The sequence below is a fragment of the Danio aesculapii genome, chromosome 23, assembly GCF_903798145.1.
Source record: "Danio aesculapii chromosome 23, fDanAes4.1, whole genome shotgun sequence".
NCBI classification, from domain to species: domain Eukaryota; kingdom Metazoa; phylum Chordata; class Actinopteri; order Cypriniformes; family Danionidae; genus Danio; species Danio aesculapii.
In genome coordinates this window covers 2,185,637-2,257,725 of record NC_079457.1, presented here as the reverse complement: position 1 = coordinate 2,257,725, position 72,089 = coordinate 2,185,637, and the positions used below count along the sequence as shown (strand labels likewise).

At 36.6% G+C, this 72,089-nt stretch overlaps 3 protein-coding genes across 4 annotated transcripts in view; 2 read left to right on the top strand and 1 right to left on the bottom strand.

Annotated features, from left to right (window-relative positions):
* The window catches only part of eif4e2rs1 (eukaryotic translation initiation factor 4E family member 2 related sequence 1), a 17,850-nt gene extending 4,867 nt beyond the window's left edge, over positions 1-12,983 (top strand). The window contains exons 3-7 of one of the 2 annotated variants that reach the window (XM_056449355.1): positions 1,478-1,612; positions 1,700-1,804; positions 4,903-5,055; positions 8,434-8,570; positions 12,821-12,983. In XM_056449355.1, coding sequence (XP_056305330.1) covers positions 1,478-1,612; positions 1,700-1,804; positions 4,903-5,055; positions 8,434-8,570; positions 12,821-12,860 — 570 coding nt within the window. In that variant the 3' untranslated portion in view covers positions 12,861-12,983. Of the gene's footprint in view, positions 1-1,477; positions 1,613-1,699; positions 1,805-4,902; positions 5,056-8,433; positions 8,611-12,820 lie in introns of both variants that reach the window. The other variant, XM_056449354.1, reaches the window with a different exon arrangement.
* Positions 12,984-17,866: 4,883 nt separating this feature from the next.
* On the top strand, positions 17,867-54,314 carry cntrob (centrobin, centrosomal BRCA2 interacting protein). Its single transcript, XM_056449844.1, is given in 18 exon segments — positions 17,867-17,943; positions 21,941-22,105; positions 28,784-28,994; positions 29,711-29,801; positions 30,703-30,775; positions 31,226-31,355; positions 35,181-35,297; positions 37,978-38,094; positions 38,170-38,268; positions 44,157-44,360; positions 44,490-44,615; positions 47,066-47,199; positions 49,396-49,521; positions 52,384-52,531; positions 52,638-52,722; positions 53,062-53,214; positions 53,620-54,176; positions 54,179-54,314. Coding segments are annotated over 17 exon segments (2,583 nt in total). The 5' UTR covers positions 17,867-17,943; positions 21,941-21,944; the 3' UTR covers positions 54,230-54,314.
* An 11,059-nt stretch (positions 54,315-65,373) lies between these two features.
* On the bottom strand, positions 65,374-68,481 carry si:ch1073-228j22.2 (SPRY domain-containing SOCS box protein 2). Its single transcript, XM_056449846.1, is given in 3 exon segments — positions 65,374-65,518; positions 65,520-65,637; positions 67,806-68,481. Coding segments are annotated over 3 exon segments (909 nt in total). The 3' UTR covers positions 65,374-65,403.
* Between the last annotated feature and the right edge of the window lie 3,608 nt (positions 68,482-72,089).

Genomic DNA, 72,089 nt, shown 5'->3' with positions numbered 1-72,089 from the left:
TTTGTAAGCGTGTCTGTTCATGATGGTTTGTATGTGTTTTTATTTGTGTTGCATTATGTTTTGTCTGTGATTCTCTGTGTGTTTGATTATTTGTGTTGTGTGTGTGTGTGTTAGTGCGTCTGTAATGGTTTATGTATGCGTTTATTTGTTTTTGTGAATGTGTATTTTGTTTGTGTTTGCTTGTTTTGTGTGTGTGTGTGTGTTGCATTATGTTTTGTCTGTGATTCTGTGTGTTTGATTTTTTTTGTGTGTGTGTGTGTGTGTGTGTGTGAGTGTTAGTGCGTCTGTAATGGTTGTTAATGTATGCGTTTATTTGTTTTTGTGAATGTGTATTTTGTCTGTGTTTGCTTGTTTTGTGTGTGTGTGTTGCATTATGTTTTGTCTGTGATTCTGTGTGTTTGATTTTTTTTTTTGTGTGTGTGTGTGTGTTTGTTAGTGCGTCTGTAATGGTTTATGTATGCGTTTATTTGATTTGTAAATGTGTGTTTTGTTTGTGTTTGATTATTTTTGTGTGTGTGTGTGTGTGTGTGTGTGTGTGTTAGTGAGTCTGTAATGGTTTATGTATGCGTTTATTTGTTTTTGTGAATGTGTATTTTGTTTGTGTGTGTGTGTGTGTGTGTGTGTGTGTTTTGCATTATGTTTTGTCTGTGATTCTCTGTGTGTTTGATTATTTGTGTGTGTGTGTGTGTGTGTGTTAGTGCGTCTGTAATGGTTTATGTATGCGTTTATTTGTTTTTGTGAATGTGTGTTTTGTTTGTGTTTGCTTGTTTTGTGTGTGTGTGTGTGTGTGTGTTTTGCATTATGTTTTGTCTGTGATTCTCTGCGTGTTTGATTATTTTTGTGTGTGTGTTAGTGCGTCTGTAATGATTTGTTTATGTATGTGTTTATTTGTTTTTGTGAATGTGTGTTTTGTCTTTGTTTGTATGTTTTGTATATGTGTGTTTGCTTTTGTGTGTGTGTTTTGTCTGTCTTTGAATGTTTGTTTGGTGCAGTTGTTTTTGCGTGGGTGATTTTGTGTTGTTTTCTGTTTGTTTGTTTATTTGTGTGTGTGTGTGTGTGATAAATCAGGGACCAAACCAAAGGAAAGTGGGTGCGTGTTTTTGTTTGTGTGTGTTTTTTTGTTTTGTGTGTGTGCGCGTGTGCGTTTTCGCGTGTGTGTGTGCGCGCGCACGCGTGTGTGTTTGTTTGTTTCTTGTATGTGCATTTGTGTGTGTGTGTGTGTGTGTGTTCATTCTGCTGTTGGGACCTCTGATAAATCAGGGACTAAGCCAAAGGAAAGTGAGTGCGTGTGTGTTTGTTTGTGTGTTTGTTTGGTTGTGCATGTGTGTTTTTGTGTTAGCTTTTATGTGTATCCTATATGATAGAGTCTTTATAATCACAAATACGGTTATTTTCAAAGAAGAAGACAGTGTGTATAATGCATACAGTGATCTAAAATATGTTCATGGTTCTACCGTGTCATATTGTGTGTGTTCAGATGGTGACTCCGGCTGCAGGTGAACACCCGCTGCAGTATAACTACACGTTCTGGTACTCGCGCCGGACGCCCAGCAGACCTGCTAACACACAGAGCTACGAGCAGAACATCCGGCAGATGGGAACCGTGGCCTCGGTCTGACATCTCCAGCACCAGTACATGTTATAATGCTGTGTGTCTGTGTGTGTGCGCGCGCGCTGATGATGTGTGCTCTCGGTTCAGGTGGAGCAGTTCTGGAAGTTCTACAGTCATCTTGTCCGACCTGGAGATCTGACAGGACACAGCGACTTCCACCTGTTCAAAGAGGGAATCAAACCCATGTGGGAGGTGTGTGTGTGTGTGTGTGTGTGTGTGTGTGTGTGTTAGGGGTGTAACATCCCTAATACATCCTACTCTGGGCTGATTTTGAGTCTTAATTATGCCATAACTTTCTCTGTGTTTCAGCAAATGGGATGATTTTTGCTGACAAATCTTATTATGACGCATATTTAGGGAAAATGCTTTGAAAAAACTCAACAACACCCTCTGGGCAGATTGACTTCCCTTTGGTTATGTTTTTGCTCCATTGACTTCCATTATAATTGTAAAGCCATGACATCAGATAATCATGCGTTCTTGATTGAGTTTTCCTTGTTGGGAAGAGGGACAACCTTTGGTTTTTGCTGTTAATCATCAGTTGCAGTGCAAAAAATTAAGTTATTGGCATTTAAATGAAGTTATATGGAGTATATACAGTGCTTCCCACACATAGACTTTAATTGGATGGGCCGCCCAGGTATATTAACGATTAACGGCCGCCCAATTATATTTAGTGACACATTTTTTTACACTTTTTCTGTACCAACTGTGTGCCCAGTTTCAAGTGCCGAGCTTGTACACCGAGACTAATAACCACGCACACTGAATTAACTTTGACTGAGGCACCGGATGCGCCGCTCGAAGCCGCGACACGGAACACCAGACACTCTCTGTGGCGCGACAGAAACATGAAGTGTCCCGAATTGTCGCGCCACGCATTTTTGAATTCTAAACAGGTTTCTGCAGCGGTCCGCGGCGCCCAGCCGTCGACTTGAGTGTACCCTGATAGAAACCGATGATTAGTACTCTAAAACGCATGCTAGTTAAGATCACAGGGAGCTTCTGGGATCGCGAGAAATGCAAACGGCTGAAGTATAAGGTAGACTCAATGAGAAGGACACATGTTTGCAAACCTACCTAAAGATACAACCAATAATTCCGATTAGAGCAATAATGATAGAGCTAGGGTGTTCATTTAGTGATATCGCTTCGACTCACGCTGAAAATGGCGGACGTGAATCAACAAACTGAGGATATGATGACGAATACCAACCCATCCATTAAGTAGTGGAAAATCTCTTGTTTACCTGTTTCGTTCTGTGTGTGTGAAAGACCGGTCAACACTCTTACTTGTCTTACTTGCTCTGCAGACCCCAGTTTCCCGGGTTTCTAAATCACCTAAAATGTCTGGGATTTGGCTTTTGCTTTTGCTTTCTAAAGTGAAAGTCGTTAATCAGATGCGTTTTTGCATTACCTTTTATCTTAAGTCACTTTTCACATGGCTTTGCAGCTGACTGTGCACACAGTCTCGAGCGAAATGTTCAATAATTCACTCTTGATTCTAAACGACTCAGAAAAACTTTACTATGTACTCAGAGAGGATGAAATGACTGGTCTAAACATCTCTGCAAAAGGTGTGTACACCAATAGTAATGGTTAATCAATGCATTTGCCTTATAATCTACTTTAAAAATATAATAATTTACCTATTTTAATTTTGCAATTATGATAATTTTTAGAGATATTGTCTGTTTTTATTCTTTTCCTGTCATTTATTTCTCATTTGCTGTATATTTTATTAATTTGATGATGTCAGTATATTACATAGGCTATTTTAATATGCATATCTAAAATGCTTTGGCGTTCAAGTTAGCTTTGAACTCGAGAGAGAAGCAGACTTGACCTGTGAGTGTGTGCACATGGCTCCTCAATAGCAAGGGAAATAGAGGATTTCTTTTTATTTCAACAGTCTTTTTTAACCCATTAAAAAGAAACCGTGTATAACAGTGTCATAATAAATACAATTATTGTTAGAAATGTATTTATTTTGAAAATAATATATTTAAAAAAAATATGTTTGTTGCATAGTTATCTGTTTATGTGGTGTGGGTAAATGGTGTATTTCAATCCGGCTACCACCGCAAGTATATTTCTTTTATAATTTTTATGTTTATTGTGAACATTTAATTGAGTACAATCATACAGCATTTCAAGGTACATTGGTATCACAGTATTTGAGCTTAAGTGGTGTAAAAAATTACGTGCATTATTGTCAGGTGTATTTACTACACAGTAGTACTCAAATTTTGTACATTATAAAATGAAAAACAGCATAAAGAGAGGAGAAAAATAAAAAAATATAAGAAAAAGATAAAATATGTAATAATCAAAAATAAATAGAAATTAAAGCACTATTTACATCCAGGGTAAGAACACATGTAATATAATTCCTTCCAGAATAATCTCAACTGACCATCTTCATTATACACATGGGGATGTCACACATTATAATATGAGTAAGTATAACCGTATACATGTACATACATAAGCATATATTTATCTATCAGAACATCATCTTCTATTCATTTATAGCAACAAAGTGGGGTCTTCTAACTGGATTATATTCAACCCATTTCCTCCATTTCCTCAGGAATATATCCTTCTTTAAATTGACGACAAAAGTGATTTTTTTCCATTGTGTAGATCTCAATAGTTGCGTCTATCCAATTACTAAGGGTTGGTCACTCTTGCTGTTGCCATTTGCGTGTGATAGCTTTTTTGCTGGCAGCCATAAGAGCACGCATAAGGTCGCAAGTATATTTCAAATCTGTGGGAAGCACTGTATAGTGTGTGAGAGAGACCATTGTGCACTTACCTTGATATGTCTGAGAACATTAAGCCTCTCAGTATACAGTAAACACAGTGAGTGTATGTCTGCACACACACTGTAATCTGCTGTTTTACTCGATTGAACTCCATATAAAAGACAGAAACTCTTCAGCACAGGCCTATCTATAGGGTTAATGCTGGCCACTGATGATCAACAGTAAAAATGACACCTTGTACCTCTTCCCAACAAAGAAAACCAGCAACAATCAAGAATGCATGATTAAATGCTGTCATGGCTTTACAATCAATACATGTGATTATATTATAGCACCAACATTACCAAAGGGACAACATCTCCAGTGTGAGAGAGAGCGAGCTTCACATCACTTCATTTTGACTGTTTGTGTGTGTGTGTGTGTGTGTGTGTGTGTGTGTGTGTGTGTGTGTGTGTGTGTGTGTGTGTGTGTGTGTGTGCGTGCGTGCGTGTGCGTGTGCGTGTGTGTGTGTGTGTGTGTCAGGACGAGGCCAATAAGAACGGTGGGAAGTGGATCATCCGTCTGAGGAAGGGTCTGGCGTCTCGTTTCTGGGAGAACATCATCCTGGCCATGCTGGGCGAGCAGTTCATGGTGGGTGAGGAGATCTGCGGGGTGGTCGTGTCCATCCGCTTCCAGGTACTGCTGCATTCTGGGGCTGACTTTACTACAGTAACAAATGTTTGTGTCATGTTGCGTCACGTCTGAACCCTTTTATAAGCCATCAGTTGTTAATGAAGCTATTAGCTATTCAATTGGACTTTATATATTAGAGATGCCACAATTCTCAATATAATATTGAACTGTTCAATACGACATCCACGGTTCAATATGCGCTTGTGAATAGCGTTTTTTTTTCTTTCGGTTTTGCGTTTAAATAATTTATGTGCATTTTATATCTCCCCGAATTGACTGTTTGTGTGTGCCTGTAATCTAAGAGCTGAGATGAGGAAACTCCTCCCCGCGAGTAAATATTCAATCACTATGCTCTAAAGTTAGGGGGCGCTTAACCATCATTCCACACTTTAACATGGCGAGTGGGGGTGAAGTGTGGCAACAGAGGAAGCGCCGGCTTCTTTCAAATCTGCCATGTGTGGACATTTCGGTTTAACCGTTGAATATAATGCCAATGACAGTAAAAACGGTGAACAAAAAATGACTGTGGACAAGCATTGTTTTACACGTATAACCATAACTGCACATCTGCGGCGCCATCACCCAGCAATATCACTGCCTGAAAGCAGGATAGCAGAGAAGGTAATAAAGTCCTCCAATAAAAACAACAATCCCTCGCTGAATCCTTCCAGCAGACATACCCAACTGGTTCCGAGACACACATAAAAATAACAAAGGCAGTGGCGGTGTTCATTGCTGAAGATTTCCAGCCGTTTTTGGTGATTTGAAGATGCGGGCGTTTGTCATCTTATAAAAGCACTCGATCAGAGTTACAGACTACCGTCTTTTTTCAGCACCGAGATAATTAAGATAGTTTTTTTATGTTTACTGAAATACAAATATGTTTATTTGAAATGGTCAATTTATGTTTATTAACTTCACATGTAGGAATTTATCTGTTCCCTTACTGTAATTTCTCGTTTCCACTGACTGGTACGGTTCGGTTTGGTACGGGTCACCTTTATCAGGCTTGTGTTTCCACTATCAAGGGTACCCTTTTGGTGGGCGTGGTGTATGACAGAAAGTTTCAGTCGCCGTCATTCTCGCTCAAGGAAATGTCTACAATAAAGCTGTACAGGTCACTTACATATCATATGAGAAGCTCTGTAAACAGATGCTTTACACACATAAATACTCGTGTAGAAATGTTTATTACTAACTTTTCTATGAACATGAGTTGATTATAACTGCAGATCAATGAAATAGCCTACTGTAACGTCTGTAATTATATTAAATAACTAAATAAATGAACATATATAAACACATACAGCCCCTTACAGTCTCTGATATGTTACCTACAGAAGAACTACATATAGCAGACATTTCGTCTTATTTAGGTTCAAGAACAACACAGAATATAGCCTACAGTCAGTGTAAACCTCTCATCTGTGTCTGTAATCTTCAGCAGCACATGTAGCCTCTGTTAGACAGTAATTCCATCATTCCCGGTTCATATTAGTCCAAAATGTGAAGATAATAAGTTAGTTAATCATGGCATTTTGTTCATGTTTGCTGAATAATAATGTGCTCCTTTTTCCGGCTTCTCCTTTGTTTCTTCACGCTTCACTCTCGCGTTTGTCAGTGTCTGACAGGATCAGGTTTCAAAAGCACGTCACTAATCAAGCGCAGGTTATTATCATCAGCTCAAGAAGTTTGTTATTTTAGATATAGACGCGCGGCGAGCGCAAGCAAGAAAGTGAAACCGCTCGCACTTCAGACTGCCTCATAAAAAACTACAAGGCACAGGGTAAATCTGCTCTACTCCGTGGCTTTGTGGCTGTTCCTCAAGACGACGACAAGGTTTGTTTGAGCCCAGATCGACCATGGCTCGTTATTATATGTATTTATAATTCCGCTGTAATCTCTCGCTGTGTTTTTCAAACATGGCGGGTTTTTTGTTTTCATTCTGGCTTGTTGCGTAAGCGAATGACGTATCTCTGTAAACCAATAGCGTTCAGCTGCGCGTGTGGCTCCACCTTTTGGGACCCTTTCTCGTGTTTGGTACCCTTTCGAAAGTGTGCCGAAAAAGTGGTATGATCCGCTTTTTGACAGTGGAAACGACCATAAAAGCGTACCGAACCGTACCGTACTGTACCACTCAGTGGAAACAGGCCATTAAACACATTTTACTGGACTGTCCTGCTTTTAATGATTCCAGAAGACTTTTTTATGAAATGAACATTTTTATCAAAGTGACACCAGACAACAATTTTAGAATTCTTATCATGTATTAACATAAAAAAATCTTATTTAACTTGTGCATTCATTTGTTTGTTGTTCTTAATTGTTTATTTATTATTGAAATGTTATTGCCATGAAAATAGCCTTGGTTGCTGACATGGCAATAAATAAAAAAAACATATTACATTACATCCAGCCAGTCCGCTTCTTCTGTGCGCCCTCTGCCAGAGGCGCCTTTCCCTTCTCTTGCGCTTCACTGCATCAGTAAGAGTTGTATTCTTAAGCATTGGGACATCCGAACACATAAGTGACGTTTTGTGTCTCATAATTAATGTCATTAGACCAATCAAACACTACAACGTACATGGACCATATACCATCTGTGCCACATGGGAGAAAAAATCGGGTCACTTGAATCATGCAGTGTAAATGCAGCCTTAGACTCACTGGATGCTATATTCCAGTAAAGGCACTATATAAAAATAAATGATTTTTAAGTATTATATGGTCGTTATTACGCTCAATGACAGCATCAAATGGTTTCTATTTAGTATAAGTAGTTTAATAGGACAAGTAGTAATTACAGTAGCTAGTTATTTTCTAACTCTTGACTAGGCCTATATGGAATCTGTGCACCCCATCATTCAGTATTTATTTACTTAAATGTGTGTACATTTATATTTATTCAGTTTTTAAACTAATTTCAGTAATATTAATGCCTGAAATATAACGTGGAAATGATCTTATGATTTATTTATATTACAGTTGTAAACTGATTTGTTATTGTGCTCACGTGCTCAACAGAAATGAATGTGATTGGCCGTGAAGGTCATCAGTTCACCGAACTCACCAGTGTTTACTGAGTATAAACACATATACAGGGACGGTTTAAAGCCGTGATTCATCAGCGGATCCCTCGTATGTCATCTTATAGACAAACCAGCTGATCTTTGTGGCTTTAAAACGCAACTGATGACCTTCACAGCCAATCACAGTCATTTCTCTTGAGCACGTGAACACAGTGACAAATCAGCGCTGATTAAGAGCGCACTCAACCGTGCTCAAATGTTATCAGGAAATGGAGGTTTAGCAAATTTCAGTATCGTGACAACATCGACCATGGACTGACGTGTACTGTGGTCTTCACGTGTCTCTCTGCAGGAGGATATTTTGTCCATCTGGAATAAAACAGCCAATGATCAGGTGACCACATCACGGATACGGGACACCTTGCGGCGCGTGCTGAACCTGCCGCCAAACACCATCATGGAGTACAAGACGCACAACGACAGTCTGAAGTATGTCTCACTAAGCATGGGCCGGTTTAAGATTCTGACGGTATGATAACCTTAAATAAAAATATCACGGTATTGTGCTCACTGCTCTAAAATATATTCTTTTTTTAAATATCTGGGTGTAAAACCAAAGCTTTTCTCTCTTTTGAACACAATATATTTCATTTTGAGAAACATTTAAAATATTGTGGAGCAGTAAACATGTCAGGCTAAATGAAGTATTGACTTCAGCTGTCTTCATTTGTTTCAAAGTTTTTATTTTACAATTTAAAACAGCATCTTTGGATATCTTTTCTGCTGGAGATACTGTTGTCCTAAAAAACAAACATAAAAAACATGAATAATAAATCTTACACATACATTAGGAACGGTTTTGCAGAAAATTTTGACTGTTTTAAAACCTTGACTCAGGGGTCACCAATCTCGGTCCTGTAGGGCCGGTGTCCCTGCAGGGTTTAGCTCCAACTTGCCTCAACACACCTGCCTGGGTGTTTCAAGTATACCTAGTAAGACCTTGATTAGCTTGTTCAGGTGTGTTTGATTAGGGTTGGAGCTAAAATATGCAGGACACCGGCCCTCCAGGAACAAGTTTGGTGACCCCTGCCTTGACTTTTCTAAACCGCGGTATACCTTGAAAACGGTTATCGTCCCATACCTATCTCTCACACACACCTGTCCACATCTGACTCTCAGTAAAAGATAATGAGCAATATCATGCTGACGTTATCCTTGCCATGATTTTTTTTTCACCAAAATAACAAGTTCCAAAGGTCTGCACTCAATAATTGATTAAATAAATGCCGAAACGTTTGTTTTTTTTCTTTTCTCCTCTGATTTATTTAATCAATTATTGTTTATTTAGTCACAGCACCAAACATATCTGGTAGAGCTTAGTAATTTACATTTGATATCCCCAAAATAGCAAAAGTTTTTGGTAACATTTTACTTAAACTAAAGATTCGCACCATTTTCCTCTTGCCTATTAGGCCTCGTTTACACTAATATGTTTTAGTTTTAAAGCGGATAAGTTTTGCTACGGTTACGCCATCCGTCCACACTACGCTGGAGTTTTCGATCGCTGAAAACGGAGCGATTTGGAAACACTGAAGAGGCCGTTTTCATTCTAAAACGCTTCTGCTCCGTCTCAGTGTGGATGGGGGAAAACGGAGACATCCGAAAACAGAGGCGTCGCTGCAGACGTTCATCATCTGATTGGGGCTTTTCCCTCAATATTAAGTAGCCTACACACAGTTCAGTCCTGCATCCTCTCCTTGTAAGTTCAAACTTCGCAAGTTTGATATGGAAAGCAAACTCCTGAGGACACGTCGGGTAAATCTTCAAAGGGAACAGTGTACTGTATAACCTCATTCTCATCACGCTGGATACGCTGTGTCACTTTCTTAACAATAAAATGAAAACCTGATATGAGGAACTGCCTATTTTCATTTTGAGATGACCTTAACAGACACTAAACATGTTGAGGCGTCGTGTAGCTGCATATTTATATGAGCGTCGTCTTCACTGTGTGCATATTTATAACAAAACGGAGCCGATAACATCACTGCCTCCTTTCATTCTCATTAAATATACGAACCATACCCTCTCTTTTGCTGAATATCAGTTTTAATAATCAATAATGGCCATTATAAAAGTATAACGAACAATATGTTAATACAATATAGGAATTAAAGGTGAACGATCAGTCAAATGTGCAGAATCAGTGTACGTGGTTACATTAATAAACATATTAACTTATCTTTGTTCTCAGCCAAAACACGTTACCTGAGAACAAGTAACAGATTCAGAAGACCAAAGTCAGGGAATATGTCATCAGATAAAGACAACAAGATGAATTAAATATCACGTTTAATAAATATAGTGAGATCAGATCCAGCCGTAGATCCTTGATGAACAGTCTGACCTGCACAGCTCTCCTTGCTGTAGCGCATGCCAGAGTGTGTGTGTGTGGTCAGGTGATGTGCGTTTTCAGCGGTGTAGTGTATAGACGCGGATTGTTTTCATTCTAATACGCTGTTTTAAAACTAACATGTATTAGTGTAAACAGGGCCATTCCTGTCTGTTGTTAGTATATGAACTGTTTATTAGCACTTAAGTATGATCTTATTCCACATTGATACCTAAACCCAACTACTACTTTAATGACTATAGGTGTGATCCTACACTGGTCTCACGGTTCGGTTTGGTTAAGATTATCATGTCATCGATTTAATTCGATATCACGATGCTTTCAGTCAGGTAAATGTACTGTACCTTTAATTTGACCTGCTCAAAGAAAACACTCTTATTAAATGCATCAAACAAAGCTTAAGTACACACACACAGCGCAACATAAGCATTTATAAGCAAATAAACAAACATAAATATTATCCCGCTTGCTTTTTGAACATTTTCGAGAGAGTAGTTAAATGCCTATGACTGCTCAACAGAAAGCAGTAGTAGTTTATTGAGCTAGAAGTCTTGCTTAATTGTTTGTTATTATCCTGCATTGTAATAAAGTGTGACCAAAAGTTGTTTGTGTTGGCTTGTATTAGACACTTCTGTAAAAATGTCTCTGTCAACGTTTGGAAACCATTTGACAACAATAAAATCACTCAAGTGCCAATTTTACATCCGTCACATCCAAAGTGGAGCTTTTTCCTGAATACATGTCAATGCAATTTAAATGCAAACAATAAAAAAAAAATCATATTTTTACTTTCTGAAAAATAAAACCTATTCGGTGATTTTATCGGTAACACTTTATAATAACGACACACTATAAATCATTTATTAAGCATTAGCAAATAGTTAATTCATTATCAGTTAAGCATTAACTCTACATTAATAAGCGTTAGTAAGCAGTTTATAACTGCAGCTACAAATGCTGTATTCTTGACTTATAACCACATTTATAATGTGCTTAATAATTGTACTTTCATACTTTGTTAATGATTTATTTTTCATTACTAAATTAAGTATTGCATTATTTACAAACCAGTTGTATTTAAGAGTAGTTGGAGGTTTTTAAGATCATTCAGAATGAGTTAATAAATGATTAATAAACTATTGAAATCAACGTTTATATGTCTTATTATTCAGGCATATGTTAAGGGCTACTATGTATGTTAATAAATGCTTTATTAACTCAACTTCATCTAGTTTTGTGTCCTAATCTAAAGTGAGGAATATTTATGCTTTATTAAATCCCTTATAAATGACAAATAAAGGCTCAATTAAATTATAAACAGGAAAAATGACAATATTCATATAAAGATACACAAATAAAACTGAACTTCAAATGAAAAATAAATCTTTGCAAACTTATCTAAAATAAAATAACTGTAGAGTTTAAACATAGCATCTTATTATATTGTTAAATTATTATATTATTGTTGTTGTTTTATCCAGTTTTATGTTGTATTTTGACACTCTTGTTATTTGGCAATGTTTAAACTGCACAGTCATTTTATTTTTAGAAACGATTGTAAAGATTATTGTTTATAAGGGATTTATAAAGCATAAATAGTCCTCACTTTAGATTAGGTCACAAAATTGCGTGAAGTTGAGTTAATAAAGCATTTATTAACATATTAGTTAACTATTAGTATATGCCTGAATAATAAGATGTATAAATGTTGATTTCAATAGTTTATTAATCATTTACTAACTCATTCTGAATGATCCTAAAAACCCTCAACTACTCTTAAATACAACTGGTTTGTAAATAATGCAATACTTAATTTAGTAATGAAAAATAAATCATTAACTAAGTATGAAAATACAATTATTAAGCACATTATAAATGTGCTTATAAGTCAAGAATACATCATTTGTAGCTGCAGTTATAAACTGCTTACTAACGCTTATTAATGTAGAGTTAATGCTTAACAGATAATGAATTCACTAGATGCTAATGCTTAGTAAATGATTTATAGTGTGTAGTTATTATAAAGTGTATAATTTTATTTTATTTATTTACTTTTTTAAAGCCTTTTGAGAAATGGGGACATGGACAGTGTGCTCATAAATCAGATTGTCTCCTTGTAATACATGTGTCGTTCCCATGACATTATACACATTTATGTTCTAATATATCACTCATACACACACACACTCACACATATACACACACATCACACATACATATAACATAAACACACATACACATAAGATACACATAATATGTACACATAACATACACATAACATGCATGCTAGAGAGCCTCTAAATCTCTTCTCCCTCTTGTGTTTCAGGGATAACTCCAGCTTCCGGAACACCAAGATCACTTTGTGAAATCCTGGAGTAGTTTTCATATGGACACTTTCCTTTATACACCCTCAGAAACATCAGCCTGTGCGTCACACCGACGGAATGAACCAGAGCAAATGCGTGTGTTTGTGTGTGTGTGTGTGTGTGTGTGTGTGTGTGTGTGTGTGTGTGTGTGTGTGTGTGTGTGTGTTTCTGCATCATTCCATCTTGTCTATTTTATTCCTTACATCAGATTTTGTGCGTGCGTGCGTGTGCGTGCGTGTGCGTGCGTGCGTGTGCGTGCATGTGTGTGCTTGCGCATGTGCGTGTGTGTGTGTGTGTCTGAAATGAAAGCACGTTTAAAGGCATTCTCTGTGGAAATGCACATTTCAGTAATTCTGTCATTTGGAGCCAGTCGATGGTCTAGTTGAAGTCTAGTTTTAAATAAATAAATAAAGTCTCACTGGAGATGTTGAAGAACCCGCTTTATCCTGACCTCATTTCCAGAACAAACAGCCAATCTTTCTTAAAGGGACAGTTCACCCAAAAATTTAAACTCAGTCATAGTTTGAATGAACCGCCAACTATTCCAGCATATGCTTTACACAGCGGATGCCCTTCCAGCTGCAACCCAGTACTGGAAAACACCCATACACACTACGGACAATTTAGTTTATCAATTCCCCTATAGCGGAGCGCCCGGAGGAAACTCACGCCAATACTGGGAGAACATGCAAATTCTAAACACCAACTGACCCAGCCAAGGCTAGAACCAGTGACCTTCTTGCTGTGAGGCCACAGTGCTAACCTCCAAGCCCCCCGTGTTGCTCAGTGTTTTTCATTGGTTTTAATTATATTAGAAAACCCAGCAAACAATACAGAATATTAACTTGTATAGTATTTCAGTATGTACTTTCCTACCCCAACGTTTGTTAAACAGAAATAACATTTAGAATAAATTATAAAATGCAATGCTATACACAAAAATTAAATATAAATATATACATTTAAATTGCCCAATGTGCATGTGCGCATATAATAATAATAGAAATAATAATAATAATAATAAAATAATAATAATAATAATATTAATAAAATAATAATAATAATAATAATAATAATAATAATAATAAAAATAATAATAATAAAATAATAATAATAATAATAATTAAAAAAAATAAAAATAATAATAATAATAATAATAATAATAATAATAATAATAAAAAAATAATAATAATAATAAAAATAATAATAATAAAATAATAATAATAATAATAATAATAAAAATAATAAAATAAGAATAATAATAAAATAATAATAATAAAAATAATAAAATAATAAAATAATAATAATAATAATAAAAATAATAAAATAATAATAGTAATAATAATATAATAAAAATAATAAAATAATAACAATGATGATGATAATAATAATAATAATAATAATAATAATAAATAATAATAATAATAAAAACAGCACATTATTACATTGAATTTTAAATTACAGTCCTTTTTCCAAGAACTTCCGATTTTTAACTATCCACTTATAAAGTGACCGCAAGGGGACCACCCTTATTTTTAAAGTCTGCTTTAGCTTTGATTACATATGCTAATTTTTAGATTCATTGTTTCCAGAACTGGGTTGCGGCTGCAAGGGCATCTGCTGTGTAAAACATATGCAGGAATAATTGGCAGTTCATTCCGCTGTGGCGCCCTCTGATAAATAAGAGACCATGCTGAAGGAAAATGAATGAATGAATGTTTTTACTATGGATTTCAGTGGCTGCTTTTGTCAACATCCTTCAGTAAATATTCATTTGTGTTCAACAAAAGACAGACATCTATTAAAGTTCAGAACAACTGGATGAGGCGTGGGCAAACTCTGTCCTGGAGGGCCGGTGTCCTGCACAGTTTACCCCCAACACTAATCAAACACACCTGAATATGCTAACCAGTGTCTTCAAGATCACTAGAAATCTATAGCCAGGTGTGTTTGATTAGAGTCGGAGCTCAACTCTGCAGGACACCGGCCCTCCAGGACAGAGTTTGCCCACCCATGCACTAGAGCAGGGGTCACCAATCTCGGTCCTGGAGGGCCGGTGTCCCTGCAGGAGTTAGCTCCAACTTGCCTCAACACACCTGCCTGGATGTTTCTAGTACAGTGTTTCCCAACCCTGTTCTTGGAGGCACACCAACAGTACGTATTTTGGATGTCTCCCTTTTCTGACCCATTAACTTCAGGTGTTGGAGTCTCTTCTGATGTTCTGATGAGGTGATTCAGGTGTGTTTGATTAGGGAGAGGTTGAAAATGTGGACTGTTGGTGTGCCTTCAGGAACAGGGTTGGGAAACACTGTTCAAGTATACCTAGTAAGACCTTGATTAGCTTGTTCAGGTGTGTTTGATTAGGGTTGGAGCCAAAATCTGCAGGACAAGTTTGGTGATCACTGCACTAGAGTGAGAAAGAAATGTTCATTTTTGACTGAACTGTCCCTTTAAAATAAGATAAACGCATTGGAGAAACAAATTTAATGTCTTGTTTTGTTGACAATTCGTATAAAAATGAAGTGAGTTTATGCTTAACTCTTTCTGCTTATTTTTCTGACACCATTGACAGATATTTGCTCTTGCTTTAAGCTTTTAAAACAATTCATAATGATCAACGATTCAGAAAACAAGACGTTATATTAGTCGGTTATTTTGTTTTCCCTTTCTGTGTTTTGTTTTAAGGAATATACTGTAAAACAAGACTAAAAAACCTCCAAAGTTTGTTTCTTTTAGTCGTATTTGTACTCTAAATATCTAAAGATTCATAAATCTAAGGCGTTTTCTACAAATAAAAATGGAGAATGTCTTGTTTTCAGCAATAATGTTTGAAAATTAAGTGAGTTTCCCTTTAAACAAGACAGTAATTTTAACTAGTGTACAAAATGCTTCCTGATTTAAAAAAAAAGTAGATATCTTGAGTAGAAACAAGACAAAAACTCAGCCTAAAACATGTGTGCAGTATTAATGTGTGTTCATTGTGTGTGCTAGCAAATGGAAGCTAATTTAATCAACAAAAGAGTGACTTGCAGTCTTCCTCCCTCCTCTTTTTGAGCATTGAAAGGTAAATATTACACACATTTAAACCTAAATTCGGTCAGTAAATCGTGTGTTTGGGCTACGTTTATCATTATAGGTTCATGTGACTTAACGGATTATATATATTTATTTTCTATAGAAACATTTATATATATTTACAAGCTATTTCATATACAATGGTAAGCACACAAAGACAAAAACAGACCAATATTTGACAAACAAGGTACATTTCACAAGTTTGACGTTCAAATATTTAGCAGACAAGCTAAACAAGCTAAAACGATAACAATCTTGATTAAAGCAAACCTTTAATAACTTGGTTTTCCCTCACACTTTTAATATTGTGTAGCTTTCTGTGTATTAATATGTACAGTTAATGAGGTAATTCAGGACTGTAGCTGGAGGGGTTCGAAAGACCCACTCCTGCACTGACCAATGTCCAGAATTTGTCCTATACTTGAGCTCATTTGTCCTATTTTGTCATCATAAATTGTAAAAATAATCCATCGAAAGCTTTAAGGCCAAGCAGAATCTGATGTAAGTGAAGTCATCTTTCACTATTGACCTTGTGTATTGTTAAATAGAGAAAACATTTCACAAGGAACCTTTATTCTAAATATTGGACCTTATTCTCTGAAGAAAAAAATGACTGGATTTTAATAGTAAGGTGAGGCTATTGTTGTTACCCATGAGTTTTCAGATGTACTTTTTACAATAGAGGCTATGGAAATCATTAAGCTCTACATTATTATTATTATTATTATTATTATTATTATTATTATTATTATTATTATTATTATTATTATGTTTTAATTGTTCCATATTCAAATGGCCAAATTCTGAGGAAGGTTGAATGTGCTGCTGCTTTACCTATTAGGCTAAATGACAGTAGGCTAGAGTTATTAATTTAAATCTTTAACAGATTTCATTTTTTCCCTAATCATATATATTAAAAACAAGTGTGGTTATAATGATCATCCGACAAGCTAATCCAGCTAAAAATAGTGCCTAAAATGTCACATGGCAGTATTTAAACCTCATAATTAAATAGAAAATTTAACGAATAACTGCAAAAAGGTCCGCTTTTTGAGAAAAAAAGAATCATCCCTTTTACCAGGCTTATAGAGGACGAAACCTGCAAAAACTATAAATAAATACGCAAATAAATAAATATGCGAATAAATACATAATTCAATAAATGAATACGCAAATAAATAAATACACAAAAAATATGCAAGTAAATAAACACACAAATAAATAAATACATAAATAAATAAATAAATGAATACGCAAATAAATAATTAATTAAATAATTAAATAAATGAATACACAAACAAATAAATAATTAAATAAGTGAATACACAAATAAATAAATACACAAATAAATAAATACACAAATAAATAAATAAATAATGAAATAAATAAACACACAAATAAACAATTAAATAAATAAATAAATACACAAATAAATAAATAAATAAATAAATAAATAAATACACAAATAAATAAATAATTAAATAAATGAATACGCAAATAAATAAATACACAAATAAATAAATAATTAAATAAATGAATACGTAAATAAATAAATAATTAAATAAATTCATACGCACATAAATAAATAAACACACAAACTCCTGCATAAATAAATGTGTAAATAATTAATAATGTGGGCAGATAAATCAGGTGTCGTCCTCTATACAGGCTGGCTAAGGCCATGTATTTATTTGATATGTATCAGTGTTATGAGCGAATGTTTTAAGAGATATTACAGTCATTTTTACATACATTGTATGTTCAGTTGTATTTTATTTTGTTTTTGTGTGCGTTGTATAGTATTTATCCTTCTTAAATGTTGCATGTTGTCGCTGTATTTCATTTGATTTTTGTTTAAATCAATGACTGTATTTATATGTGTTAGCTGTGTTGTCGTGGCGGCTTGATGACGTGTTTCCGCTTTCGTCATGGCGCGATTTGAAGCGGGGAAGCAGCGTGAGACGCTCAGACGGTAAACAAACTCTCATCAAACTCCTCAAACTATCGGGTGAGTTACAAAATCAGTCAGAAATTAACCTGTATGATATTTAGACCGTCTCTGTTTTTGAGATCTGCGCGTTTGTTCATAGCAGAGCGAGAGAACTGGCCTGAATTGACAGTGAAGTACGCTATTTGTTTCTGATTACGTTCAGCTTTGTTTACACGAGTTAATTAGTTTTAGACGAGTATACTGTAAATAATATTGTTTATGTATGACGTTTAATCGCTGTCAGCAATATTTTAGAATTAAAATATGTATTATGAGTCTTTCACTGTTCCCATGGAAACCATATCTCGTGTTAAATGTTCAAATCTTCATCCATGACGGTCAGATATAAGATATTGAGGTTTTAATTAGACTAACTGTCTCTTTTGTGTATGTGTACAGCATGTAAGACAATAAAAATGCACACATGTATTGTATTATAACGTATTATGTGTATTAAACCTATTTCCATCTCACATTCTCACCAAATGTAAGATGACAGTGAGGTTTCTGCTCTCCAGCCTGCATTTGTATTATCCAAATTACTCATAAATAAATAAATAAATATGTGAATAAATAAATACGCAAACAAATAAATAAATACACAAATAAATAAATATGTGAATAAATAAATAATTAAATAAATAAATAGACAAATAAATAAATATGTGAATAAATAAATAATTAAATAAATAAATACACAAATAAATAAATACGTGAATAAATAAATACACAAATAAATAATTACGTGAATAAATAAGTAATTAAAAAAATAAATACACAAATAAATAAATATGTGAATAAATAAATAAATAGACAAATAAATACTTGAATAAATAAATAATTAAATAAATAAATATGTGAATAAATAAATAATTAAATAAATAAATAGACAAATAAATAAATACGTGAATAAATAAATACACAAATAAATAAATACGTGAATAAATAAATAATTAAATAAATAAAAACACAAATAAATATGTGAATAAATAATTAATTAAATAAATAAATAGACAAGTAAATAAATAATTAAATAAATAAATACACAAATAAATAAATATGTGAATAAATAAATAATTAAATAAATAAATACACAAATAAATAAATACGAGAATAATTAAATTACGCAAATAAATAAATATGTGAATAAATAAATACACAAATAAATAAATATGTGAATAAATAAATAATTAAGTAAATAAATACACAAATAAATAAATACGTGAATAAATAAATAAATAAATACGCAAATAAATAAATAAATTAATAAATACACAAATAAATAAATACGTAAATAAATAAATACACAAATAAATAAATACGTGAATGAATAAATAATTAAATAAATACACAAATAAATAAATACGCAAATATGCAAATAAATAAGTACGCAAATAAGTAAATAAATGAACAAATGAATAAATAAATAAATAAATAAATAAATACTTAAATAAATAAATGAGTGAAATGTAAGATGACAGTGAGGTTTGTAATGCTTTAATGGAGTGTTTTCTGCTCTCCAGCCTGCATTTGTATTATCCAAATTACTCATAAATAAATAAATACGCGAATAAATAAATACGCGAATAAATAAATACACAAATAAATAAATACGTGAATAAATAAATAATTAAATCAATAAATACACAAATAAATAAATACGCAAATAAATAAATAAATGAGTCAAATGTAAGATGACAGTGAGGTTTGTAATGCTTTAATGAAGTGTTTTCTGCTCTCCAGCCTGCATTTGTTTTATCCAAATTACAGCAAAAACGTTCAAAAGTAAACATGTGAAGTATTGATTTAAAATAAGTGCTTTCTATTTTAATATGTTTTAGGCTGAAATGTTCGCAGGGCTGCACGATATTGAAAAAACCTGGCATTGGGATATTTAGTTTTTCTGCCAGATGAATACGATTTCACCAGATGGCTTGAATTGTTCTATTAGTGGAAGGAAATCATTAATTTAGATTGGTGGGTCGATGTGAGTAGGCATGGGATGATAACCGTTTTTAAGGTATACCGCGGTTTGGAAAAGTCAAGGTTTCAAAACCACCAAAATTTTCTGCTATACTGTTTCTAGGGTATGTGTACGATTTTTGTTTAGTTTTTTGTTGTTGTTTATAGGAAAAAAGTATCTCCAGGAGAAAAGATATCTAAAGATGCTGTTTTAAATTGCACAGAAATCTATGATTTTGAAACAAATGAAGACGATTGACGCGGAAGGATGGATTCAATGAGTTATTTGAATTATTTAGCCTGACATCCCAGCAGGTACAACATCATAAGACGTTAATATTAGGTTAGATGTATGTCAAGACGTCAGATGACCTAAATGTAAAAATTCAATATCTAGCCTTAATTTGACGTCCAATAACGATGTTGATTTTAAGTTGTGTTGGAAGCTGAGCAAAATCCAACGTCGTACCAACATCTTAACTAGAACTTCTGTGTTCAGCTGCTTTGACACAATCTACACGATAAAAGCGCTAGAGAAATAAAGATGAATTCAATTGAAATAGAGCAAAGAAAAAGTTAAATAAACAGTGCTGTATAGTTTTCCGGAGAGCCAAACTGTATTCAGACACAGAAATGTAATAATGTAAAGTAAAATAACACTATAGTTTTCATTGTATTATTAAATCAGTAGAATCGTTCTTCCTTAAAGTTACAGCTGTTTTACATTATTGTGCCCGAATGCTCAACACTTTCTTGAAATGCCTTTAAAACTCACGCAAATGATAAAGTTTCACTCTGTTCTGGTTATACATTGCAATGACTCCACAAATCTCTTGTGTTCTCAATTGTTGATTGACTATATTTAACATTAACATTGCGTATTCTGCGATGTAGCTATTGCGTACACTAGGCATGGGCCAGTATAAGATTCTGACGGTATGATAACCTTGGATAACAATATCACGGTATTGTGATCGCTGCTCTAAAATAGATTCTTTTTAAATGTCTGAGTAAAAAAACTAAAAAAAATTCCACTTTGAAAACAATATAATGTATTTTCATAAAGATTTATGATATTTTGGAGCATTAAATAGATCAGGCTAAATAATTACAATGAAGCATTGACTTCTGCTGTCTTCATTAGTTCAATTTAAAATGGCATCTTTGGATATTTTTTCAGCTCGAGATACTATTCTAAAAACAAAAAACAAAAAAAATATAGTGCACATACCTTAGGGAGAAAATTTGGGCGGTATTAAGACCTTGACTTTTCCAAACCGCAGTATGAAAACGGTTATCGTCCCATGCCTAGCGGACACACACATTGTGATATCGATGCTGAAACCATATATTGTGCAGCCCTAATTTTTAGCATCATTACTCCAGTCACAAGATCATTTGAGGTTTTTTTTTGTTGTTGTTGTTTTTGTATTTCCCAAATGATTCAGGAATTTTTCACAGTATTTCCTCTAATATTTTTTCTCCTGGAGAAAGTCTTATTTGGTTTATTTCGGCTAGAATAAAAGCAGTTTTTAATCATAAATCCAGAAAAACAAACAAAAAGCGCTCAAGGGTAACTCAAATATTTGGTTGGTGCTCTTTGGGTAAGGGCTTCATCAAAACATCAACAGAAATTAGTCCAAGGCACTCGGAAAATGTGGAAACTTTAAAAAGCCTTTATTCACATGGCTTAATCTTAAAAGAAACCTACGCATTTCGGCAAAGATCTGCCTTCATCAGGGTAACCTAATCTGGTTAAAGCCATTTTAAGGTCAATATTATTAGCCCCCTTAACCAATATTAGTTTTGGATTGTCTCCAGAACAAACCACTGTTATACAATGACTTGCCTAATTACCCTAACTTTACCCTAATTAACCTAGTTAAGCCTTTAAATGTCACTTTAGGCTGTATAGAAGTGTCTTGAAGAATATCTAGTCTAATATTATTTACTGTCATCATGACAAAGAGAAAATAAATCAGTTATTAGAGATGAGTTATTAAAACTATTATGATTAGAAATGTGTTGAAGAAATCTATGTGTGTGTTTTCAGTGAGATGTCTGTGAACCGAGCTGCTGCTGATGGTGTTAGTGATGGTGGTCTGGTGCGCTCTTGGCCATCGTCTCCTCTGTCTGCGTCTCGTCAGGTCACCGCTCGGCTCTACAGCTCATTACAGCACAGCCGACAGCAGGAGGTCAAAGGTCACGCTGCAGACAGGTACAGCTGAGCCTCAGTACACCTGCAGCACATTTACTCACTCCATAAATCAGTCCCTTAAGGGTCCATGAAATTAAAATAAAGTGTTTTAGATGTTAGTTTCAGTCTGTTAGTCGTAATGATATCTATAATCCAGTGTGAAACTCCTAAACTGCGACAAAATTCACATTTAGAAGATCTAAACCTGATAGAAACATCCAAAGCAGCTTGTCACCTCCGCCTAAATGCATATTTTTTACCCGTCACCTCATACTTCAGTTTCTCATCAAATCATCTGACCAGTCAAATGCTCTTGAGCGTCTGACATGTTATTTGATCCACTTGAGCTCAACCACTCTCACTGGCAGAGTTATTATTACTTATGTATTTTACTGTTACAACCGGCTCAACTGTAACATCAGAGAGACAATATGGACCAGGTAAATTGAAAAGAGGAATGATTTATTAACAAAAAGCATCATTAACAAAAGTATTTAAAGCAATCAAAGTCAGTATAAATGGAAGTCAGTAGTGAAAAAGCATGTGCATGGTAGTGAACTGAGCTCATGATCCAAAACAAACTAAAATAAATCAAAAACGCCAGGCAGAGAGGTCCGGCTAATCGAGCTCTCTTCTCGTGTCAAATGTTGGATTCTTTATAGGCACTACATAATGGGTCTCAGGTGAGATGACCCACTCACCGATCTGCAATCATGCAGGCTCTGCAAATCACACAACACAACCACAAACACGGGACCTAACATTTACCTTGTGTATTATTTATTGTATTACTTATTGTGTATTATTTATTGCTGTTGATGAATTTGAATTGTTAGAATATTTGTATAATTATAGAAAAGTGGTATTTATAAAAATGAAGTAAACTTGATCTGTTTTTTTGTCCTGACATAGCCATAGAAGCTGAAATGGCAATAAAATCTAAATTCTCTCTCTCACCGGCAGAGCTGTAAGAAAAACTAAACGCTATTGGCTGTTTTTTAAAAGAGGAGGGGCTACACTATGCCACTATCAAATATAAAATGCTCATTTCTGAGCACTTCACGGCACCTTTAAAGGGGCACCTAGGTTAGCCCCTTTTTCAGATTTAATATAAGTCTTTTGTGACTCCAGAAAGTGTGTGTAAAGTTTCAGCTCAAAACACCCATCAGATTATTTATTATACCTTTTATTAAATTCCTATTTATACATTTTTTCACTGGGTGGCGGTTTTGGTGTACTGCTTCTTTAAGGCTAGTCCTCCCCACCCACCGTTTCTACGTGCCTTTCTGCATGCCTTAATCTCCTCTCTCGGCAGCGCCAGACAACAGACAGAATTAAAGGAAGCAGATCTCACGTAGCGTTTGTGAGAAATACTACAGTAAGAACTTTACCAATGAGTATTTATTGTGCAGTTGCATGGCAGGGTCACACAAAGTTCACGCACGCACACACACACACCGCAGCAGACACACATAGACACACACACAGACAGACAGACAGAGCGCCCGTTTAGCTTTGCACTCTTTTTGCACAGTAAATGTGACATGATACAGGTTAATCTCCACTGCTGTATGGATATCTGTGATGTTCATGTACAAAATAACCCTGATTTAACGTCCACAAACCGGGATTGAAGCGTCTTCTTTTATAACTGTTCTGACCCGCGGCTGTGCTGATGAAGTGAATCGCTGTACTTCATTACACACATGCTCCGTTTTAAAACATGTTAAACTTGTGAAACTCACTCTTGATCACATTTGATGATGATTGATGAACCTAGTGAACTGAACAAACCTTTTATTCCCGGCTGCTTTGCGCACGTCTGGTCTTGTTTATATGATTATACACGTGACTACCGGACATGTTAATACGCAGCTGTCAATCAATTCGGTGGGCGGGGGGACCGCACTCCTACGTAAAGTTGTGGTCGGTTTGAAAACTGCTCCAATTGGTCCACCGTTTCTATGTTGTTAAATTGAAAAAAAAGGCCTGGGTGTGTTTATATCACCACAATATGACGGTCTTTACACCATACATGCACATATGTCTGTCCAAACAGCTTGAAAAGTAGATTTTTTACCATAGGTGCCCTTTAAGGGTTATTTTTGTGATTTGTTTTTGTTGGCTAAATTACCTGCTTTTCTTAATGTTTGCATCAGTATGTGCTGCATCTTTCTTGTCTTTTGTTGTTGTTTAAATATGCACAGACAACATGCTTGTACAATGTTTTTTTTTGTTTGAACACTGGGCTCTTTGATTTATACAAACACAGAGAAACCCTTTAACCCTATGAAGTAGGACTAAGCAATATGACGAAAATCTCATCCAAGTAATTCCATGTTTATGATATACTGTATATCACGATATAGTACAGACACAAAATAGATATATCACTAAATAAAATGTAAACATTATACTTTCAAGATTGCAACTTTCTCACTATATTGTTCTTCATGTTTCTGTCTGCATCCCAGTAATGAGTATAATATTGCGCTCATATATTAATAATTATAATTATAAAATACATTTATAATTATGAAAAAGTATTATCGTAAACGATGCAATTTGTGATGCCATGAATAAAATGTGAGAGCACAAAATCAGACAATAGACTTTTTATTTTGTCCATACTATATATATATATATATATATATATATATATATATATATATATATATATATATATATATATATATATATATATATATATATATATATATATATATATAAAATCATCATCATATTGCACAGCCCTACTCTTATCATCTTTATTACATCTTTATAAAAGTCCTCGTTGTTGTTGCAGATAATGAAATATAACCCGGAGAACATAATGTAAACATTTTCCAGTAGGTTGGATATTGATTAACAATCATTCAAATAGTTTTACTCCACTTAACTATCTGTCTCGTGCGCCTACCATGTTTGTAGTTTTTCAACACTTTTTGACCACGTTTGTAGTTCTAATCAAATTCACATCCAGTTTGCAGTGTATTGTGGGTAATCTTAGCTATTCGAGTGAGCGCAGATGTCTACTACAAATTTCTACTATTTAGTAGGGGTGTAACGGTTGATTTGGTATTCGTACGGATCACAACCCACAGTTTGGGACACACGTGACCCGCAGATTAATAAAACATTTGTACTCGTAGATTTACATTTACATTTAGTCATTTAGCAGATGCTATTATCCAAAGCGACTTACAAATGAGGACAAGGAAGCAATTTACACAACTATAAGAGCAGCAGTGAGCAAGTGCTATAGACAAGTTTCAGGTGTGTAAAGTCTAAGAAGCAAAGCATTAGTAATGTGTTTTTGAGAGAGAGAGAGAGAGAGAGAGTACAGTTACTGGTGTAGCCAGAGAGGCAGTTGCAGATTAGGAAGGAAAGTGGAGACTAAACAGTTGAGTTTTCAGTCGTTTCTTGAAGACAGCAAGTGACTCTGCTGTTCTGATGTAGTTAGGGAGTTCATTCCACCAGCTGGGCAGATTGAATGTGAGAGTTCGGGAAAGTGATTTCTTCCCTCTTAAGGATGGAACAACGAGGCGACGTTCATTCACAGAACGCAAGTTTCTGGAGGGCACATATATCTGCAGAAGTGAGAGCAGATAAGGAGCAAAGCCAGAGGTTGCTTTGTAAGCAAACATCAGATTCATCTTTGAATTTGATGCGAGCAGCAACTGGCAGCCAGTGCAAACGGGTGAGTAGCGGTGTGACGTGCTCTCTTGGGTTCATCAAAGACCACTCGTGCTGCTGCGTTCTGAAGCAGCTGAAGAGGTTTGATAGAATTAGCTGGAAGCCCGGCTAGTAGAGAGTTGCAATAATCCAGTTTGGAGAGAACAAGAGCTTGAACAATGAGTTGAGCTGTATGTTCAGATAGGAAGGGTCGGACCTTTCTGATGTTGTAGAGTGCGAATCTGCACGATCGAGCAGTTCTAGAAATGTGGTCAGAGAAGTTCAGTTGGTCATCAATCGTTACTCCATGGCTTTTTACCATTTTGGATGCAGTGGCTGAAATGCGAGCTGGAACCGAGGGATCATCATGGTGAAAAGAGAGGTATAGCTGGGTATCATCAGCATAGCAGTGGTAGGAAAATCCATGTTTCTGGATGACTGTTCCTAAAGATGTCGTGTAGATGGAGAAGAGAAGTGGCCCAAGAACAGAGCCCTGAGGTACCCCAGTGTTTAGATGCTGTAGGTTGGACACCTCTCCCCTCCAAGACACCCTGAATGACCTGTCAGAGAGGTAAGATCTGAACCATTGAATAACAGTGCCTGCGACGCCCAGTGACTCAAGCGTAGATAGCAGGATCTGGTGGTTTACAGTGTCAACAGCAGCTGATAAATCCAGCAAGATGAGGACAGATGATTTAGAGTCTGCTTTAGCCAGACTGAGGTCCTCCACGACAGAGAGCAGGGCAGTCTCAGTTGAGTGGCCTTTCTTAAAGCCAGATTGCTTGTTGTCCATGAGGTTGTTTTGAGTAAGAAAGTCTAGGACTTGATTGAACACTACTTTCTCCAGAATCTTGGCCATGAATGGATGCAGGGATACCGGTCGGTAGTTTTCAAGTAGCGTTATATCCAGGTTGGGTTTCTTTAGCAGTGGGGTCACCCTAGCCTGCTTAAATGAAGTAGGGAATAGACCAGAGTCAAGAGATGTGTTAATTATGTGAGTCAGTGTTGGTATGACTGCAGGAGAAATGGCTTGCAGGAGATGAGAGGGAATGGGATCAAGCGGACAGGTGGCTGCATGGCTTGATAGCACGAGATTGGACACCTCAGACTCAGAGAGCTGGGAGAAAGAGGTGAGTGTGTGTGGTGTTGGTGGTGTATCTTGCGTGTTTGTTGTAGGTGCAGCAAATTGAGCACTGATTTTTGCAGTTTTGGTGCAAAAGAATGTAGCAAAGTCATCAGTAGTGAGTGTGGAGGATGCTGGTAAAGGAGGAGGATAGAGGAGGGAGGAAAATGTTTTAAAAAGTAAGCGAGGATTGGTGGCACTGTTGACTTTCTGACGGAAGTATTTCTGCTTTGCAGAAGTAACCTCAGTCGAGAAAGAAGAGAGAAGAGTTTGGTATGTTATGAGCTGTTCAGGATTTTTAGTTTTTCGCCAACTTCTCTCAGCAGCCCGAAGTTTAGAGCGATGCTCACTGAGAACATCAGAGAGCCAGGGTGCAGGAGGACTGGCCCGGGTTGGTCTGGATGTAAGAGGGCATAGTCTGTCTAGACATGATGTTAGCGTGGAGCAGAGTGTATCAGTGGCACTGTTCGTATCAAGTGCAGAGAGTTTGCAAGATGGAGGAAGAGAGTTTGAAACAATGGTGGATAGTCTAGTGGGTGAGAGAGAGCGTAGGTTTCTGCGAAAGGCAACTAGAGTTGGAGTGTGCGGCGGCTCAGGAGTAATGTGGATGTTGAGAGAGAGAAGGAAATGATCCGATGTTTGTAGTGGAGTTACTAGTGTTTGATCAGCGAGGCAATGTCGAGTGTAAAAAGGTCTAGCTGATTACCTGATTTGTGAGTAGCAGAAGTAGGTGCTCTTTTGAGGTCAAAAGAGGCAAGCAGAGTCTGGAAGTCAGCAGCTTGAGGTCTTTCAATGTGAATGTTGAAGTCACCTAGCACCAACAAGGGAGTGTCAAAATCAGAAAAAGATGAGAGAAGAACATCCAGTTCATCTAAGAAGTGACCTAACATTTATGTGGAAGGGGTGGATAATGGTGACTGCATGGAATTCAAAAGAGCTGATTTTTGGCAGGGACGGTCTCTGAGTGAATTTCCATTCTTTGGAAATCAGTAGTCCAGTCCCACCCCCTCTCCCTGTCTGACGAGGAGTGTGGGAAAGAGAGAAATTAGTAGAAAGAGCTGCATGTGTAGCAGTGTCCACCGGTCTCAGCCAGGTCTCAGTTAGAGCCATGAGACTAAAGTCAGAATGAGTGGCTATGGAGGTAATAAAATCTGCTTTGTTAACAGCAGATTGACAATTCCAGAGGCCCACAGAGAGAGAGAGTTGTGAAATAGAAGATAGATGAATTAATCGAAGGTTGTGAGGGTTGCGCCTGCAGCGTACCTCCCGTGCTCTGCAAGTGTTAGTAACAACAGGAATTAGTAAACACATAATAAAAGTGCAAGGAAAACAATAATGAGTGCAGAGATAAAGTAAAATAATAAAGTAAAAAGTACTCAAGTGCTTTGTCGGTGTCTTTGCTCGGTGGAGTCGCACAGGTAGAGTCGATGGTCTTTACACTCGTCGGTCTTTACGCTCGTCGGTCTTTACACTCGTCGGTCTTTACACTCGTCGGTCTTTACACTCGTCGGTCTTCACACTCGTCGGTCTTCACACTCGTCGGTCTTCACACTCGTCGGTCTTCACACGATGGCTGCCGCGACCGCTGCCGCGGTGAGATTAGCCGCTTATATACACCCCTGACGCTTTGCTGATTGAGCTCAGCTGGGCACGCCTCGAAAGTATAAACACCCGAAACTGCAGTGGAAACTGCAAATTTTTTATTTATTGTTATTTTGTATTATTATAATTTTTTTCATTATATATGTTTTATTAATATTTTTTTTTATTTTATGTATTCATTTAAATTTTTTTTATGAAGTTCCAGTTGGTACTGATCTGCCATGGACTATTTGAATATTGATTGAATCAAATGAGATTAATATCGGAGTATTGATGTGCATGTAATTAATGTCTGTCAGGCAGGTGTCATTCGCTCTGTCCTCTCCTGATCTCACTGCTGTCAGGACGACCTCTGCTACACCCCCTTTGCTCTCTGATAGGCTGGAGGAGCTCAGTCTGGACTCCGCCTCCTCCCATGATGTAATTGGCTCAGGAGAGGAGGGGCTTGAGTCAGACGCAGAAGAGGTGGGACTTCAACCTCTGAAGAGCCTGAGATCTGCACAACCGACGGTAATGCCTGTGTAAATATGGAGCCGGATCAGTCTCTATAATAATACATTTGCAAAAATAAAATGAATACGTGCACAGAACAATTTACATTTATAAAATCCGATTAGTCAATTCTTAATGCACAATTCATAAATGCACAAATACAGTCTGTAAATTCAGTAGACAATTCCTCAATTCACTAGTAAAAAGCATAAATAATTCCCCAAATACTCACACAAATGCATCTTACCTAAATGCATTTATAATGTTTACAAATATGCATATCAAATATGCATTCTGACTTCCTTCACGCATTTATGAATTTATGGCTTGAATTTACGAATTGGATTTGTGCATTTATGAATTGTTTTAAATTTACGAATTGGTTTTCATAAATCATTTTATTTTGTAAAGGTATTATTATTAAGACTGATCTGGCTCAATAGTGTAACACTGATTTTTAATTCGTGTGTGTGTGTGCGTGTGTGTGGGTGTGTGTGTGTTCAACAGACATTTAACTGACTATAAGAAACTTTGCAAGTACATGTCAACTTACACTAACCCTAACCTAACAGTCTACTTATAATCTAATGAGAATTAGTTGGCATGTAGATGCAATGCAACTTAAATTCAACAAATAGACCATCAAAATAAAGTGGGACCATTAGGGACACTTAATATAAAGTGGGACCCTTGGTTTTTGTTTACTATAATAACCTGTGTGTGTATGTGTGTAGAGTGGCAGGAAGCACATAGAGGAGATGGAGAGTGTGAGGACACACTTACAGTCCATACTGAGGCCAACACAGACAGCTGCAGACAGGCTTGGTGAGAACACACATACACACACACACACACGCTGCATCCCAATTTGCCTACTTATACTACGTCCTAATGTCCGCACTCTTTAAAGCAGAAAAATACATGCTTTTGAGTGTGTAACAGAGGAGTGTGCAAGCTTTGGGACAAACTACTTCCTCAATAATGGACCGTTCTGTTGTTTAGTTACGAGCCCTGTCAGTCATCTCCACACATCATCCACATTTCTGTCGTATTTCCTTTTCTACTATATTGGGGAAGAAACAGCAGGTTAATCCGCCGTTCACGAGTCTTTCATGCGGAGAATTCTCCTCAGGGGTTTGGATCATTTTGCATTCAGAAGTCCAAACACGTCTTTATAGAGGTTCATTATTGTTGTTGAAGAGGAAATAGAAATAAAAGATTCTTAATTAGGTCACATATTAATGAACAATCATTCAAACTTCTTTACCAAATCCTTTGCACTTAAACCATTGATTTTACACATCTGCCATTTTTGTAGTTTTTCTTCTAACCTGGAGAACATCATATAAACATTTACCTGTAGTTTCGATATTAATGACCAATCATTCAAACATCTTTACCTACGCTTCTCCACTTATGTCTCGTACGTCCGACATCTTTGTAGTTTTTTTAACACTTTTTATCCGTGTTTGTAGTTCTAATCAAATTCACTTCCAGTTTGCAATGTATTATGGGAAATATTAACCATTAGAGTGAGCACAGACCTCCAAAAATGAATTTCCACTAGAAATGGTAGAACTCATTTTAGCATACTATAATGTGGGACACACTCGTTCTGTTTTTGACTACTATTTAGGGAGGATTGTATACGAATTGGGATGCAGAAACACATTAGGTGCACTTAATGTCGAAGGTTTTACCTCACCTTTGGAATTTGACCCTGTAGATTTTCTGACCCCTGCATCGCAGCACTTCCTGGATGATTCACATGAGAGCGATGCCACGTCACGCCTGCTCAGGTGAAACACACACACGCATATACTTGTTATAATCTGAATAGCAAAAGAGAATCTTCATTCATTATCCTTCAGCTTTGTCCCATTATTCATCTGGGGTTACCACAGTGGAATGAACCACCAACTATTCCAGTATATGTTTTACGCAGCAGATGCCCTTCCAGCTGCAACCCAATACTGGGAAACACCCATATGCACTCATTCTCACACACTCATACACTACAGCCAATTTACTTCATCAATTCCCTTATAGCACATGTGTTTGGACTGTGGGGGAAACCCGAGCACCCGGAGGAAACCCACGCCAACACGGAGAGAACACTGAGCCACCGTGTCGCTTCTTATTCGCACACAAAGCAATTTTTCAATTGTAATAATATTTCACTGTAATCAGATGAGACTATTTTCAGAAACCTCACTCTCTGTGCCTCTAAACGTGTGTGTGTGTGTCAGTGGTGTGTGTATAGGTGGTGTGGAGGAGTTGTTCCCGCGTTATTCCCGTCTTCATTCAGATGTGAGCAGTGCAGTTTCTGAGCTGCAGGTGCTGAGAGACAGTCTGGAGAGAGAGAGAGAGCGCCGCAAGGTAAAAGGGGTAGTTCACACAAAAATGAGCAGTTATCCCCCCCTGTATGTAGGTGATTTTTTTATTTTATTTTTTTAACTTTCAGCAGAGCGTTAAAGAAGATTTTGAGCTGAAGCTGTGGTCATTGGTAGGCACGATAATGGACAAAAACTGATATCGCTATATTTAGTTTTTCTGCAATATACAGTTGAAGTCAGAATTATTAGCCCCCCTGTTTATTTTTTCCTCAATTTCTGTTTAACAGAGAGCAGATTTCTTCAACACATTTCTAATCATAATAGTTTAATAACTCATCTCTAATAACTGATTTATTTTCTCTTTGTCATGATGACAGTGAATAATATTAGACTAGATATTCTTCAAGACACTTCTATACAGATTAAAGTGACATTTAAAGGCTTAACTAGGTTAATTAGGTTAACTAGGCAGGTTAGGGTAATTAGGCAAGTCATTGTATAATGATGGTTTGTTCTGTAGACTATTGAAAACAAATTAGCTTTAAGGGGCTAATAATATTGACCTTAAAATGGCTGTTGAGTAATGTAGTTTGCCCTGCGCGCTCACAGTTTTTAAAGAAACTCGTTTGGTGCGTTAATTTTGTCAATACTATTGTTCAAAAAGGTAATGATTCGCACTCCTCAAGTAATTGAGCTTCGTACTGTTTTTATTTTTAATTTCTTCGGGTGATTTAAAAACACAAACATTTCAGCACAATGCCTTCCTCAATGGCACACAATCCTCTCACTCCACCCTTTTATCCCATAATTAATCACATTGCGTCATTAGTTAGACGGCCACTGGATGATCAAAAAACAACCGCATTTTCATTTCATTATTCCATGATTAACCACATAAGGACTATTTACCTTCATATTTAACACATTATTTCACAGAGGAATAGCATATCAGTTATCATCATTTGCTTATCTGTACATCAATACAATGAAAATCCGACAGTCCAAAACATTAAGAAATACATTTGACAGTCACTCGATGATTAAAGACAATCTTACTTCACCAACACACATAACCACACAAGATATATTTACCCTCACCTTCAGAAACATTATTGATCAGGAAAATAGCATATTTACATTAATATAAGGAAATTCTGACAGACCAAAACATTAAAAAATGCATTTGTTATGTTGTGTCAATTATCTAGTCGGCTACTCAATGATTGCCAATAGTCTCGTTTTCATTTCAATATATCATAATTAACCACACGAGAAATACCCTTACCTGAAAAACATTATTTTACAAGAAATTAGCATATCAATTATCATCATTCCCTGAAGCTGCAGTCACACTGGGCTTTGTGTGTGTGAAATTCTGTCGTGCGGCGCTGTGAGAAGGGGCGGGATTAAACAAGATGATTAGACATTAAAGCGAGCGATTGCTCCATGCTTTAAATTTCTGTCCAGAGAGGTCATGTTTTGATCCTCGATTGGTCTCACGCAGTCAAGTGATGCGATTTCGCAGGTCAGAGTTCACAAAGCTCACAAGTGAACTGCGAAACTTGACGCATGACCCTGCGTTTCTGGTCTGACGCATTCGCGTGCGTATGAATGGAAGTATATGGGAGGAAAAGCCCGATGTGACCGCATCTTTATTCATGTCTACGTTGTTACAACCTCCTGGCTCAAGAAAGTAGCAACAAAACCAAATAAAAACCCAAACCAGAAAATCAAATCAACTTAAATATATTTAATTAAAAATGAAGTGAAATGAAACATAAATATAAAGAAAAGAAAACAATAAAAACTCCAAAACTGAAGAGGGAAGGATGAACGCCCGCAGTCCTGTTCTCTTGGTCTTCATCCAAACGCACATCACAGGTAACACTCCGCACCTGGTCCAAACGTAATCACGGCAAAACACTGCGCCTGTTCAATACTCTAAAAAAGCAAATCACACAACACCTCCATCTAGTGGACACCAACTCCTAGAACACTGCGACCGTCACAACGTCAATGCAGTGAAATTCCAACCCTTAAAAAACATTATAAATCCATTTTCATCGCATTACTTGTGTCACAACTGAAAATCCATGATTCCTAATATCATAGCTAAACAACAAACTGAAAGGTCCAAGTCCTCATTCATTCCTCTTGGTGCAAGTAATGTCCAAAATCTATAAAGTGTCTTGCTACGAGCCTTAAAATGGCTGTTAAACAATTAAAAATTGCTTTTATTTTAGCCAAAATAAAACAAATAAGACTTTCTCCAGAAGAAACAATATTATCAGACATACTGTGAAAATTTCCTTGCTCTGTTAAACATCATTTGGGAAATATTTAAAAAAGAAAACAAATCAAAGGCGGGCTAATAATTCTGACTGTGCATTGCGATATGTATGTAATTTCACAAAATGACTTGTGCAACTATTTGGAAAGCATTCCTCATTTTAAATTGGATTAGGATGATTTTGTTGTGCATCTGCATAAAATACACCAAATTAAAACAAATGAATGCAGAGATAAAAACAGTAGAACAAAGATAAACATGAAATAAACAGCGCTTTATGGTTTACGGTTGAGGTTCAGACACATGAGGTTCAGAAACTGTAAATATATGTAATAACACGGTATAGTCTTCATTGTATAAGTAAATAAATGCAATTAAACTTTGGTAAAGTGGCTGTCATTGAGTCTATTTACTCATCTAAATGAATAACTAAATATTTAGTCAGTTTTTCAGACTTGTGTAATGTTATTAAATCATTTGCAAATGTTTATATGGTTTACTTTCAAATACAGTTTGTGTTTCTGTTTTTAGTAGTTATATTTAACGAAAGTCGAGGCTTACTGTGTTTAACAAACAAGTGGTTCAAATTGTATTTGTATTGTAACCTTAAAATACTACTGAGAAAGTAAATAAATAAATAATATCATTTATTAGTGTTACGTTTTTGGTTACTGCACTGTCAAAGTCTGTGTTACGGGCACAGGCTAAAATTCCCTCTGACCCAAAAATGTACATTTTCAGCAGGGTATTTATAGGTAAGGTTATTTCTATAGCACATTTCATACACAGTGGCAATTCAAAGTGCTTTACATAAACAGGAATAAAAGAGACAAGTATAAAAAAGACAAATAGTATAAAAACAGATTAAAATGTGTTTAAACAGGTTATAAAAGAATAAAAAATAAGAGAAAGACACAATAGTGCGATCTGTCGGACGTAGCACAGTGCTAATACAGTAAAGGCACAGCTAAACAGATGTGTGTTCAGTCTTGATATGAATGTGCCTAATGTTGGAGCACATCTGATCATTTCTGGAAGCTGATTCCAGCAGCAGGGGGCGCTGTTAGTAGCTGAAAGCCGATTCACCCTGCTTTGACTGAACTCTTGGAAGTTCTAGTTTATTTGATCCTAAAGATCTGAGTGATCTGTTAGGTTTGTATTCAGTGAGCATATCTGTAATGTATTGAGCTCCTTTTAGCTCATTACATTACAAATTGAGGCCATTTAGTGATTTATAGAGCAGTAATAATACTTTAAAATCTATTCAGAGTGTAACTGGGAGCCAGTGTAAAGACCTGAGGACAGGTGTGATGTGCTCTGATATCCTTGGTCTGGTCAGAGCCGCAGCGTTCTGGATGAGCTGTAACTGTCTGACTGTCTTTTTTATTTATTTATAAATGATCTGATGAGTATCTTGAGCTAAAACTTCACAGACACACTCTGGAGACACAAAATATTTATTTTACATCTTGTTAAAAGGCCACAATTGGAGCTCTTTAAAGATTTAATTTAAAATAGGGTTTACAAATCTGTCACATTGTCTGAGTGAGTGTGTGTGTGTGTTTGTGTGTGTTTCAGGTGTGTGAGCAGCAGGTGGCGTCTCTCCAAAGTAAAGTTCTTCAGTTTCAGCAGCAGTTAACACTCGCTGTAGCCGCCGACCGCAAGAAAGACATCATGATTGAACAGCTGGACAAGGTAAACACACAGTATAATCATAAATAATAAAACTACTGATTTAAAGGTTTAAAAGAGCGCTTGTAAAGAGTGTGTGTTTCAATGTAATTGTGCGGATTTTGTAATAAATTGTTTTACTATTTTATATTATCTATATGTTATATAATCTTTCTGCATGAAATGAAAACTCTGGAGTCTGTAACGTGGGATCTGCCTGTCTTTTTTCATTAAAATAAAAATAAATTTCAGGTGAAGGATGACACTTTTTATATATACAAATAAATAACATTTAACAGAGTAAATGACAGTAATTCAGTGTTGGGCTTTGGGCAGACATCCTAATATACTATACTATAGAAAACAATACAGCGGGGAAAATAAGTATTGAACACATTGTCATGTTTTTTCCTGGGAATAATATTTCTAAAGGAGCTGTTGATCTGGAATTGAAGCAGATTTTGGTAAAACCCAAACAATAAACACATAAAAATAAAACAAAATGTGTAATATCAGTGAAATGACAGAAGGAGAAAGTGCTGAACTACTGAAATGTGTTTAACACTTTATATAAAGGCTTTTTTAATGACGGCAGCTCTAAGACGCCTCTCATATGGAGAATGAAGCCTCATGCATTGCTCAGGTGTGAGTTTCTCACAGAGTGTCAAAATATTGATGCTTCTGTGGGTCTCGTCTATCAAATCTGAGCTTTATTCTGTATTTTCTATTGGATTGAGGTCAGGTGATTGGCTAGGCCATTCTACAGCTTGATTTTCTTTCTCTGAAAGCATCTGAGAATCTCCTTAGCTGTGTTTTGGATCATTGTCTTGCTGAAATGTCCACCCTGGGTTCATCTTCATCCTCCTGCTAATGTAGATGTTGGACTGAAGCAGCTGATATTGATTTACACTGAGGAAGAGCAGAGGGTTGATGAAGAACTACTGAGAGATTTCAGCTGCTGTCTGGGCTTTCACTGCCCAACTACACCTTCCTTTCTTTATTTGTTCAGTACTTTTACCATGCGTATTTCATTTTATTACACACAACTTTATTTGTAAACTAATTAGATTTATTCTCTTTGCCTATATGGATTTCTTTGGTTGTTACCAACATCTGCTGAAAATTTAAAGTCAACAGCATCTTTAGAAATATGTTTTCTGAGAAAAATGGGGGCGTGTTCAATACTTATTTTCCCCACTGTATATGGTATAATGGGATGAAGAATGCATATGCTTGGAAAGTGCTGGAAGGTTTGAAAAAGCTCATGGAAAGTCCTTGAAAAGTGCTTAAATTTGACTTCGTAAAAGGCATAAAAACTCTGTGTAATAGGCTTATAAGGAAATGTACTCAACTAAAGTGCCGCCTTCTTGCAAAAATAGTCAATAAAATATTACATCCCACTTCTGCATCACATTTACTGATTGTTGAGAATTTTGTTGAGTAAAAAAAGCATATTATTTATAGGTGACATAGATACATTTTTTTATTTAGATTAATCTCACTGTAATCTTGGAGTTAATCTAGATTAAAATGGCTCATTTGAATTCTGCCGAAGGGATTCAGAATATGTGTGCTACCCAAATAATGACTACAAGTAAGTCTTTAAGAATGGGTTTCTCAAGACAGGTGGCGCATTAGAACAGGGGCTCATCTCCTGTTTCCAAAATGCATCACAAACTGCTTGAGAAACTGTTCTACTGTGATAATCAGTGATGAAAATAAATGATGTTCAATAAGATGTACTTGTGTTTACTGTTTATTCAGTTAAACATTATATTGAACTGTAGGCCTACATAAACTCCAAACAGCCATTATTGATGACCTTAATCCGTCATAACTGAACTAAACAGAAATGGAGTTAAGACATGTGGAGCACATGTATTAGTGGCATTACTGAAGTAAACACCGCAATCAAACTATTACCGTCATGTAGCACTTTTCACCATATTTTCCGACAAGATCCACACACACGGCCGTCAGTAAAGGACCGCACACACACATATCGCAAAATGCGGAAGTTTTTTCTTTCCATTCAGCATGCGTTATTAAATTCCATAACACTCTCAGCAGTCCTTACCCCTTATCTGCGTCTAATACCCCAGTTTGTCACGGGGGCATGAATGAAATGTTCGTGAGTTAAAGTGAAACTGCCGATTCTGCAGCTAAAGTCAGGCATCCTACTGATTTGATTCAGAAGGGCACTTTTTTGTCAGACGGCTCACCGTCAGGTATACATCCGCGCTAAAATATCAAGGTGAAAGTCATCAAAGCTTGCGTAGAATAGAGCCAGCTCCAAATCCAACTTTGAGAATAGATTAACGGCCATATTTTTTTTTTATCGCGTAAGAGTAGATAAGATAAGAGTCTTGCGTTAACGCCGATAACGGCCCACCACTGATATTAATAAATCATTTTAAATTAATTAAGTCACTCTTGGTCCTCAATACAGGCTGCCTGTTTGTTGTGCAGTGGAAATGAGCCCATAGAATAATGATAGTAGATTAAACAATAGCATATGTCTATTGTAAATAATGAATGCATATTTACTAGTAAATATTTTTTAATGTCATTTCTGGATGTGTTTGTGAAGTGAATGAGGCCATCTTGTCTGCAGTCTGATCATTACTCTTATTGTGTGTGTTTTTTTGGTCATGATGTATAAACACTGTAAAACTACAGTAGGGTGTGTGTGTGTGTGTGTCAGACACTGGTGAAGGTTGTTGAGGGCTGGAAGAGACACGATCAGGAGCGAAATGAGGAGATGAAACGCCTGCAGGAGGAGAAGGAGACCGCAGAGAAAACACACAACAAACATGCACAGGTACACACACACACACACACACACACTTCCACATGTGATTATATTTGTGAAAATGCTGCTATGTGTGTGTTTCAGGCTTTGTCTCGTGTTGAGCAAAATCTCTCTCAGGTTGAGGAGACTCTGAAGAAGGAGCAGAAACACAAGCAGGAGCTGCAGAAGACCAACAAACGACTGGTACTGCAGTGTTGATTTGACAAATTAATCTTTTAAATGGTGACATGAATATGATTATGATGGAGCTTATGAGTATGGCGTTGATGGTGGTGGTTATATAAGAGTGCTGTTGGTTATTATTATTTTTAATATGAGAGGTAATGATTATAGTGGTTGTAATTCTAATAATGGTGGTAATGATTATGACTGTGATGGAGATGGTAATAAAATGGTAATAAATATGGTGTTGGAGATGATGTTGGAGATAATATTGGTGGTAATGATTAATACAGTGGTGGAGATGGTAATAAATATGGTGTTGGAGATGATGCTGCAGATAATATTGGTGGTAATGATTAATACAGTGGTGGAGATGGTAATAAATATGGTGTTGGAGATGATGCTGGAGATAATATTGGTTATAATGATTAATACAGTGGTGGAGATGGTGATAAATATGGTGTTGGAGATGATGCTGCAGATAATATTGGTGGTAATGATTAATACAGTGGTGGAGATGGTAATAAATAGGGTGTTGGAGATGATGCTGCAGATAATATTGGTTATAATGATTAATACAGTGGTGGAGATGGTAATTAAATGGTAATAAATGTGGTGTTGGAGATGATGCTGGAGATAATATTGGTGGTAATGATTAATACAGTGGTGGAGATGGTAATAAATATGGTGTTGGAGATGATGCTGGAGATAATATTGGTTATAATGATTAATACAGTGATGGAGATGGTAATAAATATGGTGTTGGAGATGATGCTGGAGATAATATTGGTTATAATGATTAATACAGTGGTGGAGATGGTAATAAATATAGTGTTGGAGATGATGCTGGAGATAATATTGGTGGTAATGATTAATACAGTGGTGGAGATGGTAATAAATATGGTGTTGGAGATGATGCTGGAGATAATATTGGTTATAATGATTAATACAGTGGTGGAGATGGTAATAAATATAGTGTTGGAGATGATGCTGGAGATAATATTGGTGGTAATGATTAATACAGTGGTGGAGATGGTAATAAATATGGTGTTGGAGATGATGCTGGAGATAATATTGGTTATAATGATTAATACAGTGATGGAGATGGTAATAAATATGGTGTTGGAGATGGTGCTGGAGATAATATTGGTGGTAATGATTAATACAGTGGTGGAGATGGTAATAAATATGGTGTTGGAGATGATGCTGGAGATAATATTGGTGGTAATGATTAATACAGTGGTGGAGATGGTAATAAATATGGTGTTGGAGATGATCCTGGAGATAATATTGGTGGTAATGATTAATACAGTGGTGGAGATGGTAATAAATATGGTGTTGGAGATGATGCTGGAGATAATATTGGTGGTAATGATTAATACAGTGGTGGAGATGGTAATAAATATAGTGTTGGAGATGATGCTGGAGATAATATTGGTGGTAATGATTAATACAGTGGTGGAGATGGTAATAAATATGGTGTTGGAGATGATGCTGGAGATAATATTGGTTATAATGATTAATACAGTGATGGAGATGGTAATAAATATGGTGTTGGAGATGATGCTGGAGATAATATTGGTTATAATGATTAATACAGTGGTGGAGATGGTAATAAATATAGTGTTGGAGATGATGCTGGAGATAATATTGGTGGTAATGATTAATACAGTGGTGGAGATGGTAATAAATATGGTGTTGGAGATGATGCTGGAGATAATATTGGTTATAATGATTAATACAGTGGTGGAGATGGTAATAAATATAGTGTTGGAGATGATGCTGGAGATAATATTGGTGGTAATGATTAATACAGTGGTGGAGATGGTAATAAATATGGTGTTGGAGATGATGCTGGAGATAATATTGGTTATAATGATTAATACAGTGATGGAGATGGTAATAAATATGGTGTTGGAGATGGTGCTGGAGATAATATTGGTGGTAATGATTAATACAGTGGTGGAGATGGTAATAAATATGGTGTTGGAGATGATGCTGGAGATAATATTGGTGGTAATGATTAATACAGTGGTGGAGATGGTAATAAATATGGTGTTGGAGATGATCCTGGAGATAATATTGGTGGTAATGATTAATACAGTGGTGGAGATGGTAATAAATATGGTGTTGGAGATGATGCTGGAGATAATATTGGTGGTAATGATTAATACAGTGGTGGAGATGGTAATAAATATAGTGTTGGAGATGATGCTGGAGATAATATTGGTGGTAATGATTAATACAGTGGTGGAGATGGTAATAAATATGGTGTTGGAGATGATGCTGGAGATAATATTGGTGGTAATGATTAATACAGTGGTGGAGATGGTAATAAATATGGTGTTGGAGATGATGCTGCAGATAATATTGGTGGTAATGATTAATACAGTGGTGGAGATGGTAATAAATATGGTGTTGGAGATGATGCTGGAGATAATATTGGTGGTAATGATTAATACAGTGGTGGAGATGGTAATAAATATGGTGTTGGAGATGATGCTGGAGATAATATTGGTTATAATGATTAATACAGTGGTGGAGATGGTAATAAATATGGTGTTGGAGATGATGCTGGAGATAATATTGGTGGTAATGATTAATACAGTGGTGGAGATGGTAATAAATATGGTGTTGGAGATGATCCTGGAGATAATATTGGTGGTAATGATTAATACAGTGGTGGAGATGGTAATAAATATGGTGTTGGAGATGATGCTGGAGATAATATTGGTGGTAATGATTAATACAGTGGTGGAGATGGTAATAAATATGGTGTTGGAGATGATCCTGGAGATAATATTGGTGGTAATGATTAATACAGTGGTGGAGATGGTAATAAATATGGTGTTGGAGATGATGCTGGAGATAATATTGGTGGTAATGATTAATACAGTGGTGGAGATGGTAATAAATATAGTGTTGGAGATGATGCTGGAGATAATATTGGTGGTAATGATTAATACAGTGGTGGAGATGGTAATAAATATGGTGTTGGAGATGATGCTGGAGATAATATTGGTGGTAATGATTAATACAGTGGTGGAGATGGTAATAAATATGGTGTTGGAGATGATGCTGGAGATAATATTGGTGGTAATGATTAATACAGTGGTGGAGATGGTAATAAATATGGTGTTGGAGATGATGCTGGAGATAATATTGGTGGTAATGATTAATACAGTGGTGGAGATGGTAATAAATATGGTGTTGGAGATGATGCTGGAGATAATATTGGTGGTAATGATTAATACAGTGGTGGAGATGGTAATAAATATGGTGTTGGAGATGATGCTGGAGATAATATTGGTGGTAATGATTAATACAGTGGTGGAGATGGTAATAAATATGGTGTTGGAGATGATGCTGGAGATAATATTGGTTATAATGATTAATACAGTGGTGGAGATGGTAATAAATATGGTGTTGGAGATGATGCTGGAGATAATATTGGTGGTAATGATTAATACAGTGGTGGAGATGGTAATAAATATGGTGTTGGAGATGATGCTGGAGATAATATTGGTGGTAATGATTAATACAGTGGTGGAGATGGTAATAAATATGGTGTTGGAGATAATATTGGTGGTAATGATTAATACAGTGGTGGAGATGGTAATAAATATGGTGTTGGAGATGATGCTGGAGATAATATTGGTGGTAATGATTAATACAGTGGTGGAGATGGTAATAAATATGGTGTTGGAGATGATGCTGGAGATAATATTGGTGGTAATGATTAATACAGTGCTGGAGATGGTAATAAATATGGTGTTGGAGATGATGCTGGAGATAATATTGGTGGTAATGATTAATACAGTGGTGGAGATGGTAATAAATATGGTGTTGGAGATGATGCTGGAGATAATATTGGTGGTAATGATTAATACAGTGGTGGAGATGGTGATAAATATGGTGTTGGAGATGATGCTGCAGATAATATTGGTGGTAATGGTTAATACAGTGGTGGAGATGGTAATAAATATGGTGTTGGAGATGATCCTGGAGATAATATTGGTTATAATGATTAATACAGTGGTGGAGATGGTAATAAATATGGTGTTGGAGATGATGCTGGAGATAATATTGGTGGTAATGATTAATACAGTGGTGGAGATGGTAATAAATAGGGTGTTGGAGATGATGCTGCAGATAATATTGGTTATAATGATTAATACAGTGGTGGAGATGGTAATTAAATGGTAATAAATATGGTGTTGGAGCTGATGCTGCAGATAATATTGGTTATAATGATTAATACAGTGGTGGAGATGGTAATAAATATGGTGTTGGAGATGATGTTGGAGATAATATTGGTTATAATGATTAATACAGTGGTGAAGATGGTAATAAATATGGTGTTGGAGATGATGCTGGAGATAATATTGGTGGTAATGATTAATACAGTGGTGGAGATGGTAATAAATATGGTGTTGGAGATGATGCTGGAGATAATATTGGTGGTAATGATTAATACAGTGGTGGAGATGGTAATAAATATGGTGTTGGAGATGATGCTGGAGAGAATATTGATGGTAATGATCAATACAGTGGTGGAGATGGTAATTAATATGGTGTTGGAGATGATGCTGGAGATAATATTGGTGGTAATGATCAATACAGTGGTGGAGATGGTAATAAATATGGTGTTGGAGATGATGCTGGAGATAATATTGGTGGTAATGATTAATACAGTGGTGGAGATGGTAATAAATATGGTGTTGGAGATGATGTTGGAGATAATATTGGTTATAATGATTAATACAGTGGTGGAGATGGTAATAAATATGATGTTGGAGATGATGCTGGAGATAATATTGGTGGTAATGATTAATACAGTGGTGGAGATGGTATTAATATGATGTTGGAGATGATGCTGGAGATAATATTGGTGGTAATGATTAATACAGTGGTGGAGATGATGCTGGAGATAATATTGGTGGTAATGATTAATACAGTGGTGGAGATGGTGCTGGAGATAATATTGGTGGTAATGATTAATACAGTGGTGGAGATGGTAATAAATATGGTGTTGGAGATGATGTTGGAGATAATATTGGTGGTAATGATTAATACAGTGGTGGAGATGGTAATAAATATGGTGTTGGAGATGATGTTGGAGATAATATTGGTGGTAATGATTAATACAGTGGTGGAGATGGTAATTAATATGGTGTTGGAGATGATGTTGGAGATAATATTGGTGGTAATGATTAATACAGTGGTGGAGATGGTAATAAATATGGTGTTGGAGATGATGTTGGAGATAATATTGGTGGTAATGATTAATACAGTGGTGGAGATGGTAATAAATATGGTGTTGGAGATGATGCTGGAGATAATATTGGTGGTAATGATTAATACAGTGGTGGAGATGGTAATAAAATGGTAATAAATATGATGTTGGAGATGATGCTGAAGATAACATTGGTGGTAATGATGATTATGGTAATGGTTATGGTGGATGTAATGTTAATAACTGGTGTGGTGGTAATAAAAATGGTAATAAATATGGTGTTGGAGATGGTGGTGGTAATGATAGGTATATTTATTATAGTGACTATAATGACTGCTGGAGAGAATGGTGGTAATGGAAGTGGTGATTATAATGGTGATGTTGGTAGTGGTGATGGTAATGAGGATAGTAGTGAGATTATATGACTGGTGGTGGTAATAATAATGGTGATATGGTGTTGGAGATGATGGTGGTAATAATATTACTGATGATTATGGTGAGTGGTGGTAATGATTATGACAGCAGTGGTGATGATTATATTGGTGAAGCTAGTCGTGATAATGATAGTTATGATTATGACTATGACAGAAGCAGTAATGGGGATTCTAATGAGTGGATGGTGTATATGATTGTGGTGATGATGATGGTATCAATGATGCGTTTGTCATTTTAGGAGCAAGAGATGTCTGATCTGCGTGTGCATGTGGAGGACCTACAGCAAGACAAGCAAAAGCTTAACAGAGAAGCAGATGAACACAGAGAACGGCTCCACAAACTCCAGACTGAGTCACATGACACACGGACAAAACTACAACAGCAAATGAAGGAGCTGCAGCAGCACACACAGGAGTTACAGCAGCAGCTGAACACACACACGGTAAGACACACACACTAGTGCTGCAGAATATGATGAAGCATTCAGGCACAATAATGATAAATGTTATTGAATTCTTTTTATTATTCAATTACTGTACCTGAATACTGTCTGTCTGTGTGTGTTTTTCAGGATCAGGTGAAACAGGAAGCGTCTGCGCGCGAAGAGGCAGAAAGCAGAACTCGGCTGTTACAGGAAGAGCTGGAGACGACCAGGAGAGAGCGAGAGGCACTGAGAATAGAGCGAGCACTGGAGCAGGTCTCACACACACTCATACATTATAGACCTTATTCTGAAATACGGAAGTGCGATTGTTTTAGCGATTGATTAAGAACTTCTGATTCCGTTTCCTATGGGAGAATTGACTAGGAATACAAAACTGCAGAAAACTACTCGCTAGGGCTGCACAATATATCGTTTCAGCATCGATATCGCAATATGATCCTTCGCAATAGTCACATCGCAGCATATGCAATGTTGAGTTTGTATCATAATTCATAATTTGCATGTGTTTTTTATGCCTGAGATTGTACAATGGCCCTAAAAGCATTCAGGCATGATAAATTGTACCAATTTTGACTTTAACATTGATTAAATTTACTAAATTATTTTTATTTATATTTACTTGAATACCGTTAGACTCTGTATTTCTAGATTATTATGCATGAAAATACTCACAACACATGCAAATACAGAAATGCACTGCAAATAGCAGACCACATCGCAAATGTGTCGGTGGACCTAAAAGAGTTTACAGATTGCTTATTAGCTTTTATGGAGATGCACTCCCACTGCAGAATCATCCCAATCGATCTAACATTATAAATTATTTCCAAATTGAGGCATTAATTATCTAGTAAAATTGTATTTATATCGCAAAATATATATCAAAATAAAAAAAGATTGCAATGTTACATGTTTCCAATATCATGCAGCCCTAATACTCGCTCAAACAAGTGTGTTCATGACTATACTTAAAAAGTGGACTAATATAAGAGAATGTCAGTTTGCAACATCAAGTAGCAGAACAAGCCGCTTTCATTCATTCATTCATTTTCCTTTGTCTTATTTATCATGGGTATCAAAAATATTCGTGTTTTTTATATATATATATATATATATATATATATATATATATATATATATATATATATATATATATATATATATATATATATATATATATCGTCTTCCTCCTTTTCTGTTTTTAATGTCTAAAAATCAATAGAAGTGAATGAGACTGGAAGTTTCGAGTAGAGAGGTTTTATACCGCACCGACCTCTCCCGCTGTATATTCAGTTTTTGTTCACCCACTGCCAGACCTGCCCCGTTTTCTACCCGACCCGACCATTCCTGCTAAATTTAGATCTGGTTTTCAAAATCTCACGTTAAAATTGGACACTACCAAAAGAGAGAGAGAGAGAGAGAGAGATGACACATAAAAGTGTAGATTGTGTGAGGATTGTAGGCTAAATGTCAGTTTTGTTTGATTGATGAGACATGAGTGCTGCGTGACCTGCGGTGAAGTTTGTGGATACTCCAAAGTCAGATTTACAAACACACCCACTCAATGTATTTGCCAACTACCGATTGTGTTTCATATATCATATCAGCATTATTTCTATACATGTAGCAGGTACGAATTGGGCCACAGAAGAATGTTTAGCGGTTAAATGGGCCTCCCAAAAACACCCAGCTGGATGTTACAGTCCAGACAGCCAACTACAAGCGACTCACACACACAAACACACAGAGAGCACCACGGCGGATGCGCTCTCACATTCACAGTTAGGTGCTTTATTGGCATGACAAATAACTGTACATTCGGATTGCCAAAGCAGTGCAAAACAACAAACAAGACAGTGCAAAAAGGGCAGTAGTGCAAAACAGTAGCACTCTCTCATTCTCTCTCCCATTCACACACACAGCACTACAGCGGATGCGCATGCTCTCGGGAGCGCTATAGTGAGACTGCCCGCTCCCCCGACCATTACTGCGTTTTATTCGGAAATTTATTCCAATCGGAAGCGAAGAATAAGGTCAATAGGTGAATTGATGAACTAAATAGGCTGCAGTGTGTGTGTGTGTGTGTGTGTGTGTGTGTGTGTGTGTGTGTGTGTGTGTGTGTGTGTGTGTGTGTGTGTGTGTGTGTGTGTGTGTGTGTGTGTGTGTGTGTGTGTGAATGAGTGTGTATGGGTGTTTCCCAGTACTGGGTTGCGGCTGGAAGGGCATCTGCTGCGTAAAACATATGATGGAATAGTTGGTGGTTCATTCCGCTGTGTTGACCTCTGATGAATAAGGGACTAAGCCAAAGGAAAATTAATAAATGAATTTTAAAAATCATACAAAATTATTTAATATGATTTAAAAAAATAATAAATAATTTTTACAAAGAATTTCTGGTTTTAGTTTTGGGCTAAGGGAGTCCAGAAATGTAAGTTTTGATGAATTACGTTATTAAAAACCTTATCATCGTTTGTGTTTTGTTGGAGTGAGCGCTAATACAGTTAATGCTGAAGCTGTCATTACTGTAGTAGTTCTTGCTGTGAGCAGGCCTTTATGATTGTGTGTGTGCGTGTGCGTGTGCGTGTGCGTGTGCGTGTGCGTGTGCGTGTGCGTGTGCGCGTGCGCGTGCGTGTGTGTGTGTGTGTGTGTGTGTGTGTGTGTGTGTGTGTGTGTGTGTGTGTGTGTGTGTGTGTGTTCTACAGACGCAGTTCGAGGCGCAGAAGTCTCAGATGGAGGCTGAGTTTCGTCTGTCATTGGAGCAGCAGATCAGTGAAAGACTGACGGCCGTGCAGGAGGAGAACAACACATACAACACACAACTGCGCCAACAGCACAGGTACACACACACACAACACCACATCACCAGCATTATGAGCTTGAGAGATCAAGAACTGACCAGCTCTGTAGCTGTTTGCAGGCTTTCCGCGGGGTCTTAAAAAGTCTAAAAGTTAAAAATCGAAATTTTAGGCCTTAAAAAGTCTTAAATTGGCTGTTCTGGGTCTTTAATAATTCTGCACAGGTCTTACTTTTCCGATGTCTATGTTACACTACATCTAATGCTCATTTAAATTCTTTGTTGTTGTTGTTGCTTGGTTCTTGTGGTGTTGTAGTTCTTTATTTCACTAATCCTAATGTAATTTGTGGATTACAACTACAAATGAGACCAACATGCAGCAGCCAATCAGCTTTCTGTTATTGAACTCCGTGAGCGTGGCGAATGTGACGTCATCGCTGTGTTTACGGAGGTTCGCTTTCGGTGTGCGTGACATGATTTCGGCTGGCGGAGCTCATGAAATGTTTTGAGACTCGGGTGAAGAGTTCGAGCGACGCCGCGTTTGATTTGAGTTGAATATGAAACACTTTGAAGAGATTTTGTCTGGAACAGCTACGACTGTACACACATCTTCATGATCCGTCCATGCGTGATCATAGGGAGAACCAGATGATCAATAATTCTTGGCTAAAAATTGCAACAAACGTGGAAAAGGAGGAACCTTTATGTAAAAGTTTGGAAAAACCTGAGGGATGAGTAAAAAGAGGCCATGAAAAAGTGGAGACCCATGTGGTTTAATATTACTGAATGGGTTTTTCCTCCAGTCACAGGTTTTACTCTGATGTGAATATAATTACAATTTTGATTTGAAAACAATTTACAATTTACAAACTAAAATGAAGGAATAAATGATGTCTTTGATAACAGTAAAGGAATATTTGAACCTATGGGTTTACAGTATACTGATGCCCTGTTTTTCTAGGCTTTATTGGTGATGATGGTCAGGAATGTTGGAGCATTATTGCCTTTTTACCTCATAAGTAGAGGACAGAAACTAGCCAGACAGTAATGTGTGAATTGTTGAGTATAAAATATAAAGCGGTTCATGGTTCTGCTCCAGGTTACATTTGTGACCTGATTTCCATTTCCTCTACCTCTCGCTGTCTACGCTCTGCCTCAAGTCTTACACTGTTTCAGCCTCGCTGCAAACTCGGCACCATGGGAGGTAGAGCATTCTCTTTCCACCTTTCCGTGCTCCCAAACTGTGGAATGCTCTTCCCACTAACATTAGGAATGCCGGTTCATTGGACGCTTTTATAAAGCTACTTAAAACTCATCTTTTTAGGACTGTTTTTAATTTGTGATATCTCTTTTATTCTTACTGTGTTTTTTATTGTATTATTTTGTTTTGTTTACTGTGCTTTGTTGTTTTTACTTTCTTGTAAGCGCTTTGGGTTTTAGAAAAGCGCGTTATAAATAAAATATATTATTATTATTATTATTGAGTGGGCAAAATAAAATAAAACATCAGTATTTTTTAGTAAGTGTATTTTTTTTTTTTGCTTTTCTTCTTGCCATATTAAAAAATATAATGGTAGAGCAACACATGTTCTGCTGTCATTAATATTTACTTTAATAGGTAGAACTGTCCGAGATATGAACAAAAGCAAGTGATGCACCAAAGTTTGATTTAAAAAATCTTGAATGGTTATAAAAATCTTTATAATCATTATAATAAATGATAATAAATAATTAGTCTTCAGTAATCTTCAGTGATATAATGATATGATCTAGTTCCAGAAACTTTCTACTTCTCTGTTTATCCGCCTGATTTTACAGTCTGTTTCTTTTGACCGCCTCCTGTCATTTAAAAGAATATCTCAGTGGTGAACGCTTCAAGTTTAAAAGCCTCGTCTGTTTAGTGAGGTGCGCGATGCGGCGCCAGACGAAAGTATAAATCAGCTTTAAGATGTTTGTTTGTTTGTTTGTTTCTGTAGTTCAGTGGTGCATCTAACCTGTCTTCAGTACTGTTCAATTTAAATACATTTATTTTACCACTAATTCTGTGATTTAGCATTTTCTCTTTATGTGTTTTGCGTGTTTTTGATATTGTGATATAGCTCTTAAATTTAATACTTAATGCTCTTAAAAAGTCTTAAATTTGACATTATAATATCTGCAGAAACCCTGTGTTTGGATCAAAGGAAACTCCAAATGAATCCGTGCATGTGTGTCTCTGTGTGTGTGTGTGTGTTTCAGGAAGCAGCTGCTGGATCTGAGTGCGCGGCAGGAGCGAGAGCTAGCGGCTCAGCTGGATCAGTGCAGAACGCAGTTACAGGAGAGAGACGACAAACTGCAGCATCTCACACTCACTTACCAGCACAGGTACAGCTCACACTGACAGCTGCTGTTAGCATTACAGACACTGCCACAGATACCAGCAGTTAAACTGGAACTACTATCATTAGTGCTCTTTCACACCGAATGCATCTTTGCTTCTAAACACACATAGTGTAGTGTGAGGTTCACATGATGCAATATGAACGTGATGTAATATTGACAGTAATGGAGCCATTAGCAATAGGAAAACAATATGTTATGAGAAGCGCTTCTCTGGACACAGCCACAGTGAGCGGCTCCTCCGTCATCATATAACTATCAATAAAACCGCTGTCATGCCAACCGTCTACTTTAAACAGAGGCTCACTATTGCCCAACCTCCGAGCTCTTTTGATTGGTCAACTGCTTTTGGAGCTGACAGTGATAAGCTGGCTGTAATGGTCAAACATGTCCGTCCAGCACATGTTTACATTGAAAAACAATAAAAAAGTAGCATATAGACCCTTTTCACAATGACGTCACTTCACTTCCCCTATCAACAACGCAGTGTATTTACTTCTGGTTTACCTTTGAATGATTGGGAGACTTCTCTGAAAAAGTTAAAACTAAAAATATGAACATTACACGATCTGATTTAAGACTATTAAAGTGTTGTGCATGTGTCCAAATGTTTCTCTTCCAATACCGAGCTGCTTATTGAGTTTGAAAATGATTAAGGTATTAAGAATAGGAAAAAGCTATTGCTTATCAAGGAAAGTATATGTTAACAACAAAACATCAGTAAATAGTGATATTCCACCTGCTTTACTGAGCTGAAGTTACTTTTATATTCACATTGGGTCATTTCTGAACAATGACAGCCTGTGATGCGCTCCCTATATTGTTCACTGCTACTCTGAATATTCACTCTGAAATAGCATGTCAGTATGGCTCAGTAATGAGTGTAATTCCTGCACACTGCCGACCAAACGCTGAGCATACAGTAGTGGCTTTAGGACAAAGCATGTGAGACCAGTGATCCACATGCATGAAATAATGCACATTATGACGAGTTCTGCTCCACAACTGAAACATGCTCGATATAATACAGTTTTCATTGGGAATTGTAGTATTATAAAGTACTGTAAGGTGTTTTAACTGGCGAATCACATGGTCTAGTGGGTCTCTGTCATCTGTAATTTGCATGTTCATGACATCAGGAGGCATTGCTTTGGACGGCAGGCGAGAGACTGTTTCAAAGATATTATGCTAACCTACTGCACCTTTAACAGCGATAGATAATATCATTATAAAAACTTTTTTGAATAAAAAATATCTCTCAATTCCACTGTTCTCGACTGTTTGGCGCCATCTTGTGACTGAACAATAATATAAGTAGGATAGTGTAGGCTGCATTCAGCTGTTTTTTTCAGTCTTAAACAGCAGCTACAGATGATAAACCTGTCAGGATTTATTCCGCAAGAACAACTGTTATCCCTTCTCATTATTATAAATGTGGTCACAGTTATTGATAAAGTCACTGTTATAGTTAGTTGAAACCTGAAGTTTACATTCACTCTAAAAAAAGGAGCGTAACCATTGTTTTAAAAATGTCTGATGATAAATCAGACTAAACGTTTACTCTTTTAGGTCTGTTAGGATGACCTAAATCATTTGCATTTGATAAATGCCAGAATTTTTTAGATAATTTTTAAATTAATTTCTACACAGTCAAAAGTTTACACGCATTTCCTTGGGATTTTTTTTTTTTTTAGCTTTGCTTTTAAACTGTATAACTTTGGTCAGATGTTTTGGGTCTTCTTCCACAAGCTTCTCACTATAGTATGACAGAATTTTGTCCCATTCCTTCTGACAGAATTGGTGTAACTGAGTCAGATTTGTAGGCTGTCTTGCTCTCACAAGCTTTATCAACTCTGCCCACAAATTCTCTATAGGATTAAGATCAGGGCTTTGTGATGGCCACTCCAAAACATTCACTCTGATGTCCTTAAAGCACATTTGAACTAATTTGGCAGTATGCTTAGGGTCTTGGTCTGTTTGGAAGACTCATTTGTGGCCAAGTTTTAATTTCCTGGCTGATGTCTTGAGATGTTGCTTCAGTATTTCTACATAATGTTCTTTCTTCATGATGCCATCTATGCTGTGAAGTGGACCAGTCCCTCCTGCAGCAAAACAGCCCCACAACATGATGCTGCCGCCCCCATACTTCACAGTTGGGATGGTGTTCTTAGGCTTGTAAGCTTTCCCCTTTGTCCTCCAAATGTAACACTGGTCATTATGGCCAAACAGTTCAATCTCAGTTTCATCAGACCACAGCACATGTCTCCAAACATTAGCCTTTTGCCCAGTGTAATTTAGCTAATTGTGATCTGGCTTTGTTGTTGATTTCTGTTGTTTTTCCCATGTTTTCACACAAGGAAGCAGTGTGAGGTTTTCCTTAAATACTATTCTACAGTTGTGCCTCCAATTAACTCAAATGATGTCAATTAGCCAATCAGAAACTTCCAAAACCTTGACATCATCATCTGAGCCTTTTCAGAGGCAGAATAATCTTATTATATGTAAACTTTTGACTTTCAAGAAAAGTTATTTCTCAAAAAATCTATGATTTATATTTGAGAAATATAACAATTTCTCAAAAAATCTATTGCTTATTATTGTGCTATTAAGCAGAACAGAATTAAATTTGATAATCCTAACTTACCTAAAAGAGAAAAGGTTTAATCACATTAGCATCTGACTTCTTTAAATGGTTATGTGCCTTTTTATAGAGTGTATGGAAACTTCTGCTTTCAACTGTATAATGTATGTTATAGTTATCATTACTGTTGAAATGATTAACTGAATATTAATTTAGCTATTAATTTAAGTTTAACCCCAAATATGTGTGTGTATGTTGGTGTTTAGACTGTCGGAGATGCAGGAGCAGCTGGATTCCATGGCAGCGACTAAAAAGAAGCTAGAATCACAGAGGGAGGAGCTTGTGTCTCGTCTTCAGGGAATGATGCGCTCTCATTGGGCCGAGGCTTTACAGCTGCTGACCAATCAGGAGAAGGTACAGCAGTCATTGACTAATAATCGTTATAATTCATTCAGTGTTTATAGTTCATTTAAAACTTGTGTGTGTGTGTGTGTGTCTGTGTGTGTGTGTGCGCGCGCAGATGGATAGTTTTTTATCACCTGTCCATCAGTGGGAAACGTCCAGAATCTCTTCTTCTCCTCCTAAGAGTGACCCACACGTATCAGGTGATCAGACTATCTGTGCTTGTGCTTTTATTTATTCAGCAGATATTGATCTGTATGAATGCTCACACATCACATACTGTCATTTGTGTGTGTCTCTAATATATGATAATAATATGTTGTGTGTGTGTGTGTGTGTGTGTGTGTGTGTGTGTATGTGTATGTATGTGTGTGTATGTGTATGTGTATGTGTATGTGTATGTGTGTGTGTGTGTGTGTGTGTGTGTGTGTGTGTGTGTGTGTGTGTGTATGTGTATGTGTGTGTGTATGTGTATGTATGTGTGTGTGTATGTGTGTGTGTGTATGTGTGTGTGTGTTTATATATGTGTGTATGTTGAGCAGCTCCGCAGGCTGTGGTTCTGCATCTGTCCAGAGAGAAGGAGCAGCAGTGGAGAACACACCGAGAGCTGAACTCACTGCTGGAGTCTGCAGAGATCAACTGCAGCAGCACATTCAGCCCACTGGAGCCACAGATGGACAACACTGAGCTCACATGTACACACTCACACATACAAATGCTCATACGCACATACAAACATGCATACTCACACACGCCCATTTACACACATACTTACATAAACACATACACTCACTCATGTTTGTTTTTATCACTCGATCTCACACACACACATTTCACACATACACACTTTCACACAAATTAGCTCAGACATACAAACAGTCATAATCACACACACACACACACACACACTCTCTCTCTGACATAGCTCATTCACACACACACACACACTCAGACATATATTTGAAATAATATTTAAATTGTACAACTTTAATTGATTTTGATGGAATTTTATTTATTTTACTTCATTTCAAAAGATTTTAATCCATGTTTAATTCATTTTAATGCCATTTAATTTCCCTGTGTGTGTGTGTTTGCTGTAGCGCTCAGTGACTGCAGTGCATTGTGGGTCAGGCCGATGTTCACAATTGATGAATCCATGAAAGAGAAGAGTGAGGAGAGGAGAGAAACTCAGTCAAACCTGAAGCACAATCTGAATTACAGTCAGTGTGAACCCAAGCTGAAACAGAGCCACGCCCCCTCAGACGCATGGACCAATCACAGCTCGACTGCAGATAGTGTGTTGGGCAGGGGTGGGGCTTCTGTACTGAAACAGAGCCACGCCCCCTCAGACGCATGGACTAATCACAGCTCGACTGCAGATAGTGGGCTGGACAGGGGCGGAGTTTCCGCACTGAAACAGATCCACGTCCCTTCAGACGCATGGACTAATCACAGCTCAACTGCAGATAATTTGCAGGGCAGGGGCGGAACTTCTATACTGAAACACAGCCACACCCCCTCAGACGCATTGACCAATCACAGCTCGACTTCAGATAGTGGGATGAGCAGGGGCAGGGCTTCTGTACTGAAACAGAGCCACACCCCTACAGACACATGGACCAATAACAGCTCAGCTCCGGAAAGTGGGCTGGGCAGGGGTGGAACTTCTGTACTGAAACACAGCCACACCCCATCAGACATATGGACTAATCACAGCTCAACTGCAGATAGTGGCAGGGGCGGGGCCTACAGGAGTGGTTCTGAGAAGGCTCCGCCTGTTCAAGATGAAGCTCCGCCCAGCATGATCAGAGTTTCTGAAGATCGACAGAGTGAGCTGCAGTATTATGTGTCGAAGGTACAACACACACACACACACACGTCTGGTTTACTTTTTTTGAAGAAAATGTGTTTGTAAAAGTTATTGTCTGAACAGCAGCAGGTGAAATTGAGTGCTTATTCATTTGTTTATTTATTAGTTTTATTATTTTTATATATTTTTATTGACCGTTTATTTAATAAGACAATTATTTCAAAAAGATTTTAAAAAATGTCATTGTTCTTACATGCATAAGCAAATAAAATTCATTCTTATATTGTACATATGAAGAGTTCAGATGCTAAAGCCGCTAAACGCCACTTCCGCCCAAAAATGAGCTAATGACACTGAGTGAATGCTTTAGGCACGTAGTACATGTTCAACAAATAGATTTATTCTATTTAATCATCTAAATCACAGCGTCAGCGCATTCAGAAATAACAGTTTGTTTGCAAAAGCCGCTAAACGACACCTGCCTTTGACAGCAAAAGCCACTATCTCCTGACAACCAATCAGAAGATGCGAATCGAATCATATGTTTTGATTTGTTTTTGCGCGCTGATAGCCGGCTTTTATGAGGAGACTGTTTTATTCCGCTTCCGATTCTAAAAGATGGAGTTTAATGAACTGCATGAGCCTGTCTGATTGTCAGTGAAGGGCAAATGAAAACATCCCTTATCTCAAAACTCTGTGCATTATAAGAAAAAGAAAACACTGTACAGTGGGAAGTGTAGCATACATTCATAATGCGCTTTTGTGCAGCACTGCTACTTTGAATGAGTCCGATTTACTATACATTAAACGACAACTGTGTTTCACGAAAGACAGAGTTAAGATGTTGTTCTTTTATAACGTGGTGCTGTGAGGATAAACAAGAGACCAAGACCTTGAGTATGGTGAGAATGAATGAATGAATCAATGACAGCTTCTAATATTGTGTGAGACACATCCCGCTTTTTGCCCAGTAGCCTACCTTGTGTTTTATTTGCTAATTGAAGCTATTTTTTAAGATAAATATAATATATAAAACTATACATTATTTATATTACTTCACATTACCTACACTTCTGATAAGCTTTTTATATTAATGGACAATGCACAGATATGGATGTTTCACAATGTGTTTACACTACATTATTTGAATCTACCAAGCTTAGTTTACAATGTTTACAATGTTTACAGTGTTTACATTGCTCTACTTACATTAAATCTAAATCCTAAATATCAGAAATGACAACAGATTGTTAAGATTTAATTAATGTCAGTTTTAATGTTATTGATTAATGCACTTACTTGACAGATTTCATTCATTCATTTTCCTTCTGCTTGTTCCCTCGTTTATCACAGCGGAATGAACCGCCACTTACCTGACAGATTTATATATTTTAATTTCAGGTGTTTTATGTTTGGTAAAATAATTTCTAATTGCATCTTTAGTCATGTTTTAACTCATTACCCTGTCTTGTCCTGATAGGTGGATTTAGAGGTTTTTGCAGAAAAAGCAGAAGTGGATTTAGCTGGTTTTGATGCAAAAGAAAATCTACCTTGTTAAAAACCAAAGAATTGTCTAAAGTGACATTTTGGAAAAACTGTATTTTATTCACCAGCTAATAACCTTATCATCATCTATAAAATTAACCTTCTGAACCTAATCAGAGGAGCCTGATAGAAAATGCTCATTTACAAGAAAAGAGGTTGATGGATGTAGAGGGTTTTGCATCTGAACTCTTCATATGTATTATAACAGGCTGTGGGGTCTTAAAAAGTATTAAAAGTTGATAAATCGATTTAGAGAATATTAAAGCCCTTAAAATAAGGCATCTTAAATGCTGTTTCCTGAGGTGTTACATTTCGTATTGTGTTTTCATTATATATGTATATTTGTCCAGGGAGATTTTTGTTAAAAGAGAGATTAATCATTGTGTAATGGTGTTCTGTGTACACTACCTGATGAAAGTCTTGTCATCAATCCCAGTTGTAAGAGCAACAGATAATAACTTGACTTCTAGTTGTCAGAAGGTGAATTTCTCTGATGAATCATCTGTTGATCTGCATCCCAATCATCACAAATACTGCAGAAGACCTACTGGAACCAGCATGGAGCCAAGATTCTCACAGAAATCAGTCAAGCTTGGTGAAGGAAAAATCATGGTTTGGGGTCACATTCAGTATGGGGGTGTGCGAGAGATCTGCAGAGTGAATGGCAACATCAACAGCCTGAGGTATCAAGACTTTTGTGCTGCCCATTACATTACAAACCACAGGAGAGGGCAAATTCTCCAGCAGGATAGCGCTCCTTCTCATACTTCAGCCTCCACATCAAAGCTCCTGAAATCAAAGAAGGTCAAGGTGCTCCAGGATTGGCCAGCCCAGTCACCAGACATGAACATTATTGAGCATGTCTGCGGTAAGATGAAGTAGGAGGCATTTAAGATGAACACAAAGAATCTTGATGAACTCTGGGAGTCCTGCAAGGCTTTCTTTGCCATTCCAGATGACTTTATTAATCAGTGATTTGAGTCATGTCAGAGATGTATGGATGCAGTCCTCCAAGCTCATGATGGAGTCAGACACAATATTCATTCTGTTTCCACTGCAGCATGAGCACATATTCTATACTGGACATTATTCCTGTTCAGTCACAAGACTTTTGTCTAAGCAGAGTCAGAGCTTACTGTCCTAATGAAATCAGTCAAAATCAAGACATGATCAGATTTTATTGTGGTAAAATAAGTGTAATCTAGAGGCCTTTACCTTTCATATGAGCCACTTCTGATACCAAATGATCAACTAGAAGTCAAGATATTATAGGTTGTTCCTAAAACTTGGATAGGTGACAAGACTTTTGTCAGGTAGTGTAGTTTATTTCTTAATCCCGCTGGTTTTGTTGTCATTAACAGACACTGATGTCCTTCATACTCGCTTCTTTTTCGTTCTTCATTTGGGGCAAAATAAAGAGTCAAGTGATGTGTGTTGGATTTTTCTCCACGTAACTAAAACCAAAAGAATGATTGTGAATTTGCCCTTTTTATTCATCAAACTCAGAGCACAACTAACACCGTTTACATTTGCTGTCTTACAATAAATATATAGTAAATACAAGTTAGAGTCGCTGACGTGACTGGCTAAATCTGGCGACCAGCTCTTAAAATGTATGGAAAGAGTCTTAAAAAGGGTCTCGATTACCTCCACAAATCCTGTAAATACCCTGATGCCAAAAACGAATATTAATTCTGCTAATTAATATTTGATCTCAGTTTATTCTTAGTTTCAGCTAGTTTTAGATTTTCATTTATTGTGATTTATTTATATTTTAAATTGTTTTCTGACCAATAGTTTTAGGTTTTGTCTACTAAAATAATCTTGCCTCTCACACACTCACATGTGTGTGTTTTCAGCTGCTGGAACGCTCCCCCGGTGAGCCGCTGGACGAGCCAATCAGAGAGCAGCGCAGTGAGTCAGCTGACGCGTCTGTCCAGGGTCACATGACTGACCTGAGATCAAACCTGCAGCAGAAGCCAGAGCAACACGACAAACAAGAGGTGCGCACAGTTCGGTCACCCGTCAAATGAAAAATTGGCGGCGCGGTGACTTAGTGGTTAGTACTGTCACCTCACAGCAAGAAGGTCGCTGGTTCGAGTGCCGGCTGGATCAATTGGCATTTCTGTGTGGAGTTTGCATGTTCTTCCCGTGTTGGCGTGGGTTTCCTCTGGGTGCTCCGGTTTCCCCCACAGTCCAAACACATGCGCTATAGGGGAATTGATTAACTAAATTGGCCGTAGTTTGTGTGTGTGTGTGTGAATGAGTGTGTATGGGTGTTTCCCAGTACGGGGTTGTGGCTGGAAGGGCATCCACTGTGTAAAAGTTGGCGGTTCATTACCCTGTGGTGACCCCTGATGAATAAAGGGACTAAGCTGGAAAGGAAAATGAATGAAATTGAAAATTAATTGGAATTGACAATGCTTCTAATGGAAATGCAGCCATTACTCTAAATCTCCCAAACATCACAGAGTTGGTAACACTTTACAATACGCTTGTCTTAGCTAATGCATTTACTAACAGGAACAAACAATACATTAATTAGAGTGTTCGTTCGTGCTAGTTAATGAAGTGGAAAACATGGCTACTGTTGTCGCCGTACTGTCGTTATTCATTTTAATGTATAGTCCTATTAGATGCAGCCTGAGACCACAGAAATAATACTGTACTGCAACATAATTCAGTATTTACTGCTTTTGTTCCATAACAAAGTAATATTAGTAAGTTTATAATGTCTTTAAGTCATTTTTATAATTGATTATTGTAGTCAACGCTATTTTTAACAGTATTTTACATTATTTAGCATCCCTGTTATAAAGATTATTACTATTGATATTATTATTCATAGTTTATTATGTTATTTAACAGACTCCCTAGTTTTTCACGATTTCTTGTGATTTCGCAATAAAAATGACAGATTTTGTGGAGGTAATTCCCAGAAACTTGTGGACAATTTTATGATTTTAAAATATGATATATATATCCGTATCATATATTACGATCCGTATGTACAATTCAGAAAAAAGCAATTAGACTCATAGAAAATGTGGGGTATTTGGAGAATACAAATCCTTTATTTTCTAAATGAAAGATACTTCAGTTCAATGATTTGGTTAAATTTAAAACAGCACAATTTATGTTTAAAGCTAGGATTAAACTACTTCCAAAATGCATACAAACGTTTTTCGAAGAACGACGAGGGGGATATAATCTGAGAGAAGAACTCAATTTTAGGAGGTTGAAAACAAGAACGACTTTAAAAAGTTTGTGTATGTCTGTCTGTGGTGTAAAACTATGCAACAGTCTAGATCTGACTCTCAAACAATGTCAGGATAATAATCCATTTAAAAAGTTGTATAAATATATATTATTAAATGAGTATAACGATGAAGGTGATTGAAAAGGTATAAAAAGAGAAAGGTATGATGAAATTTTAATTAATGGTTACCTGCAGTACTAGGTTTTTAGTTTTTTTCTCTGGGTTTATGTTAGAAGGTATACGGGTACAAATGGAACCAAACATATAGTTTGTCAGATATGCCAAAAGGATAGAATGTGTTCATGTGAAAGGAAGAGATAAGTAAAGGAAGAGATAAGTTTAAGTAATAGACGAATAATGTATGTGGTAATGGGGTGGGAAAATAATAAGCTTGTGCTTCATCCCACTCCATTTTCGACCATGTTGAAATGTATTTTTTGTCAATGATATTTTATGTATGATACTTTGTTCGAAAATAAATAAATCAAATCAAATATTTATATATATATATACAGTATATATATACATTGTGTGTATATATATATATATATATATATATATATATATATATATATATATATATATATATATATATATATATATATATATATATATATATATATATATATATATATATATATATATATATATACCATATTAGGTAGTAGGGCTGTGCAATTAATCGAAAATTCGATTTTGGCTTCTAACGATTATGAAAAAGCATTAATCAAGATAAATGATTATTGCATCATATACCGCCCCTTTCCAGTTGTACACATTTGTTGCTCTGCAAAGCTCAGATTCATGTGAAAATGACCAAAAGCATGTGCTGTAATGTAACATTTGCAGCACAGGATGCGCATCAATCAGTCGAATCATTCATGTTTTTAAAAGTGCGAATGAGAGCGCATGCTGTTGTGTCATCTTAATGTGAGAGCGCATGCTGTTGGAAAATAACTATATATATACAGTTAAAGTCAGAATTATTAGCCCTCCTGAATTATTAGGGACCCTTTCCCCCCAATTTCTGTTTAATGCAAAGATTTATTTTCAGCACATTTCTAAACACAACAGATTTAATACCTCATCTCTAATAACTGATTTCTGTTATCTTTGCTGTGATGCACATAATATTTGACTAGATATTTCTCAAGAGACTAGTATTCAGATTAAAGTGATTCAAAGGCTTAATTAGGCTAATTAGGCAAGTCATGTATAACAGTAGTTTCTTCTGCAGACAATCAAATATATATATATTGCTTAAGAGGGCTAATAATATTGACCTTAAAATAGGTTTCAAAATATTTAAAGCTGCTTTTATTCTAGCCAAAATAAAACAAATAAGCCTTTGTTTATATTATAGACTAAAACAATATTATAGTAAATACTGTGAAAATTGCTCTGTTAAACATAATTTGGGAAATATGAAATATATATAAAAAAAAAAAATTCACAATTTTGACTTGAACTGATAATCGTTTTCAATAATCGTGATTATGATTTTTCCCAAAATCAAGCAGCCCTAGGTAGCCTACTATGGCAGGTGTGCACTCTGACACAATGACACAAATAGCTTCTTTATTTTGGTCTCTTGGTAAGAACAGATCTAAAACAGATCTAAAATATGGATTAAGCCTAAGTAAAGCTGTATAAACTCTCAGATTTCACTCCCCGGAGCATCAGACATCATGTACGTCACTCAGGACCGAAACTCTATCTGAGTACTTTATCAGTCTCGGTGCTACATTATAAAAGACAGTAGTATAGATAAGCTCTGACGTTAACGGTACTGCTATCGGTATTGGAGAATTATTGCTGAATAAACTTTATTTACAGTAGCATAATTTAACTGCCCGGCCTTTTCTAATTTGCAATATTTGATATTCGTCGGCAATCTCACATGAGAAATCTCGAGTTTCCACGTCAACATAAAAGCCTTCACAGTTCTCGGCTGTGCGCGCACTCAGCGGAGGCTCGCACTAAGCGCACACGCATAGCTCGCGACAGACACACACACACAGCTCGTAAGCTTGCGGAGTCACCCAAACGCATATGGTTTGAAATTAGATGATTTATTAGATTATTTGCATTTTTTGCGATTTATTTTGCGTTTTATTAAAAATTTTGCAAGATCGTAAAAATTTTACTTTTTGTTGATTTTGCGTTGGATTCAGCGATCACAGAAAAACCAAGGGGTCTGATTTAAGTTATTCTAATAACATTCACAGTTTTCAGTAGAGTAGTATTAGTACAGTTGTAGTAATTTTTAGGCATTTTTTAGTTTTCGATGATTTAATAGTGTTGTAATAAGATTAGTTTTCCACATTTTGATGTTAAACGACTGTAAATCTTTCATCTAAAAGCATTTTTCCTCTGAAATTTGTCTGTGACGTCACATGTGAGGGTGGTGATGTCATCAGTGTTTGACATGACCTCATATACGCCAGTTGTCAGTCACATGACCTGTACAGCTGATCTGATTGGCCAGTGTTTGAGAAGGCGCGTGTGTGTGTGTGTGTTTCAGGTGTGTGTTTCGTCTCAGCGTGGTCCGTCTCGATCTGTGCAGAGCAGAAAGTCGGTGAACCGCAGAGGAGGATCTCAGAGAGTCTGGAGATGAAGATGATGAAGATATGCTTTCCATTTTAATCTCTTATTTATGTCTGCTTATGATATTGGAAATAAAACACAAAACTCTTAAATCACCTTCAGTTTTTCTTTCAGGTCTAAAGTAAGTGTGTATGCGTGTGTGTGTGTGTGCGAGTGCATTGATTGTTGGTAAATTGGTAATGCTGGGTGATATGATTAACATCTCATTATGATATGCAAGTCATCTCTTGTCCTTATAATAATTATATATATATAAGTATATGTGTTTACAATTTTCTACAAATTCTGTTAACATTATATACATTATTTATATATATATATATATATATATATATATATATATATATATATATACACACACACAGTTGAAGTCAGAATTATTAGCCCCCCTGTTTATTTTTTCCCCAATTTCTGTTTAACAGAGAGCAGATTCCTAGTTAGCCTAATTAACCTAGTTAAGCCTTTAAATGTCACTTTAAGCTGTATAGAAGTGTCTTGAAGAATATCTAGTCTAACAGAAATTGGGGGAAAAAATAAACAGGGGGGCTAATAATTCTGACTTCAACTGTATATATATATATATATATATATATATATATAATCTACAGAATGGAGTCTTGTGGAATCTTTTAAAATTTGTTTAATTTTAGCTTTATATATATATATATATATGTGTATATATATATGTATATATATTTTAATATCTTTAATTAAAAAAAAAAAAAAAATATATATATATATATATATATATATATATATTTAAATATCCTTAATTTAAAATACTTTCTTACAAGTTTTACCTGTTCACTTTCACCGTGAGTAGACATCGATTATATTATTAATTCATGTCAATTGAAGGTGATTTTGATTTTTTTTTATTAAATCTTAATAATTATATTAGCATGTTTTATTATTAATTGAAGGTTATTGTAAAAAAACAGTGTATAATTTGTGATGTAAAATCTGTATTTTCTGAATGGGTGGTGCTGCGGTGGCACTTTTAATAAACAATAACAGTGTAAATCAACACAAAACAAATGGCAAGTCTTTATATTAATTGAATACAATAACAAGAACTGTGAGACTCAAACCAAACCTTTTTATTATGCAGGATTTAATGCAACCTGATCATGCTGTCAAAGTTTATGATATACTGCTTTTGAAGGAAGTCTCTTCTTAATCAACGCCATATTTAATTCAATAAATTCAATAAAATCATTAAATTTAAAAATCCTTCAATAAAATAATTTACACGATCCTTCAGAAATCATTATTCTGTAACCACAAATTATCACTAATTGTTTATTAAAGGATGCATTCAGCTGATTAAAAATGACCGTAAAGACATTTATAACCAAAAAAAGTCGATTTTCCATCAAAATATGAAGCAGCGCAACACTTTTCAACATTGATGATAATCCGAAATGATTTTGACCACATTTTTGATCAAATGCAGCAGCATTGGTGAAAGTTCAATAGATTACAAACCACAAAACAACATCGCGAACACATCTGCAAACATATTACAACAGGAAATAAATGAGATAAATTAATGACATTAAATATGTAAAAATACATCTGAAATAGAAAGAAAGCGTGTTTAGCGTAAATAAATAATAAATGAATGACATTTATGCTTCAGATCTTGCTCTAAGATACTGTTTATCGCTCTATCGCTCCATGTATCTCTCCTTTTTTTGTGTGTGGACATGAAACACTACACCAGGGGTCACCAAACTTGTTCCTGGAGGGCCGGTGTCCTGCAGACCCTAATCAAACACACCTGAACAAGCTAATCAAGGTCTTACTAGGTGTATTTAAAATACCCAGGCAGCTGTGCTGAGGCAAGTTGGAGCTAAACCCTGCTGAAACACCGGCCCTCCTGGACCGAGATTGGTGACCCCTGCAGTATGCACTTTATTAAAAGTGCATAGGTGGCGCTATTGAGCCGTTTTTGACATTACAGAGTTCTGAAACCCATATCAGATATCAAATTTCACCACTTCTGATGTATCTGCAAATTTTGATGAGGTTTTCATGAGCTCTTAAAGTGCGACTTACTCTGAACAAGAAAAGCAGCTGAATAATAATAGTGTTGGGGGGTACACATTACAGGTAATTATATGACTTTTCTAAGTAACCAGTAACGTAATGCATTATTTAAAATGTTAACCCTGCTGAAAAATCCAGCTTAAACCAGCCTATGCTGGTTGGCTGGTTTTAGCTGGTTGACCAGCCTGGTTTTAGAGGGGTTTTGGCCATTTCCAGTCTGGTTTCCAGTTATTTCCAGCCTGGTCTTAGCTGGTCAGGCTGGAAAATTACCAGCTAAATCCAGCTAAAAACCAGCCTGACCAGCCTGGTTTAAGCTGGACATAGCTGGTTTTGGCTGGGCTCCCAGCCTGCCTAGGCTGGTCAAGCTGGTTTTAGCTGGTCATCTCCCAGCCTGACCAGCTAAGACCAGGCTGGAAATGGCCAAAACCCCTCTAAAACCAGCCAACCAGCCTAGGCTGGTTTAAGGTGGATTTTTCAGTAGGGAACTAATAATATTTGAGTTACTATGTAAAAATGTGCTTTTTTTAGTTGAATTGATTTAGCTTAAAAAAATAAATTACTGAATTAAAATTAACGTACATCAATGAGAGAATGCAGAAACAGACCAACCAAGATGGCTCTGGCTTACATTTTCTGCCATTTTCATTATTCTGGACACATGAAGAAAAGCAAAAGTGGATTATAGTCTCAATACACACTGATTACTGCACTAATAAGACTGAAAATACAAGAGTAGCAAACACATCTCTTTAAATGTTCATTAACCCGTATATACAGCATGTAGAGCTCTGGGCTCAGAAGATAACACTGTCCTAAATGATTATTTTGATGTGTTTTAAAGGGAAATGAAGGTGATACAGTGTGTTGTTAATAGCCGAGCTACTGTATAAAAAGTAAACAAGACAAAAAAAACCCTGCAAGTTCTGAAAGAGATAAAAAAAAAAGTCAGATGTAATGCATTACTGACCATAAAAAGTAACCCGGTAACAAGTTACTTTATCTGAGAGTAATTCAACATTGTAATGCATTACTTTCAAGAGTAACACTGATTGATGATAATGGCAATAATAAACGCAGAAATTCCTAAGTGGTCCCGCTCTGGTCCTGGTAAAACTGCGGTAAATGAGGTAAAGCATGAGGGAGTAGACATTTCTGCTCATTCGCACACACCCTGGGCATATACTGTGTAGTTATAGTGAACTCCATACTGCTGAGTGGGCTTGACAAACCACCACACTCCTTCCTCTCTTATGCACTTTGTCAGAAACACTTCCGTGTTTCTGTTTGTACAGACAGCTCTTTTATTTATTTATTTTTACACTTTGTACTTTTATTCTGCCGAAAAAAACTGCTTAAACCAGCCTAGGCTGATCAAGCTGGTTTTAGCTGGTCATTTTCCAGCCTGACCAGCTAAAACCAGCCTGGAAATGGCCAAAACCCCTCTAAAACCAGGCTGGTCGACCAGCTAAAACCAGCCAACCAGCCTAGGCTGGTTTAAGCTGGATTTTTCAGCAGGGAGCTGCCATCTATATTGAAAGTCTTTAACTAGTTTAAATTAGCTTTTTTTTTCCTAACTTCAATTCTCCACAATTTAGATTGTATTATTATTAATCATGTCATTGTTATTGTTTGTGCAAGTATTTCACTGCAGATCATATTGCGCATATGACTGACCGATAACATTTGAGTTTGTGTGTGTTTAGATGTGTTCTTGTGGTGTGTGTGTGTCCTGCAGGAGGCGCTGTAGAGCTGAAGGCAAGGAGCGTGTGTGGTTTTGGGGCCCGTGGAGTCTGAGAGCCCTACGTGCAGAGAGACGACTGAGAGCCTGAAGAGCAGGTACGTCACCTGAGGAACACACACACATACAGTTAGTCAGAATTATTAGCCCCCCTTGAATTTGTTTTTCTTTTTTAAATATTTCCTAAATGATGTTTAACAGATTCAGGAAATTTTCACAGTATGTCTGATAATATATTTTCTTCTGGAGAAAGTCTTATTTGTTTTATTTCAGCTTGAATAAAAGCAGTTTTTAATTTCTTAAACACCATTTTAAGGTCAATATTATTAGCCCCTTTAAGCTATATATTTTTTCAATAGTCTACAGAACAAACCATCATTATACAATAACTCGCCTAATTACCCTAACCTGCCTAGTTAACCTAATTAACCTAGTTAAGCCTTTAAATGTCACTTTAAGCTGTATAGAAGTGTCTTGAAGAATATCTAGTCTAATATTATTTACTGTCATCATGACAAAGAGAAAATAAATCAGTTATTAGAGATGAGTTATTAACACTATTATGATTAGAAATGTGTTGAAGAAATCTGCTCTCTGTTAAACAGAAATTGGGGAAAAAATCAACAGGGGGGCTAATAAATCTGACTTTAACTGTACACAAACACACCCTGATCAATGAATTTCTACACTGATAAAATAATCACAAAAAGTGAAGACAACAAATATTTTTATTTTGCTTTAATCCAGGGGTGGGGAACCTAAGGCTCGGGGGCCACATGTGGCTCTTTCACCACAAACATGTGGCTCTCCAGCTGTCTCTCTTCAGTAATATTTTAAAGTTTAAAGCTGTGACTAGAAATCAGTTTCCTATTGAAAATACAATTAAAATTCCCTTTATATCACATTTTTACAGCAAAATAAATAAAAACTCAGTTGACAATAAATGGACATTTCAACTAATGCTCATGTGTGGCGCTGTGGTTTAACTTGAATTGTGACTCTAATTCATTTATGAGTGGCGAGAGCAAAAGAAAATAATATTCTATAAAAATTCTATTATTTTTGAGTTGTTCATGGACATAAATGAAGGTTTTGTTTATAAATAAATTAACAAAATATATATTTAAAAAGAGGTTTTGTTATTTACACCCCCCCCCCCCCCCCCCCCCCCAATGGCTCTTTAAAAAAATGCATTTGATTAATAAAAAAATCTGAAATGGCTCTTTGCTGAAATAAGGATCCCGACCCCTGCTTTATTCTAATTATTTAATCAGTAAATTTTAATAATTAAAGATATACAAAGTTTATCTTAATATTTTACTCTGTTTGATTGATGTAAGCAACCCAGGCTCATTCTGAAAACGTACCTCCACGGTCGTTTCTGTAGACCGCGAAATACGTCCCGGCGGCACGTTTTTCTGCAGTTTTTGTTTTCGCGATTTCACCAGAGGTCGCCGTGTACGCTTTTCGAGATCTCAAATTTCCCTCGCGGGTGCCATTTGCGCCTGCTGTTCTCACGTAAACCCACCAGAGGCCGCTGTCGACTCACTTTTAGACAGACTTTCTGACTGACTGAGCGAACGATCAGCTGACCCACCCTCCTCCTTCCCTAAACCCAACCAGTTTTATCGATTGACCCGCCCACCCACTTCCCTAAACCCAACCAACACGTTTCAAAAGCAATCCAAAAGAATAAAAGCCCTCGTCTGATTTTTTTTTTTTACCACGTTTTCGGATTTTACCACGTCCTCACCCTGCTATTCACTTGTTTGTTTTATATTTTGGATTCTGTTTCACCTGCTTTCTGGAACCGCTCTTCACCGGACTCGAACCCCCGTCTTCGTGGTCAACTCCTCTCTGCATCTCAAATCCGCCGACGTACGCGGCATGCTAACGAAACAAACTGGTTGCAGCCGGAATGCCGTCCATACGGAGGTAAGCGGTCAGCTGGTAAGCGCGAAAAGGAACGGCGTCACACCGCCCCGTAGAGTTCGTTTAAAGAAATGAAATGCAGCCATGCGTACCTTCGGCTACGTAATTCGCTGTCTCCAGAAACGTCTGCAGGGCTACGTTTTCACAATGAGCCTGTGTTGGATGTAAGTTACTGTAGATATCTAGAAAAGTTAATTTGATTCAACTTAAAAATTCAAGGTAGCAGGAATGTTTGTTTAGTGTTTGTTTCCACGTGCAGCTGTCTGAATATTCAGCATGTTGCCTGTGTAGTCAGTGAGATGCACACTAGTAAGTATGCACTGTTAGTAAAGCTCAGACTCACGTGTGGTGCCGCACAGATAGCGTATGCAAATCTCAGCTCCACCCCAAACGCAGCTCACTGCAGGGAAAAGCTCCACCCCTTTGGGCAGGTCCTGGAAGGCCACGCCCAAATAGCAGTTGTCCGCCACATATCCCAGCGTCCCCGCATCTGCATCCACCACCAATAACACACGATCTGGCACGCTCAAAACACCTGTGGCTCCGCCTCCTGGGTAACTCCTCCCCTCCTTCCCATCATGCCACAGCTGATTGGTTGAGAGCTCCCAGCCCCAGGAGCATGAGTCTCCACCTATCAGTGCTTTATATCCGGACGCCTGCAGGGGGGATTTATGAGTGGACACTCCCAGGAGGGCGTGGCTTCCTCTTTGTTGCCCCTCCCACTTCACCTCCCATATATGGAGGCCTGTTGATATGCCGACCGCAGCCCGGGCCGCATCACTGCTCTGCTCCACATGTCCGCGATACACTCGGACGCCTGACGCACACACCTGTAGGTTAGGAGACAGGTGTGTCGGACTCCACTGCGATCGAGGGTTTCCGGGAGCAACAGGAGGCGTATCTAAAAGCACAGCGAGCCGAATGGGCGGAGTCACAGAATACGGAGTGAATGCTGATGAGGGTTGATGGTGATTTTTGGGATGGCCGTCCTTCAGCCAGCAGCACAGTGTCAGACCCATCCAATCAGATCGCAGGAATTGCGCAATATGATCAACTTCCTGTTTTAACACACAGAATAATCAGAACACTAAAAATGCTGGGTTACTTCAACCCAATTCTGGGTGTTTATTTATTTATTTATTCATGGACATCACAATTACACTGGACAAACCAAATGCATTTGCTTAAGTGTTTTAGCATATAATAGGGACTGACCCAACTCCTGGGTACATTTTTTGAATTGTAAATTATTAATTCATAGCTTAGTTCCTTTATTAATCAGGGGTCACCACAGCGGAATGAACCGCCAACTTATCCAGCATATGTTTTACACAGCGGATGCCCTTCCAGCTGCAACCAATCACGGGGAAACACCCATACACACTCATTCACACTCATACACTACGGACAATTTAGCTTACCCAATTCCCCTATAGCGCATGTGTTTGGACTGTGGGGGAAACCGGAGCACCCAGAGGAAACCCACGCCAACACAGGGAGAACATGCAAACTCCACACAGAAACACCAACTAACCCAGCCGAGGCTCGAATCAGTGACCTTCTTGCTGTGAGGCGATCGTGCTACCCACTGCGCCACCATGGGTTCATTTTAAATTTTAATTATAAATCAATAGGACCAAATTTAACCCATTGTTTGGGATAGTCCATATATTTTACCCAATTTGGGTTTAATTTTATTAATGACCCAGCATTTGTATACTTCTATTTAGATCAGAGATGCCCAAAGTAGGGCGTCGCGGTGGCGCAGTTGGTAGCACGATCGCCTTATTAACAAGTCAATTATTTTATTTTAATGACCTACTCATTTTTAAAATATATACACTGTTGAAGTCAGAATTATTCGCCCCCTTGAATTAGTAGCCACCCTATTTATTTTTTCCCCCAATTTCTGTTTAACGGAGAGCAGATTTCTTCAACACATTTCTAATCATAATAGTGTTAATAACTCATCTCTAATAACTGATTTATTTTCTCTTTGTCATGATGACAGTAAATAATATTAGACTAGATATTCTTCAAGACACTTCTATACAGCTTAAAGTGACATTTAAAGGATTAACTAGGTTAATTAGGTTAACTAGGCAGGTTAGGGTAATTAGGCAAGTTATTGTATAATGATGGTTTGTTCTGTAGACTATTGAAAAAATATATAGCTTAAATGGGCTAATAATATTGACCTTAAAATGGTGTTTAATAAATTAAAAACTGCTTTTATTCTAGCCGAAATAAAACAAATAAGACTTTCTCCAGAAGAAAAAATATTATCAGACATAGTGTGAAAAGTAGGGGGTTTGATTCTGATTTTAACTGTATATCAATATATGTTTTAACCATTATACAGGCCAAACATTCTATATGGATGCAGTGTAAACTAGTGATCTTTTCCAAGGCATTTATTAATAGGCAGTCTAAAATAATTACAATTCTAATATTGATTATATAATATTAAAACATTGCTAATTAAAAGAGATATTATGAGATTATGTATATATATATATATATATATATATAGTTAAAGTCAGAATTATTAGCCCCCCTTTTAATTTTTTTTCATTTTCAAATATTTCCCTAATGATGTTGAACAGATTCAGGAAATGTTCACAGTATGTCTGATAATATTTTTTCTTCTGGAGAAAGTCTGATTTGTTTTATTTCTGCTAGAATAAAAGCAGTTTTTAATTTCTTAAACACCATTTTAAGGTCAATATTATTAGCCCCTTTAAGCTATATATTTTTTCGATAGTCTGCAGAACAAACCATCGTTATACAATAACTTGCCTAATTCCCCTAACCTGCCTAGTTAACCTAATTAACCTAGTTAATCCTTTAAATGTCACTTTAAGCTGTATAGAAGTGTCTTGAAGAATATCTAGTCTAATATTATTTACTGTCATCATGACAAAGAGAAAATAAATCAGTTATTAGAGATGAGTTATTAACACTATTATGATTAGAAATGTGTTGAAGAAATCTGCTCTCCGTTAAACAGAAATTGGTGAAAAAATAAACTGGAGGGCTAATAATTCTGACTTCAACTGTACATTATGTCTATTTTTTATTTGGCTGTTCTCTGGTGTCACTCGAGGAACGTGTCTATTGTGATTTAATTGTTAAGATGAAGATTAATGCTTTTAATATTATATTGTAATTAATTTCTTATATTAAAGCAGGGTCTTAGAGTCTTGAAGTTACTTACATTTTCTAAATAAATAAATTGTCAGGCTTAAAAGTCTTAAATTCACTGAAATATTGTCTTGTAGGTCTTAAGTCATTTTTAAAAAGTCTTACATTTCTTTTCAATGAAAAGCAACGCGGGCCAACATTCATCAAATCTCCAACAATACAACTCAATAAAACCTTTATCAAAACTCTATTTATTTACCAATATATATTAATTATCCTCCTTGCAATAGAATTTGTTTCAATGTTCTGCATGCATTTATAGACCATCTGGTGAGGACACTGACCCAAACAAACTGTTGTCCATACAACACATAATTAGTTCAATTTAGTTTTTAAAGCTTGTCAGTTTTTTAAAGAAGAAAAGTAATGTTGATTTTATTTATTATTATTTATTTATAAAACTAGTTTGCTTGTTTTGACACATCTGAAATATGTGGCTGAGAAATAGCTCATTTCAATATTTTCGACGAGGCAAGTAACATCAGAATAAAATCATTAGCATTTAGCCCAGTCTGAAACGTCATTTATAATGGTCTTGAATCTTAAATGTGAATCGAAGCCCTGTAAAACGTGAATAAAGTCACCGTGAGTTGTGCTTACCGTGAGTGCGCGCGTCGAATCCGCTCCGTTTGTCCGTTGATCTCGCATTTAAACGTCAATTATCTCCCGTGACGTCATCGCGCGGCCGTCAGATCAAGGGCGCTCGCGACCATGACGCCGCCTCGGACGCGCTGACGTCTGTCCTTAGAACATTTACCATGGTATGGAATAAAATCACTGTCATTAATATTTCGTGCGTAAATAAAATTCACGCATCCGTAATTATAAAATCGTAAAGGAAAAAGGAGCGTACTCGTAATTTTACGAGGGTACAATTTCAAAATCTGCGATTAGAACAGACACAGATACGACATTTTGTTTTTCTGTTTGTTTATGACTGATAAATTTACGATGGGTGTACTTTACAAACACGAATTACAGTTTCTCCACGGACACGAAGTTCTGATTACGAGTACGAATCAAACAGCGAGACTTCGCTGTCAAAATTACGTCACCACTTCCACAGGCATTAATAAACAAGCGAGAGTCATCGATCATAACGGCGCGCCTGCTGGACGTTCGAGCTTACACACACCGTCTCAGATAAGATTTCTGTTATTCCCTCTTTGAGAAATGTCCGTCATGAGCTGTAATAAAGGTTGAGACTTAATGAGGTCCTATTTCGCTGTGTTTCTTGGACATTTTACTGAATCAAAATTAAGAACGGGCCGAGGATAGAGAGCTAGCATAATGTGAGTTAACGTTACAGGCAGCGAGCGCAGAGTTTCTCAGTGAATCTCTTAACTATAACATGACATATGTTGATTAAGTCACCTATTTTAACTGTTTAAATAACTCTCAAATACTCTAAGATCACCAGAGA